Source organism: Callorhinus ursinus, unplaced genomic scaffold, assembly GCF_003265705.2.
Source record: "Callorhinus ursinus isolate GAN/ISIS: 27379988/994484 unplaced genomic scaffold, GSC_fseal_2.0 scaffold58, whole genome shotgun sequence".
Taxonomy (NCBI): Eukaryota; Metazoa; Chordata; class Mammalia; order Carnivora; family Otariidae; genus Callorhinus; species Callorhinus ursinus.
This window is the reverse complement of record NW_027397120.1, coordinates 9,119,656-9,189,523: the sequence shown is the minus strand read 5'-3', so window position 1 is coordinate 9,189,523 and position 69,868 is coordinate 9,119,656. Positions and strand designations below refer to the sequence as shown.

Below are 69,868 nucleotides of genomic sequence, written 5' to 3'. Positions count from 1 at the left end.
GTGAGTTTTGTCCGAGGTTGCGCAGCTAAGAACTTCAGCACGGGACTCACGTGATACTTCATGCCCCTGGAGGAAGGAGAGTCAAATGATTACAGTTCGCGAACCACCTTCTCTACCTCCACAAAACTCTAAGGGTGAGAATAAATCAGTGAACAAGAGAAAACTCTGCTGTGTGGTGGTCACTGTTCCTGGCTCGCAGAGAGCGGATCTCCTCCTCCTGGAACCCCTCCTCTGTCCGCGCAGCCAGAGCTCCGTGGCTGGCCCATCAGCAGGCCCCGTCCGCTTGGCCACTCTGACTGGGTCAGTAATGGCCACATGACCAAGCTGGGGCAATCACGTGTCTTTAACTTTCGCTTGGTAGCTGGAGGTGGGTGGAGATTGGCTCTTGTCACCCTAGACGGAAAAGCAGATCCTGGAGCAAGGACTGCAGCAAGAGTGGGCGGGGCGGTGGAAAACCTTGCCCACGATCTCTCCGTGCCCGAGGCCAACGCTATCCAAAAATTCCCTTTCTCTAGAGCTGGCCTGAGTTGAGTTTCTGAAAGAATTGCAGCGAATACAGATATTCTCCACAGGATTGGACCACATAATCCTGGATGTTGGTTGAAACAGACTAACAGACCCCACAATGAGTAATGGCCCCAACAAAGGAGTTTATTTCACGTTTATGTAAATAGTTCAAGGCAGTCCAGGTTGGTGGTGGGGTAACCGTCACAGCTTTGTTTCCCCACCGTCGTGGGGGGTGGAGGCAGAGTCCCTCCCCACGTTAGTATTGGACTTCTGAAGTTACCCTGGGCATGAGTATTAGCCGATGGAAAAAAACACGATCAAATGTGGGAGATCGTCATGGGCCAGGCCTGGGATTCATGGATGTCAAGGGGCGACATGGCCCTAGATAACTGCAAGGGAATCCGGGAAATGTAGTTTGGCTAGTGCCCAGAGAAAGAGGAGTCAGGTTTTAGTCACCACCTCTCAGCTTCTGCCATACTTGGTAAATGTCTTCAAATCGTGTTACCATCCCCCACACTCCCTACATGCCCCTGCTCAGACACTCCCCTCTTCATTAGCCCTGTCTTTTGCAGCCAGTCTCAGGGGCCCTAGGGGAGAGAGGACCCACTGGTGGGCCTCTAGAGCACCTTCTAAAGGGCGCACTGTGGTGGGACCCAAGCCAAGCCACCCTCTTAGGAGACCCCTCTGGCTCCGTGGGAGGGAGGGCCCAGCACACAGAGGCTGCCCGGCAGAGACCTGACAGCTGAGGCACGCTGTGTAGGTCCTCCTGTGCCGGCCCCCTGTCTCCTAAGAGCAGTTCTGTTAGAACCGCCAGGGGAGGAGTGGCCTCTCTCCTTCCAGCAGGCTTGCTGCAGCGCTGTCCCATGCCAGAGCCTTGGCTGAGACAACAGCAGGCTTTGGGGGTCTCCAGGCCACCAGCAGACAGTTGGGGTCTTCCTTGCTCTTCTTGGCTCAGTATATAAAGTACTAAGGCCGAGCCTCTTGGCCCTCAGGTGCCCAGTCACTGACAACAGCTTCCGGAGCCCCTGGGAGAGTGTCCAGTCCTGGCCCTCCTCCCTCGGGTGGCTTTGGGGGCCTCTGATTTTGCAGACAGTCAACCTTAGGTGCGGACCTGCTGTCCCTTCTCTGCCATGGGGACTCCTCCTCTTCCTACCATGCCCTTTCTAGCCATAAGAGGAGACAGCCATCCACCTTGGCGTGAGCCCCAGAACCCCACCCCCAATACCACGAAAAGCAGAGGGTTACGATCCAGAGTTGACCCCAGTGGGCTCCTCACCAGCAGGAACATGGATGGTGGTGTTCTCGTGGTTCATCCCCAGGCCTGGCAGCACTCTCTGTCTTTAGCATCCTCCTGCTTGGTTATACATCTGCAACATTAATTATTACAGTTTATTAAATCTGGAGAAATAAAATCTTACTGAGCTCCCCTTGCCGCCACCCCACTCCCCTACCAAAATGGAGTATCTTATTTTGCTAACTGCTTAAACATATAACTCCCACAGAAAAAAAATTGTCCCCGCGGCTCATATTTTTCATCATTTGGTCATTAAATAGTGATGGATATAAACCTATAAAGAACCTAAACTGAACCTTTTAACAATCCATGAGCAATACTATCATTTCTTTAATAGAACCTGCTGACCGTGCCTCATGCAGACACCATTTGTCATTTTCAGCACGCAATAATCAATAAGTTGGCTTGAAAATAAATAATATAACAGTCACAATATATTATCTTTCAGACTGGCCTTATACTAACCATAAAACTGGACCAAAATAAGAGGGAAACTTTTACATAAATGTTAAAAAGTTAGGAACTTCACGGTGGGACCTAGTACATGAATTAGATCAGTGTCATTGTCTCTGACCCTAATATACTTTTGAGTTCTGTTGAACTGGGCCTTCATTGCTGCCTACTGCTGAGGCCAGGCATTGGGGTGGTGATCAGAATGGTGTGTGGGGGCCAGATCTGACAGAGCTCTGTCACAGATATCCCGGAGTTCATGCCAGGGACCCTGGCTCATGTAACTTCAAATAGAAAAGGCCCGATTGGTCACACATCCAGTGCCAGGGCTGGGAGGCATCTTGCTTAGATCTAAGGGGGCGGGGGGGAGAATAGCCCAGATTCAGCCTCATAAACTTGCGTTCTGTGGGAGAGAAAGGTCACAAAAAGTCCAGGCTACCAGGTGGCATTGACGGAAAGCAGGTTCTAGAAACAACAAATAGTGGCCCCGATCCCGGTAATCTTCCTTGGATTGGGCAGCCCTTAGCTGCCCGTCCACGGCTCGGCTTGCCTTCGTTGCCTTTCTGACACTGTTCTTCAATAATAATGGAGAACCCATCAGCCCGGGTCCCCAATTCATTCATTCATTCATTCATTCATTCATTCAATAAAAAGTTACCGAGAGTCTGATTGTGTACCAGGGGTATGGCAGTGTAGCACACAGACCAAACCCCCTCCTTGCTGGAGCTTGTATGCCAGTCAGTGCCATAAAAGATTCTCTCCTAGAGCTAGAAGAAAAGAATCTACGATATGCCAGGAGGGTGGTCCCAGCCAGGAGCCCAAAGCTCAGAGGCAGCATGTTGCTGTGAGGAGGGTGACCAGCTGTCCCTGCTCATTTGTGACCTTCAGTGCTGAAACCAGGGCAGTCCCAGGCCAACCAGGATGGTTGGTCACCCTCAGACAAGTGTCAGAGCTAGATCTAAGGCTCTCCATGGCCCTCCATGGGAGCATCTTCTCACTAAAGCTGGCTTACTCCTGAGACACTCTTGCAACAACCCGAGACAGCAACTGTCTCTCAAAGTTCTGGTATGACTGGGCTGACAGAGACGGACTGAGGTTATTTTGGCTTCTTTGCACAGAATTCAGACTCAAACGGACCAAGGAGTCAATCCCAGCCCAGTCACTCAGTAGTTGCGTGCCCTCAAACTACTTAACCTTTTTCAGCTTTGGTTTCCTCCTCGGAAGATGCAGGCAGATGCGCATTTTTCAGCAGGGTCTTTATGAAGCTTTGACACACGCATGTGACATAGCCCATGGTAGGTGTTCCGTAAGTGGTGGTGTTATAAATACATAAAGTATTTTATCCCCGGAGCTAATGGGAAGGACTTCTGCTCCTAGGGGCGGTGTGGAGGTGAGAACCAGCACTGGCACATTTATTATGAATCAGCTGGCTATGTGGAGCCAAAAATACTCTCCGTGGGTAGCGTCTTGGTGACTGATATTAAAAATGACTGATTTAAGGGAAAGCGCTTCACCTCTGTTGCAAACTAAGAAGGTAGGGCTGGAGTATTCTCAGCCTTAAATGCTGCCAGTATTTCATCTTTGGGTAGTCATAAAGTTAAAGGTTAATAGGCTGTACAAATGACAGAGTTTAAAGGGAAAAACGGGGAGGGGATGAGGACCCCACGGGCTGCCACGGGCGCGTTGGAGACAGGTGACAGCTCACCTGCAGGGAGGAAATATGGAGGGGGGCGCTGGCAGGGCGGTTCCTGGCCCTTCTCATGGTCTGCTCCCACGTGGAAACTCCTTATCCCAAGAGCTCTTCTTCCGCAGGGGGGTTTCTCTCCTGGTAGGACTCGAGGACGCATGGTCTTGGAGAGATGGAGCCTGGGCAGGATTGTGAAAGTCGATGCTTAATTCAGAGCCCAGAGTACCAGGCTCTCAGTGGCCCGGGGAGAAGGCTGAAGGCTTCAGGTGGAACTGTGGCCCCGTTTTCACGCGGCTGGCCCTGTGTTCAGAGCTCTGGTACTCAAATTTGGCAGCACAGCAGAATCACTGGGGAGCTTATTGTTCAAATGCAGATTCCTAGGCCCCGGCCCAGATATGGAGGGGGGCCCAGGAATCTGTATCTTAACAAATTTGTACCCATCTCCAAAAGTGACTCTAAGACAGGTTATCCGCGGGCACACTTGAGAAACCTCGAATCAGCAAAATGCATCAAGGGTCAAGGTCTGGATCCTGATTCCTGAACCTTTGGTGATGACCAGACTTTGGGGGTTATCAAGTCACGAGCTGCACCCAAATCAATCAGGTACTTGTTGAAACTTAGCCCCCAGTGGCTTATCTGCCAAACACAGTCTTTTTTTTAACGATTTTATTTATTTATTTGACAGAGAGAGACAGCGAGAGAAGGAACACAAGCAGGGGGAGTGGGAGAGGGAGAAGCAGGCTTCCCACCGAGCAGGGAGCCCGATGCGGGGCTCGATCCCAGGACCCTGAGATCATGACCTGAGCTGAAGGCAGACGCTTAACCACTGAGCCACCCAGGCACCCCTGCCAAACATAGTCTTGAAGATGCTAATGAGTGGCCAAGGGTGAGGCCCGCTACCCCCCACTGTCATGGGGAAGTGAAGTCATAGCCCAGGAATGACTTGACCAAGATCACAAATGACAGAGTTGGCACGGGCACCACAGACCTCTTCTTCCCAGGGGTAAGGGCCTGGGTTTGCTCCACCAGTCACACATGGAGCCTTGGTGTCACCTCTTTCTACGTGTATTTGGGCCAGCTCTGTCCTGGGCTCCGTCTGGGGACTGACAAGCAGAGGGTATGTGTGAAACTGTCCTGCCTGCAGTTACACACACAGGGCTCCCTAGAATTCAAAGTTTGCCCCCGATCTGAAGTTTTATTTATTTTTAAAGATTTTATTTATTTATTTGCCAGAGAGAGAGAGCGCACACAAGCAGGGGGAGCGGCAGGCAGAGGGAGAAGCAGGCTCCCCGCTGAGTGGAGAGCCCAATGCATGGCGTGATCCCAGGACCGACCCTGGGATCATGACCTGAGCCAAAGGCAGACGCTTAACTGACTGAGCCACCCAGGCGTCCCAAACATCATAGGGTAACTTTTTTTTTTTTAAGATTTTATTTATTTACTTGAGAGAGAGTGGGAGAGAGAGAGCACGAGTCCGGGGGGGGGTGGGGGGCGGCGGGCAGAGGATGAGGGAGAAGCAGACTCCCCGCTAAGCAGAGAGCCCAACTCAGGGCTCTATCCCAGGACCCTGGGATCACGACCTGAGTGGAAGACAGATGTTTAACTGACCGAGCCACCCAGGCGCCCCCAATCTGAAGTTTTAGATACAGCAGAAACTGAGCCACCAGCAGACACAACCTGATTTAGGGAAGAAACAAATGCTAAACTTGATTAAGCAGAACCCAGCCATGCATGTCTCTTCCAGTAGAAGAAGACTTTTTAACTGAATTTTTTCGCATGCACCAAAAAATATCTTCTCTCTGTAAGGAAGTTAACAGATTCCAAAACACACTTATTGTTATATTTCCTTAGATCCTCCCCAAAGCACCAGAAGGTATTGGGCACAATTTTACTTTAGGACAAAGAAACTGGGGCACAGAAAGGCCCAGTGACTTATTTAAGGTCCTTGGGTGGGCAGAATAATAGCCCCCAAAGATGTCCACACCTTAATCCCCCAAACCTAAAAATATGTTACCTTCATGGCAAAAGAGACTTTGCAAATGTAATGAAGCTAAGGGTTTTGAGATGGAGAGAGGATTCCGGCTGATGCTGGTGATGACACAGGTCCTTACAGGGGAAAGAGGGAGGCAGGAGAGTCAGAGTGACTCCGCGTGAGAAGGACTCACCCCCTCGTTGCTGGCTTTGAAGACGGAGGACAAGACAGCGAGCCCAGGAAAATGGGCAGCCCCCAGGAACTGGAAAGGGCAAGGAAACAGATCCTCTCCTAGAGCTAGAAGAAATGCAGCCCTGAAGACACCTTGATTTTATCCTGGCGCGACCCATTTTGGACTTCTGACCTGCAAAACTGTAAGTTGCGTTGTTTTAAGCCATTGAAATTGTGATACTTTGTAACAGCAGCAATGAGACACAAATACAGTCACATCAAAAGAAACGAGTGGAATTAAACCCAGAGTGGCTGGCTCAGTGCAGGACCCCCACACTGCAGAGGCCAGTGGGAGAGATACAGCCCTGTAAGGGGAAATGCTGGGATTCCTGCTACTTGCCCTCTGAGAGCCAGTGATAAAAGCCACTGGATGGGTGGTAAACTACTCGGACTCCATTAACACCATCTCCCTTCCTGTCCTCAGCCCAGTCTGAGCCCCCTGCTCCACACCCCAGCCTCCTCCCTGCCCCTGCCGCAGGGACGTGACTTGGGAGACTCAGCCTTGCCCAAACCCCAGAGACATTGGCTCTTCCCTCCTCGCCCAAGATGAGCCTGATGGGCATCCCTGCAGTGAAAGAATCCAGAGGAAATGGCTGCTTGCCCAGCTCCCGACTCTGTCCAGGCTGAAGGAGCGAATGCTCTCCGGCCCCGGTAGGGTCTAGGCCCTTGGCTGAGCCCTTCAGGACAGTCCCGGGAAGCAGTTTCTTGCGATCAATCTTGCCACAGTCTCCATGAATTTTAAATAATAGCAGCTTTGCTCTTTCTCGCTCGCTCCCTGGGCACGTCAGACTTGCAGCTTTTACAGGATCATATTTCTTCAACATTTTCATACAATTATTTTAAATGGACAAGATAATGTTGAAATTCTTATTTAAAATGTATGCAGGTAGAGAATGAGCCTTCCTGCTTTTTATGTTTAACACCAGACGGGGCAATAGAAGGGAATTTTAACAACAGAATTGAAGTGAAGTGTCTTATGCATTCATGATGGACTCGGGTTTTAAGCAGCTGGTTTTCTTTGATGAATAAATAATTACACCCAAAATAGATAGTTTGCCCATTATTAATCTCATTTTAGACTGTGCACATTTTATTGATTCTTAAGTACAAGAATTTTGTGATTTTCACCAAAGGGCAACTTTCTTAATTAAAATTGTAAGTTAAAGAGGAAAAAGTTTCAGCGGTTTTGTCAGAGGCCGGCAGGGGGGGCGAGGGGTGGAGGGCAGGGAGGCGGCAGAAGGCCTGATTACTTCTAGAATGAATCCTTTCCAGACTAATGACCCCCAGAGATATTTCATGCAGCCAGCTCACTTCCAGAGCAGCCAATGAGATTAGCGGAGGCCCAGGCAGAACGGAGCGGCGAGACAGCTCTGCCCGGGGGAGCCTGGGTGCCCAGCACCCTCCCATTCGGGTTCTGTGTGACCCTAGTGCTTGCTTCGGCAGCACATATACTAGGATTGGAACGTGTGACCCCAGAAGGCAGAGATGCTTCTCCTCCCCCTTCCCTAACCGCCCCCCCCACATGGGTATCTCTTGTGCAAACATTGAGGCAATTATGTTTTTGGTTTTTTTTTTTTAAGATTTTATTTATTTATTTGAGAGAGAGAGAATGAGATAGAGCATGAGATGGGGGAGGGTCCGAGGGAGAAGCAGACTCCCCACTGAGCAGGGAGCCCGAAGCGGGACTCGATTCCAGGACTCCAGGATCATGACCCGAGCCGAAGGCAGTTGCCTAACCAACTGAGGCACCCAGGCGTCCCTAGGCAATTATGTTTTATTCTGTGAAATGCTTACTAGGATTTTATAAACTGAGACCATTATAAAGAAGAAAATTCAATAATCTTATTGCATAGATAATACATATTGACCTTTATAAAATCAAGGGGGTGGGTATACTCAGAAAGTTCAAGTAGAAGAGAGAAGTAGTGAATATTTATAGAGCACCCATGTGGTTTTCAGCGTGCAACAATCGTGCAAGGCAGACACGGCATCATCCCTGCTTATGGATGAGGACATAGATGCTCAGGGGCTGGGAGTGACATGGTCCAGTTTCCTCAAGGAAGAAGGGGCAGCACTGGGTTTCAAACCCAGCAACCAATCTCTCGTGCCCATTAACGTAATGATTCTGCTCCACTACAACTTAAGGGAAAGGTTATAGAGAAAAAGAAAAAGCTACTTGCTCCCCAAGCCCTTCCCGCTAAGGGAATCACGGGGAGGCGGGGGGCGGGGAGGGTCCTATGGTCCCTGACGAGGCTCCAGACAAAGGCTAGATTTGGACTCTACCTGGGAATTTGTCCTTCTAGACAGAAGAGCAAAGGCATGGGTCAGAAATAAGCATGGTGCGAAGGGGCAAAATCACTCCGGAAAGTTCTTTAAATCAGCCCTAAGTGTGGTACCCATGGCACGCTTGACTTGCCACCTGGGAGACTGAACTGACACGTCACCTCCTGGCAAAAGCAGCTCGGGTATCAGGGTTTTCTTCCATCAGGAAGTGGTTGGTGGGCATTTAGGGACCAGCGGTATGAAGAAGACAGAACTCCTGGGGGAACACTCAGCCACACTCGGACAGGGGCACAGGGGCACAGAAACAAGGGTTTGGAGGGAGGAGCAGGGTCCATCCTGGATCCCACACTCCCCCCGCCCCTCCCTGGGGGGCACACCCTCAGGCTGGACCCCTCTCCCTCACTGGCCACTAGGGAATGAACTGAGGTTGCACGTACACTTGTCTGTGACGACAAATGACCCAGGTCCGTTGGGAGGCCAGCCGGGCCCCACTGGGGTCATCTACGCATAACCATTCAACCACTAAAAATTCCAGGGGGTTACCGGATTCACCCTCATGGCAAATGGTGACACTTCTTCGGTTACCCTTACTAATGCCATATCGATTTCACCTACCTGATTTGCTGTCCTAAAAGCCAGTGAGGAAATGGGGCACGTGTTCAGAATTTCACTTGATACGTCGCCTCCCTCGAAGGGCTCCTGAGTTCTGTAGCCATTCCTACTTAATGTGCTGTCTCCAGTGTCTGAGATTTACAACTAATTCTGATAAAATTTCAGGGGAATTGGAATGGTTATGGCTGTTTTTCTTTGATGGAGAATCAAACATGTGACTTGAGTGAATACTTGCCTTTTATTACCCATCCCTGTCCGTAAAATATCTGGTTTATGTGCCAAGAAAAGTATAAACATATGGCACAGTATTGGTTTTTCAGTAACTTGGCTTAAGCCAAAGGGGGGGAAAAATCCCATCCTGACACTATTTATGAAACAATTAATGTTGTCAACAGCCTTCCCACCTGCTGAGTTATACTCAGCCATCTAGGCCATGATGACTCCAAGAAGTGTCAACAATTCTAATATGAACTGTTGAAGCAAATCCATTTGAAAGGACTTACTTCTATGACTTATAAAACGTGATGATAGATTGCTCTCCAACCATAGAACACAAAAAAGGCCTTATTGTCCAGTAGAATTCCCCCGCCATAAAGCTAATGTCGAGATAACAAGCAACCATGATGTGCCAAGCATTTCTACAAATAGTATCTCACTGAATCCGAACAACCACCAGATGAGGTGGATATGATTATTGTTACGGGCCACCTTATAGCTGAAGAAACTAATTCGCACTGGGGTCGAAGAGCTTGTTCAAGGTCACGTTTAGAGGCTGCACCAGGATTTTTGTCTTAGTCAGCCTAGACAGCGATAACAGAATGCCATACGCTGGGTGGCAAACACAACAGAAATTTATTTCTTCCAGTTCCGGAGGCTGGAAGTCCCAGATCAAGGAGCCAGCATGGCTGGGTTCTGGTGAGAAGCCTCTTCCTGGCTCCTGGCAGTGTCCCCACGGGGCAGAAAGACAGAGTTCTGGTCTCTTCCTCTTTCTACAAGGTGCTAATCCCATCATGGGGGCTCCACCCTCATGACCTTATCCAAACCTAATTACCCCCCAAAGGTCCCATCTCCTAATACCATCACATCGGGGGTTCGGGCTTCAACGTGGATTTGGGGGGCACACAAAGCAAGACACATACAGACAAACATTTAGTCTGTAGTGAATTCAAACCGATCTTTGGGATCTAAAGGACTATGTGTCCCACAGTGGGTCACTGAGAGGGGACTATGCTGAACCTCACCTAAATAAATTAGATTTTCAAAATCAGTTTTAAAAAAGGCAAAATACTGTGGAATGCTTTTGAAAACTGTTTGGCAGTTTTCCGTAAACTTAACATATTAAACATAACTTTGACCTACCCTGTGCCCAAGCAATTCCACTCCTAAGCATTTACTCATCAAAAATGGACACATAGGTCCACAAAGACTTATACAAAAATGTCCATAGCATCCTCAAACTGGGAACAACACAAATATGCTTCAGCAGGTGATGAGGTAAAGAAATAGTGGTACATCCATACACTGGTACACTAGTCAGCAAAAGGGGTGAACTACTGGTGTCAGCAACAATTTGGATCAAGCCCCAGAACATTCTGCTGAGCTATAGAAGCCAGACACCAGAGAGCAGATATCACGTGAGTCCATTTATGTATATGAAATCCTAGAATGGACAAAACTAATCTATACTGACAGAAAGCAGGTCAGTGGTTGCCTGAGGCTCCGGAGGGAGGGTGATTGCAAAAAGTGGCTAGGAACTATCTGGGGAAATGGAAATGCTCTCTCTCTCTCTCCCTCTCTCAATTTGGTGGTGGTTACACGGGTGTATGCATTTGACAAAACTCACTGAACTGTGCACTTTAAATTGCTATATTTTTATGGCATGCAAATTATACCTCAATAATGTTTTCAACAAGTCAAGATGGTAGGGCATATTGAAGAGACCATGCTCTCGAGGTGTGAGGACTTGACCTCTTTGGCCCCACAATTTTATGGACTCACCCCATGGCATGGGAACATGTTACTTAACCCATCAGAGCCCCAGCTTCTGCATCCCTTAAGCAGAGGTGAAGATGCTAAGGCTGTGCTGGGGAGGGTTCATTTGGGCTGCACAGAATAGAATCCTGAAGCAGATTTCCTGGATATGTTTACAACACTTATGTTTGGACCTGGGTGGCTAAAATCCAATAGCATGGTCCTCCCAGCTGCAAGGAAGTCCCTATTCCAGGCAGCAAGGTGCCCTCCTAAAAACTGTTTCCAGGGAGAGGGGTGGGGATGCTGGAGGAGGCATCCAACAGCCTCTGCCCCAAATAGCTCTTCTCCCCAAATGATCTGAGGATCCAAAGAATCCACATACCTGTTCTGTGGAGCTCAGAGCACACGGTTACTGATACCAGTTATTAATTAGATATTAGTGATTGTTCCTTTTCTGAATGGAATGTGTTCTACGCAAAAGCTGTAACTTTAGAACTTCATTAAATAGCACCTGCCCCTACTTCTTTGTATCTTCATCCCTTTGCCAGCAGTCAGAGTTCCTGGCAGGGTCAGCCAATTGTCCAAGTCTAGGCCTCATGTGCAATAATTATTAAAATAATAACAAATATAATCATGACAACTAGAGACATGAATGAGCTCATATGCTGTTCCAGGAGCTGTGCTAAGTGCTTCATATTCATTTTCCTACTTAATTCTCTCCACACCACCCTGAACTTGAGCGGCAGACATTTGCTATGCTTCGGCAGCCCAACACAGGAATGTGTCCAGGGAACCCGTCCAGGGACCCCGATCTTGGAGGTGGAGGCAGAGGCTCACGTCTGTCCTCCCACCGCCGGCATCAAGGACGTGTCACGTGACCTGGGCTTGCCCAGTCAGCTGCTCCTGCTGGGACTCTGTGCCTTGCAAGGGAGCAGAACAGTTGATGGGTGGTTGTTCCCGGCAGAGACTGGTGGCCCTGCTGGGGGAGACCCGCCCCCCCACACCCACACACAACTGGCAGCCTCTGCAGCAGCCAAGCTCTGACTAGAAAGTGCTTCTGGCCCGACTATGTGCTCATAGCTGCCTAGATTCCTTTGGCTCCTGCTTTTTTCTGAGCCAGGTCTCCAGCATTCCCATCTCTTCTTGACTTGCCCCATATCCTTCCAAAATGATTTCTCTCTGCAGAATCCCACTGCCACTTCTGCTGGGACCTGGCATGAGCCTGTACCTGGAGGTGCCCAATGTCACCTCTGTAAGCAGGTATGAGACTGGCCTCTGACTCCGTACCTGAGCCCAGACTCTCTTAAATTCTGCATGGAAATGGCTCCTTCACTTTCTGTCCCCAGCCTCTCTCCCTTTCGGGGCTCCAAACCAGTTCACTGGGCTGGGAAGAAGGGGGCAGACACCGTGCCATTCTTTGCCTCTTTTCTCACTGTTCTTTCAAGTTAAATAAAACAAAATTCTTGCTCTTCCCTCTGCCTAAAAACAAACAAAAGCAAAAAACCAACTTTATCCACCTTATTAACTTACCAAAAAAGAGACCATCAGGGCATCACGTTTAAAAATGAGCCAAATTCTAAATCCAGTTGTGCATTTAGCTAGGAACCACCATGCTACCAAAATAATATCAAATACTGGGGCACCTGGGTGGCTCAGTCGTTAAGCATCTGCCTTCGGCTCAGGTCATGATCCCAGGCTCCTGGGATCGAGCCCCGCATCGGGCTCCCTGCTCCGCGGGAAGCCTGCTTCTCCCTCTCCCCCTCCCCCTGCTTGCTGTGTACCTGCTCTCGCTGTCTCTCTGTCAAATAAATAAAATCTTTAATAAAATAATATCAAATACTCCGCACACATATAAGCCCACTTCTGATATTCAGATGGAATCTGAGGGGATAGACTCATCCACTATTTGACTGAGCTGGCTGGTCATGTCAGGACACGGCCAGTTTAGTTTATTCTTAACCATCAGCCTCTCCATTAAGTGAATTCCCAATCTACTATTATTTGTTCAAATAAACTTACTTGAATTTTTTTGACAATCAGTTTGTCCTTAGATTTCAAAACAAATAGGAATCCACACCAACACACCAACGCACCAACAAGGAAAAGTTATGCTGATGTAAATTTCCAATAGTGATGCAAGAATATTTGTCTTCATCTTCACCAGCATCAAGCATTATCTTTCCCCCTTAGTTTTGCTAATTTAACAATGAAGAGGTATTTCCTTGATGTTTTCATTTGCATTTGTTTGATAGAGAGTGTAATCTGCTCGTCATCATAAACTAACTTCTGAACTAAAGGCGATCTTTATGAAAGGCACATAACTCAGATATATGGCCCTGCTGGTTCTCCTTTTTTTCAGAATTTTTCATGTGCTTCCTTGTGGTTCCCATTTCCTCCCTCTCCACTCCCCTCTGGTGGCCTTTGATCTTAACTAAACTCCTTCCTCCCTCACCTTTGTCTCTGCCTTCACACAGATGTTCTCCACAGGTGTCTGTCAAATACTTGCTGTCACAAAAGAGAGGACCCTTGGCATCAGGCTGACCGGGATTCAAATCCTGCATTTGCTGCCTATTTGCCGTATGACCTCAGGCAAGGTGTCTGAGCCTCACCTTCCTTGTCTGTAAAGCAGGGTGACCGTGAGGTTTAGGATCAAGGTAGAGTTCAGCACAGAGCCTGGCATACAGGAGCTCAGTAGCAGCTCCCATTATGATTGTGGTTCCCCCAGTTCCTTGTCCATCTCATTTTCAAGGTCACCTCTCCCATTCCCCTGCCCCAGACCTGTTACTCATTAGCTGGGTAACTCAGCAAGGCATCTACTGGAACAATTCTTATACTATGCTATTACAAGTGAAATTTCTTGTATTATTTAATAATACTTTTTTTTGCTATTTTTAAATAATGGAAAATGTGTGAACTGTTCCTCTCCTTATTGCCAGGTGCTCCATTACTGTAAATTGTAAAATAACATTTTAGTGAGTAATATTCCTTCTTCAGATCATACATCAAATATATGCCATCTTCATTGTTTAATTGACACTTTATTTCCCCCATTAAGATACAAGCAGAAATAAATTTCACTTCCCCTCCTGTAGATGCAATTTCATTTCGATCACACGTGTCAGTGGGAGCAATAAAACATCAATTAAGCAATGAAATTGTGACAAATACATGGCATTTGATACATAATTGCCCCCTCCAATCTCGTTTTCCCCAAGGCCAAGGCTTCCTGGGCCATTTATGTTCTGTTTCACCCTGAAATCAAGCCTGAGCTTCCACCCCTTTTCCCCCAGGATGGATAACTTGAATACATCCCACCCAGAAGGAGCTGGGCTAGGGGTTTGGATCTTATCATCACAAAGTAGTGGTCTTGTTATTCAAGTGAGGAAACTGAGTCTCAGGGAGGCAAAAGCCTTGCAAGTCCCCTCTGGGGTCCCTCCACCCCCCACCTCCTAGGATCAGAGCTGGGGATGGAACTCAAGCCAGCTCACTTTCCACCAGCCCATTCATGACTGTAGGGCAGGGTAGTTCCCCACGCAGAAGGAAGGTAGGAAGGAAAGCGCTGGCTACAGGGGCTTGTATCTCAGAGAAGGGGGGGCTCCCTGGTAGGTCTGGGGCGGTGGGAACTTGGCTGAGACGGCCCTCACTCCACTCCAGGCCCCCAGAGGCTGGCTGACATTCTGCAAATATGTTTGCGTGTCCTATAGGTGCTGGGGCAGTTCCTGGGGGCTCCTGTGGTGCTGGGTGCGGTGGAGACCATGGGGGTGGGGGGCATCCTCTCGCCTGGGGGAGTAGAGGGGGAGGGACACAATAACACAACGTGAATGCTCAATAAAGAGTGTTCAGTGTCTTAAACATAGGATGCCTTGGCTGGAGGCCGCACAGAAGGGAATTTGCTCCCCCAGCCCACGGGAAGGGGTGTGAAATGGGCCGCGCCTGGGGTGCCATCGAAGGGGATGTTGAACTTCCACTTCCTGTTTCTGAAGAGTAATTTTCCACAAAGACATGAAGAATAATAGGAGGAACTTGGCTCATTTTGGCAAATTGCTCCAATTTTCCCGCATTCTCAGCCCCCTGTATCACCTGCCCCCACCTGTCTATTTGGGCCACTTAACGCTCTGGATTCGGACCTAATAGAGGCTGTTTATTTGGCCCTGGCCCAAAGGCTAGACTTGTTTTCAGGACAGAAGCTGGACGAAAAACCAATCTGGACATCTAAATCACAGCCAGGACTCATTACATAAATGATATATTTACACAATTGATCCCTTTTCTACTGGGTAATTAATCCGGCATCGGAACTCTTAATGATTTAATTGTCATACGTTCCAACTGAAATGGTTGCCACAAATTTGCAAAGACAAGGCACAGACTGAGGAGAGGGCCCTCTTTTGTCCGCAGAGCAGGGCTGTTGCCCTACCTTTCAATATTGCTAACAAAATGGGGGAAAGCCAGCAGATAGCCCCCAAAGCGCAAACGCGGAAGGATGGAGTCTGTCTTGGTGCAGGTCTTGCTGGATTGGATTGTTTAAGGGATGGAGGGACCTGGGGCGGAGGAAACTTAAATCCGGAAGCTATAGATTGGGGTCCTGCCTCCACCACTGAATAGGTGGGTGCTGGTGCTCCAGCCAGATCCCCAGATCCTGCACACACACGTCTGCCCCACACCACCCTGGCACTGCTTTGGGTCCTTCCACTTCCCACTACAAGCACCTGTAACTTTTTTGCAGGACTGCCAAAGGGCTACTGGAGCCACTTTGCCCAAAAGATAAGGCTGCTGCAAGTAAGTGCTTGGGACTCTGTGTCCCCCCAGGGTGGCCTTACCCACACTGCTTCCAGGGAAGCAGGAGCACGACAGGTGCAGCACCTTTGCCTCTGACTGGGGCACTTGGAAGCATAACTGACTCATCGGGGCTCCCCCCACGGGATCAGAACGAGCCCACCCACTGCAGAACTTGGCCTGGAGTTGCACCTGACTTGGCTTCCTTGTCTTCCCTGTGCAGCTCGCCCCACCCCTTCCCCGGCCCCCTGGGACCACTGCCATAATCCAGCAAATCCTTACCTGGGGATCTGCTCTGGGGGGCCCCCCACCCTGGGACAACGGTGTGTAGCCGAGTGACCTTGGCAGGCCTCTTGCCTCTCTGCGCCTCAGAGCCATCACCTGTGAAGTAGAAGAAATAGTAACACTCATTCCACCTGTTACCAACAGATGGCATCGATGGGGTGTGTGCCAGGAACCTTCCATGGGACACTTCCACACATTCTCTCCTCTGATGCTCTCAGTGGCTCTAGGAAGAAGACACTCATATTATCCCCATTATACAGATGGGAGATTGAGGCACCAAGCGGTTAGGCACTTTGTCCTCATTCACCCAGCTGGTAAGTAGCAGGGACAGAATTCAAACCCAGGCAGAACCATCCCCCCACCCCCCCACCGCTCCCTCCTGCACAGTGCAGCCCACCCTGCAGCGCTCTGCTCCACACTGAACTATGGAAGCAGAGGGCCCTGGATCACTCCAGCACAAGGGAGGCTCACGCCCGCACTTGTTGCTCCTTAGGCCCCAGGAAGAAAGGGCAGGGCTCTTGTCTCGGTCATGGGCACTGCCACTTCACTACTGCCTCTGCAGACCTCATGGTCTTATGGGGAGAGGCAGAAGCATGCTTCCCCCAGCCAAATCCCACAGCTTCTCCCGCCTCAAGAGGCTCTTGCCTAGCTTGAAGGACCCAACACGCCTCCTTCTGGAGAAGCCATGCTGGCCTGCGCCCTATGTGGATTAAAACACCTGTGCAACTGGGGCGCCTGGCTGGCTCAGTCAATGGAGCATGAGACTCTTGATCTTGGAGTCATGAGTTCGAGCCCCACGTTGGGCGTGGAGCCTACTTTAAAAAAAATAAAAAATAAAATAAAATATTAAAACAAATAAACCCCTGTGCAACATAAGGGGGTAATGGCCATGTCCTAACGTCACAACCAAGATTTGCTGAGAGAAAACACTCATGAGGTGTCTGCACCACCCCAGGCCTCTCAGCTGGGTCAGCCAAAGAGCCTTTGCTGGTTGCATCTGCCCAGACTCTCCCCGACCCTCCAAACCCTGGCTGACTGCTCGGGTCTGACATCCCAAGTTTACAGCTTCCTACTTATGGGTATTCTCTACCAGGGACACGGTGTTGGCATAAATTTAAGAGCATGTACATGAGGCATTTAGCATCACGACTGACTCCTACTCTCTAAACACATGCTACAAATATGTTAGGGAGCTTTTTTTAGTCATGCACACTTGAGTAAGAATCAGTCAAACTTTCTCAATTGACAGGTGGAGAGTAAGTTCTCAAGCTAGCCTGAGCAGAAAAGGGAAATTTAGTATAGGGATACACAGAGCCTAACGATGGAAACGTAGTCAGGCCTCAGGAAGTGAGTGCAACCAGAGACAAGAAAGTCATCAGGGATAGGGCCCGCTCCTCTCTGTTGGGCAACCTGTTGCTTCTCTCTCCAGACCTCCTTCCTCCACTTCATCATGCACGTGGCTAGAAAAACACGTCCAAACGCTTCCAGTCAGTGGGCATTGCGGTGTGTTACAAGTACGGCTACTGGGAATGCAGGGTGGGGAGGAAAGGAGAGTGAAAATCTCCAGGCAAGGGGGTGTCTCAATAACCTGAGGTCCATTTCATGCTGGGAGTGAGAGTATAAGGCCATGGGTACAAGGGAGGCAGGAGGGGTCTGTGAAAAAAAAAAAATTGCTGTGCTTGGAATTCATACCTTGGTCCCGCCCCTCCCAGCACTGGGTCCTTGGGCAGGTTGATCAACTTCTGCTTCCTCGGGTGTAGTCTTGCAGATGGGAGAGGATTGAATGCGATAACATTCATCAACACGCGCCTCGCCAGCACCAGCCCTGGAGTCGATGCCCAGGACATTTTGATGAGAGGGTGATGGAGAAAAATGTCACTCTCGCTAAAGGTTTGCCCTGATCACTGGGCTTAATCTCTAGGTTTAGTCACCTGGAAATTAAATCTACAATCAAAGTCTAATGATGTGGGAGGCTACACACTGGATCTATCAAAGAAGAGGACCATTTTTACAGTCGGCCATTAAAAAAATCATATCATTATTCTGTTTCTTTTTTTTTTTTCAAAGTCTGAAATCTTGTTTCTCTCATTTACTAGTTTGGCTTCCCCACCAGAGTGTGAGCCCTGGGAGATCAGGGCCCTCCTTTGTCCTGGTCACCCCCGTCTCCCTAGATCATAGGCTGGCACCTGCCACTCAGAAAGTACTCGAGAAATATTAATCGTGCTGGAGGGTGTGCCCCACCGTCTAACTCTGGAGTCCGTGGAAACACCAAATACTGATGCCACAGTGATCTGGTTGACCAAATAGAAACCAGGTGGAATTGGACACAGGAACATCACAAACCACTACAGTTTTAGGACATTTAAATGTTTGGGCAGAACCCAACTGCATTAAAGTTTTGAAATTATAATCTATATGCACCTATCTGGGAATGTACTATCAGGTCATTTTTGTTGAGCATTGTGTTTGAAACTCCAGGACTCTTGTTAGTCTGGAAAGAGCCAGGCCCAGAATATTGTGGGTAAGCCAGTGTTCCCTCTGTCTTGTTGTTTTCTCTTATTCTGACTGTGCTTCTCTACCCAACCAATCTAAACCCAGATTCATTAATAATCCCTCTCAGTTATCAATCACCATTTATTATGTGAACTGGTGGATGGAGCCTCAGTTTGGCCGAGAACCTCTACTTGAAGCTGAGTGTCCGATCAGACTTGACGCCTCCCTATCTGGTCTCTGGTCTATCTAGTCTGGGGCTCTGGTCTATCTAGTCCGGGGCCCAAGCTAAAAGAACAGCCTAAGCAAAGCAGACAGCCAGACCTGAAGTCAAGGGACAGGCAAGTGCATGCCTCATCATAAGGCCAAAGTAAGTCCAGGGCCAAGCTGGATGTCTTTGGAGTGGGAAGGGCGGGCCTCCCATGGATGGGCTGACTATTTTGAACAGCAGTTTAATCTGCCACCTCCTCAAACAAGGTTTTCTTCTATGTTCCCTAAATGATGGTACTTCCTTGATTCTAAGGTAGATATGCTTTTATATTTAATATTTCTGAAATTGAGATCTGAATGACAATTAGTGTGTTTATTTATTGTAGTGAATTCATGCTTTTTTTTTCTTTTTTACCTAAAAGGCTGTTGCGAAATTGATGGTGTATTTTAAGATCGATAGTGTCTGAGAATTGTGGAAATTCAGTAATTTATGACCACCCTCCTGGATGCTGCACTCTCAAGCATGTTCAGCTCTTCCGCCTCCCTGACTTCTGTGTATAATTAGTTAGCAGGTCCTGTGGCTCTGCCTTCTTGATGAATCTCAAGACAAGTCGCTCCTTTCATCCCCACAGCTGTCTCCCTGTTCAGACCCTCATAATCTATCTCCCGAACTGTTGTCACAACCTCCTGCCTGGTCTCCCAGCCACCAGACTCTCCCTGCTCCCACCCAGCCTCACTCTGATGGCAGATTTCTCTTTATGAGCTATAGCTTCAGTCCTACCATTCCCTTGCTCCAACACCTTCTCTGGCTCCCCACTGCTACAAGAATATCCCAGCCCTCTAGCTGGGCATTAGGTATCCTCATGACGTGGACCCAATCTGCCTTTACAGCGAACTCTTGCTCCCACGCACCACAGATAGGACAACCCCAGCCTCCATCTGCAAGTGTCTGGGTTTCTGCACATGCTGTCCTCTCTCCCTGGAATGCCCTCTACCCGCTCCCGTCCATGCTTGTTGAAATCCCTTCCACCTTAAAGACCCAGCTTCCATGCCACACCTTCCTCTCCTCCCCTTCTCTGTAAGACTTTCCAAGACAGCTACCCCAGGGCCCCCTCTTCAGAATCCACCTCCAGTTTCTCAGATGTCACCTGCTGCTTTCTCTCTATCTCTGCGGTGGCACTCACCCTGTCCCAACTTGACTCTATAGCTAATTGTGACCCCTATCTGTTTCCTGCCTTACACAGTAAGTTCCCAGAGGGCAGAGACCACATTCTGATCAAACCTGCGCCCCTTTAAGGGGGCTGGACACATGGTAGTTGCTTAATACATGTTTGCCAAGTTGAATTTGATTTTTCAGCATTCTAGATATCCCACGTTGCAGAAAAACAACATACACCCCCGGGAGTGTCAGCGTGCAAATCGCACAAATCACAGTATCCTGCATACTTCAGGGGAAACAGTTTATCTGATCAATCATTACAATCCTTTCAGAGTTTTAGAAATTGCTGACACCTTTCAGGGAGGAATCTCCAGGGCTGGAGTTACTTTAGGACTTCCTATTTATGGAGAAAATTGGGGCAAACTCGTGTCCGGGGATGACTACCTTCTGGCTGGCATTTCTGAGAAAACCAGCCTCATCAAAGGTCAGTTGTGGACAGCGAGTGTGGGACTGTTCTTTTTCAATTGTCTCTAATCTGCTGGAGTTTCTCAGCGAGAAAAGGACACAGCAAAATCACGGTTTGAGCTGGATCTGTCTAGTGCAACCCTTCACTTTGCGGAGGAGGAAACGGACTACTGAGCAGGACGGAGAAGAGATGACTCAACCACACCACCCAGGAGGTCAGTGACACCCAGGACTGACTCAGATCCAGGCTCCAAGCACCTCCCCCTGTTACGGACTATTTGTGTCCCCCCCCACACCCAAGTCCATATGTCAAAGCCCTAACCTCCAAGGTGATGGTCTCTGGAGGTGGGGCCTCCAGGAGGTGACCAGGTCATCAGGGAGGAGCCCTCAGGAATGGGATAATGCCCTGGTAAGAGGCATGAAATGAGAGAGATTTCTTTCTCTGCCGTGTGAGGATACAACAGGGACAGAGCTGTCTGTAAACCAGTAACAGGGTCTCACTAGAACCCGGCCAGGCTGACACCCTGATCTCAAACTTCCAGCCTCCGGAACTGTGAGAGACAAATATTTGCTGTCTGAGCATCTCTAGTTTATGGTATTTTTATTGTAGCATCCTGCAGGGACTAATACATCTGTTACCTCCATCCACACCCCCAACATCTGAGCAGCTACCATTTACTGAGCAGGGACAAGCCTGATCCCACGCCGAGCACTCCTCACTCAAGACTTCCTCCCAGCCCCACAGCTGTCCAAGAAGTGGGCACTGTCATGGCCATCATCCAGATGAGGAGACCAAAGTGACAGGGAAGCAGACAGCTTGCCGAAATCTGTGCAGCCCAGAAGGAGCCAGGCTGGGATAAAAGGAAGGTCTGCCTTGCTTTAGATTCTAAACCGCTCGTTCCATGCTGCTCCCCAGTTCCCAGCTGAATTCCCATTCCCTCTCGGGCCTATTATAATTACAACGCGAGGAGAGAACTTTCTTTTATGACGGCATGGAAAACCTCCGAGCCCTGCATGAAGACCTCAGCTCAATCTGACATGACTCTCAGCAGCTGAGGGCCTGGTACTGACTTCTAATGAACAGATTTGCACCAAGTTGTCAGAAAGGGTAAAGGCTCAGCAAAGCAGATGAGGAAGAGGAAGGCAAGTTGTCAACTCTCCTGAGACTTGGTATTTTGGTTTTGATTTCCCGGAGGGAGTAATAACTACCCTTGACCACAGAGTCACGAAGAAGATGTGGGAGGCCGGGTGAGAAAGTGCTTTTCAGAATGCAGCACATCTGAGGCCTGGCCAGGGTGATCTGGAGAGATCTGGGAGCACCAGGATCTCTGTGGTGCCTCAGCTCTGACCCTATCTGGATCCTCGCTTTCTCGTTGCTATGGACTGAGTTGTATCCTCCCCCCGACCCCAAATTCACGTGTTAAGGCCCTAATCCCCAGCGTGATTGTATTTGGAGATGGGTCTGTGGGGAGGTAATTGAATGAAGCCTCATAATGGCCATGAGTCCTCTGTCTGCCATGTGAGGGCACAGCAAGAATGTGCCTTCTGCCAACAAAGAAGAGGGCTCTCACCAGACCCCAAATCCGCTGGTACCTTGATCCGGGACTTCCCAGCTTTCTCTCCCTTCCTCCTCTGACAAATCCTTCAACTTATTCAAGTGACCTTTCCAGAACTTAAACCTGATCATATCCTCCTGCTTCCTGTTGAAAATCCTTCCATGGCTCCCCATTGCCTACCTCTTCAAGAGTCTGCCCTTCGTTCGTCAAAGCATGTAAGCTGAGAAGGCAATAGGTTCAGTTAGTTGACAAGACAGAGGTAACCTATTCATGGAGGTGACATTTTTCATCTTCGCCATCCTCCCTTGGTTAGAATCAAGTTACTAGGCCCAGCCCACACTCAAGGAGAGGGCATCACACAAGGTCGTGAATGCTAGGAGGCAGGGATCACTGGGGGCTGTGGTGTCCCCCAAAAAGATATGTTGGAGTCCTAACTCCCAGTACTTGTGAATGTGACCTTATTTGGAAATAAGGGCTCAGCAGGTGTAAGATATAAGTCAAGTTAAATTAGATGATATTGGGTTAGAGTGGGCCCTAAATCCACGGACTGGTGTCCTAGAAGACCATGTAAAAAGACACAGGGACACACGGAGGGGGAAGATGGCCATGTAAAAACAGAGGCAAAAATCAGAGCGATAAAGCCACAGACGAAGGAAAAACAAGGACCGCCTGATGCGACCAGGCGCTAGGAGAGAGGCCTTCCTCCCCAGAACAGATTCTTCTCTAGAACCTCACAGGTAGCATGGTTCTGCCAACTCCCCGATTTCAGATTTATAGGCTCCAGAATTGTGAAAGAATACATTTCTGGAGCGCCCCTAGTTTGTGGCCCTCTGTTAGAGCAGCCCTAGGAAATGAAAACACAGATCATTAGAGAAGTCTGCCTACCCCAGCGAACAGAAACGGCAGAATCCTGAGCCCCCGACTCACTATCACCATGTGATTCACTGGGTTTGGTAGAGTCTTGTTGATTTTGACACAGGAAGTCAAGGGCCCATGAAAGGGAAACAGCTTCCCTGGTCACGTGTCAGCCTGCCCCTCCAGCCTTCTGTGCTCCCTGCCCAGCACGCAAAGCCCTTTTCCAACCTCTGTGGCCATGTCCTGACTGTGTCCTCTGCCTCTTTGTCCTTGTCTCTTCTCTACCTGATAACACAGACTGTAGCCAAACACCTCCTCCAGGAAGCCTCCCCTGACCACACCATACCACCAGACTGAATTTGTTTGTCAAAGTTCATCTAACCATATTCTTAGAATGTGCGCATTTCTTTGCACACAAAAAAAGTTGACTTTGGGGGGAGGGCAGAGGGAGAGCATGAGAGGGGAAAGGGTCAGAGGGAGAAGCAGACTTCCCGCTGAGCAGGGAGCCCGATGTGGGACTCGATCCCGGGACTCCAGGATCATGACCTGAGCCGAAGGCAGTCGCTTAACCAACTGAGCCACCCAGGCGCCCCCATCCTCTAACATATTATGATTTACTTACTCCCCCTACTAGAATGTAAGCTCCGCAAGGGCAGGGAGCTTTGTTTTGTTCACCGGGGCATCTCAAGCGCCTACAACAGAGTCTGGCTCGTATTAGGTACTCAACAAACATTGACTGGATACATTATGGTGGTATTCTTAGTATCTATCGAGACTTGCTTTGGAAATCCCAGCCTGTCTCAGCAATGTGGGAGAAACCAAGTAACAGTGGCTGTGTCCACAGTGGGGCCTTATGCAACGTCAGGGATGGCAGCCTCCCCCCCACACACACCCCCCGAGCAGAGGTGTGGAGAGCCTGAGTGTTCTCAGAGGGCCAGATCCGGGAGTGGGGAAGACCCAAGGGTGGGGTCTGATAGCTTGTGAAGCCTTTTCTACAACGAGTATCTTCTTCTAAGACACAAGGGGTGCCCCGCCTTGTTTTCCTAATAGAGTCATTTTGGTGCACCCCGTTGCTTTTCAGATAGAGAGGCTGGGACGCAGAGAAGTTCAGAGTCTTGTCAAAGATCATAGCAAATTATTAGCTGGAGCCCACAAAATATCCAGACACTTACAAATAGTAGGATATGGTAGAGCAAAATGCAGACACACACCCACACAAAAAAGCATTTGTTTTCCCCTAATGAGAACATGTGAGAAATTATTGGTTGGGGAGAAAGGCTTTTTTTTTTTTTTTTAAGATTTTATTAATTTATTTGAGAGAGAGAGTGAGCACAAGTGGGGGGGGTAGGGGGAGAAGCAGAGGGAGAAGCAGACTCCCTGCTGAGCAGGGAGCCCAATGTGGGGCTCGATCCCAGGACCCTGTGATGATGAGAAAGTCTTTTTTAAGAAGAGAAAGGGGGTCAGGGATGGGAGAACTAGCTTGCTCCTTGATAGCAGAGTAAGGCCCCCTTTAGGCAAGGCATCAATTCCTGCGGGTATCTCTCCCTTGTAAGACTTCTAGCTTTCTTGGAGAAACCCCGTAAGAATGGATTTCTGGCCCATTCTGGGCTCATCCTAAAAACTGAGTAAAGGATACCATCGACCATCGCTTACATAGCCTTTGCTGTATGCCTGCGTTGTCCTTATAACGACGCCCCGAGGCTCAGTATCCTTTAGGACTCTCTCTACCTTGCCTTTGTCATACACTCTGTGTCTCGGTTTCCTTATCTGTCAAAGAGGAATAATAAAGCACCCACGTCCCCAGGTTATAGTGCCTGCCAGCCATATAGTGGGGACTCAATGACTGTTAGCTGATATTACGTCCCTGTAATTTTCACCCTTAACTCTTGGGAAAGGACTAGACATTCAGTCACTTTAAGGAAATTATGCTTGACTCAGGATTCAGATGTGACCCATCTCAGAGTCACAATCGTTAGCCAAAGGGAGGGGTCTCTGGCAGCATTCCTGGCAGCCCTGGAACAGATGAGAGAACTTTCCAGTAAAGAGGGCCAAAACACATGCAGGCTGGGGCACAGTTTCCCCAAGATGGTAACTCCAGGCTTTTATCCATTCTGCCTGCAAATCAAGGACCTGCTTGGTGAGAAGAGTTAAGTGATAAAGTGTGGCCGTCAGGGCCTGTGCCTGCTGTGTGGGGAGCCTCCATGCCTGGGAGCTTGGCACCCTTGGCTAAAAGTCTGAGCAGATCCTCCCCACTCCATGGGTAAGCAGGTACCCCAGGAAGCTGCACATCCAAGGAGGACCCTGTGGAGGAAAGCAGGTAAAGTTCTGAAGAACATGGAATTGCTCCCCTCCCCTGGAGAGCTCACTACTTACTGACTTGTAAGTGTGCATATGTATAGCTATTTTGTGTGTGCGGTGGTTATGGGAGGGGGGATGGACAGGAAGGCAGGTGAGAACACCATTTTAAACACTCCTTTGCCAGGCCTCATTCTCTTTTGTAAAAGTTGGGTGCTAATTACTAGCATTCTCCAGGCCCCCTCTGCCCTTGTGCTGCAGAGACCCCATTCTAAACAGCCCATCTACCCAGGATCAGACTGTGAATGTCCCCTCCAGTAGTCCCATCCCTGGGGCTCCTTTAGATTTTGTAAAACGTGTTATCAAAGGACCTCGGGTTCTCATTAAATTTTTTGAAAAATGCTATTGGATAGGATCAGGCTATCTGAAGAACCCTAATCAACTGGACAAATCCTCTGAAATGGGAACTGTGAATTCACTCAGTCATTCATTCTCTCATTCACTCAGGCATTCAGACATGAACACAAGTGCTTACTGAGCACCACTGGCCCTTCCAGGGTCTCCCATCGAGCCTGCAGTCAGGATGGGCACCTCAGGGATCAGTTAGTAGCAGGAACAGAAAATGGGCCCTAAAACAGGGGCAGGAAAAGAGGAGAGGAGGGTGCGAGGCAGGTGAGACCCCTTCTTATGGTGGCCAGGTAAAGATCAGCAGTGATCTGCAATGCACTTCACTCTCTGCTTCTTCAGGAACCCAGAGAAAAAAATGCTTTTGTTCTCTAGCCTGGCCCGGAAGGGTAAAACAGCAATGGCTTTTAAATGCTTTTCGTGGGGACTGTGGTTTCTCCCGCCGAGCCCGCAGGTTTGGTTTAGAGGATGTCCCATAGAGGGCGCTGTTTGCCTGCCGTGGAATGGAGTCCTGGGCGTGAGTAAGCAGAAGCCACACCCCTCGCCAGAGGGCGAGTAAAGGGCTGTGTCCGCGCCAGTGGCCCCACATCCACGAGCTTTCTGGCAGCGGAAAGGAAAGATTTACTCTGTGCAGGAAGCCCAGCATCCCTGAAACTCAGGGTATGGGCCGAGGGTGCTGACACCCGAGAAACTCCTCTTTCTGGTCAACACGCACACACACGCGCGCGCGCACACACACACACACACACACACACACACACACACACACCACGCACACCAGCGCACCTGCGCGCCCCCTGGGAGGGGAGACACCGGGAGAACTTGGGAAGACAAGAGAGAGTAAGGTTCGGGTAGCGGCGCCACAGGGGGCGGGGGCGCCTGTCCGGGACTCTGCTCCTGCCAGCCTGAACCCTTTGCCATCTGGGTCTAGTCCTCAATTTGCGGATCAGCCAAAAACCCACTTCCCCAGTCAGAACTTTGCAGCGACGTCTGCCGGCTGCTGCTTTTCCCCGGGAAATGAGCAGCTTTTCGGCTTGTCTCAGTTTAAAGGCGGTGTCCACGAGTCAGAACTTTAGCCAGCTTTGCACGCGTCCGCTCGGGATAGGAGAGCTCCCACAGCACGCGCGAACACACGCAGGGGCCTCTCTCTCACAGCCTCCGCCGCGTGGCAGGCGGGTCCCGGCCGAGCCCACCCAACCTGCGTAGACCGGCGCGCATCGAGCTATTTCTGAACGGAGGAGAAAATGACTTCTGGGTGTCCAGCACCGATTGGGTGACCTTGGCCCAGTCTCCTCTCCGGGACACCTGTTCCACCTATAAAACCCGAGTGTGAGACCCACCCTGCTTGAGTCTCGGGGCGGTGATTGATTTCAAACTCAGATTTCGGACGCTTTGGCGTTTTGCATTCCATTAAAGCTCTGTACAAACTCAAGGGAGTAATAATAATGAAAATAATGATTATTTATGGAAGCACCACTTACAATGCTTCCAGGTTCCCAAAGCAAAAATAGGGTTCACTACTGTAGATGAATGTTGGCTGAAAGAAGCATTAAATGCGCCCATCGAGATTTGGGGGGGGGACAGTCTGAAGACCAGGATCAGAAAATAATACATACCCACTTCTCTACTGGGGAACCGAAGCGGTTGCACCTGCCAACGCAGGACGGCCTTGACTTAGCGGAGGGATGGATCTAACCGGGGGGAAAAAGTCAATGGAGAAGCGAGGGGGCCATGAAAAGATCTTGGGTGTATGGAAGTTCACAATGGGTGGAGAGAGTGATGGCCACTTTGCCGCCTTTCTCTGACCAGGGAGCTGTCTCTCGGGAAGGGACCCCACAAGCAATCCTACTTTATTTGATGCTTAAATCTAGAGTCTTAAATGTCTGCCTTATGGGCTTCTTGTGCAACCTGGGGAGTTGTTTTTTAAAGCCGAGAGAGTAGAGTGACCTTCCGCCCAGCTGTCCCTCAGAGGCCCAGCAGGGTTCTCTAGGGACTTGGCGGCCCTGGGGGACACGCTGCCGCGCCGCTGCCACGGGCCACCGCCGAGGAAAGTCCCGCCGCTGTGCCTTCGGTTCTCCTTGCCCCTCTTAAAGCTTTAGGCAGCTCCAAACGCTGGCAGGAGAGACTTCCCAGGAGAAAGCGCTGTCTTCGCTGTCTTCGGGGCCGCGAGCCGGCCCGAGAAGAAGAGCACCCTTCTGAACGTAGCCGTCGGTGCCGCGACACTGCTGCCTTAGCAGCCCCAGCAAATGATGCGCGGGCGTTAGCCCGTTTTGCGCGCACACGCGGGTGCGCCGAGACCCACACCCACTCCTGCTCCAGAGGAAAGACTCACTCTTCGGTTTCCCAGGGCCAAAGGCCAAGGCCACGCTGATTCTGAGCCCGCTGACGCAGTGCAAGGACTTACACCCCGAGTCCCTTCCTATCGATTAGACGGGAACCCAAATCCCCCTCTTCGTGGCCCGCGCCCTTAGCAGGCTTTGGGGAACATGCTGAGGCCGCCGGACCCCAAAGGGTAGGAAAGTGCTGACTTCGCCGCGGGCGGGAGTTTGCGTCCTGCCTGCCTCCTGGGCTCGGGCTGCGTGGCTCTCCAGCAGCGTGGGGGCGGCGGGACCCTGTCAAGCCCCTGGGGGCGGAGGATCGGCAGCTGCGAGCGCGGATAACCCCGAGGTGACCCGGGCGGGCCAGGCCCGCCCCTTCCCCCTCCCGCAGGCCTGGCGGCTGGAAGCGGGTCCCCGAACTGCAGGGGGGAGAGGAAGGCGCGGGCTCCCGGCGCCTTGGCTGTCAGTGCGCTCCGGCCGGGGGCGCCGCCGGCTCTGCGTCCCTCGCTCGCCTCCTGCGCTCGCCGGAGCACTCCGAGTGCCTCTTTACCGGGAGCCAATATCCTTTTGTGCTAATAGGCTTGTCCTCATTTGCTGCCTAATTGGACTATATAAAGCCAATAACAGGCAGGCTCTTATAGCCCGAAGCCAAAGCGCCAAAATCCGAGCGAAGGCGAGGAGGGGGCGGTGGCGGAGGCGGCTGCGGGGCCCGGGCTCGGCTGCGCCTTCGCCTGCCTAATCCCATTTGCCATTGTACGCGCCCAATCGCCGTATACTCCCCGCATTTAACTTGGATGACATTTTGATTTCATCATTAGCATCCGGCGCCGGATTGACGCAGCCCCAAGCCGGGGACTGCTCCTGCCGCCTCCTCCCCGGGAGCTGCAGCCGCCGCCGAGCCGCCTCGCTCCCTCTGTGCCGCGGCTGGGCCGCTCCCCGCCCCTCAGCACCCCTCCCACATGCGAGCCCACCCCGGCCGGGTCCTCACCCCGCCCTCGCGCGGCTGGATTTGCGCCCGGGGCGGCCCCCGACTTTGCGCCCCGTAGTTGAGTTCCGTTTATGGTCTGATTTCCGGCCGCCCGCCTGCTCGCCCGGCCGCCCGCCTGTCCCGATCCCTCCCTCCCCGGGACCCGGAGGAGAGGGGACCATGCCGGAGCCCGGGCCGGACGCCCCTGGCACCGCTAGCGCGCAGCCCCCGCCGCCGCCGCCCCCACCTCCCGCGCCCAAGGAGTCCCCGTTCTCCATCAAGAACCTGCTCAACGGAGACCACCACCGGCCGACCCCTAAGCCGCAGCCGCCCCCACGGACGCTCTTCGCGCCGGCCTCCGCCGCCGCAGCCGCCGCCGCTGCCGCAGCCGCTGCGGCCAAGGGGGCTCTGGAGGGCGCCGCGGGCTTCGCGCTCTCGCAGGTGGGCGACCTGGCTTTCCCCCGCTTTGAGATCCCGGCGCAGAGGTTTGCCCTGCCCGCGCACTACCTGGAGCGCTCCCCGGCCTGGTGGTACCCCTACACCCTGACCCCCGCCGGCGGCCACCTCTCGCGACCTGAAGGTACCGACCTCTCTTTGAACTTTCGTTGTCCTCCCCGCGCGCCAGTACTGTGCCCGTCCCGCGCCGCCTCCCATCTCAACCCTGAGACCCTCGCGCCCTCCAACCCGCTGTTTGGCCAACTTCCTCCGGCCCCTGGCTTGTATCTACTGCCCGCGCGCTCGGTTGCGCTGCCCAGGAATCCAATCCCACTTGGTGAGAAAAGGAGGTGGGATTGGAGCCCGGGGCGCGGCGCTTCCCGGGAAAAGTGGCCTGGGGTATGAGTGGGGAGGCTTCGGCCGGCTGGGACCGGGGACCGGGCCTGGATGGAGGCAGCGACCCGGTAGGCCCAGACCAGAGGCGAATCTCTCCGTGGGCCCCTGGCGGGAGATCTGAGGGAAAGAAAGGAAGTGGCCGCTCTGCCACCGTCCGGGTCTCTCGCCTGCCCTCGGGAGGAAGGGGATCCCCGGACGCGGAGTCCCCACCCTGGCCCAGCCAGGAAGGAGGCCCGTGGGAACGCTGAGGCCTCGAGGCCTGGGGCCCAGAGGCCAGTGTGGATCGAGCCTTCGGCCCCCAGGCGCCAGGCCTCGCTGAAGGCTGTGTCCGTGTGCGTGTGTGTGCGTCCGTCTGTCTGTCTCTCCCCAGCTTCGGAGAAGGCGCTCCTGCGAGACTCCTCCCCCGCCTCGGGAACCGATCGCGACTCCCCCGAGCCACTGCTCAAAGCCGACCCCGACCACAAAGAGCTGGACTCCAAGAGCCCGGACGAGATCATTTTGGAGGAGAGCGACTCGGAGGAAGGCAAGAAGGAGGGCGAGGCAGCGGCGGGAGCAGCCGGGGCGAGCGTGGGGGCGGCGGCGGCGACGCCGGGCGCCGAGGACTGGAAGAAGGGCGCCGAAAGCCCGGAGAAGAAGCCCGCGTGCCGCAAAAAGAAGACGCGCACGGTCTTCTCGCGCAGCCAGGTCTTCCAGCTCGAGTCCACTTTCGACATGAAGCGCTACCTGAGCAGCTCGGAGCGCGCCGGCCTGGCCGCGTCGCTGCACCTCACCGAGACGCAGGTCAAGATCTGGTTCCAGAACCGCCGCAACAAGTGGAAGCGGCAGCTGGCGGCCGAGCTGGAGGCGGCCAACCTGAGTCACGCCGCGGCGCAGCGCATCGTGCGGGTGCCCATCCTCTACCACGAGAACTCGGCGGCCGAGGGCGCCGCGGCCGCGGCCGCGGGGGCCCCGGTGCCTGTCAGCCAGCCGCTGCTCACCTTCCCGCACCCCGTTTACTACTCGCACCCGGTGGTCTCTTCTGTGCCGCTGCTACGGCCGGTCTGAGGCCCGACAGGGGAAGGGGAGGGAGCGCCCGGCCGCCTTCCCAGATCCCGGAGGAGACTGGGCCGGGCCGAGGGCGCCAAGACGTCCAGCGGCCTTCGGGAACCGGGGCTTCGGCGCGCCGCCCCGGCCTCCCCTCCCCCAATCGGTAGCGTTTTGTAAGTATTTGCAACGCATTTTCGTGCAATTCACCCCTAACGGATTTGAGGCGCTTCCCCTCTTACTTTTGGTTTTGGTTCTCTTAAGAAAGAGCAGGGAAAAGACAAAATTCCCGGGTCAAATACTTCGTCTGAAAGCTTTTGTAAAAGGTGCAACTCTTCCCTCCCTCCCCCCAAATTTGCTTTGCGCTGTGGCTTTTTGGTTTTATTTTTATAGGAAAGAAATAAGCCGCAAAAACCTAAACCCCTCTGGTTTATTCATTTTCTATAGAACTATTTTCAGAAGTCCAGAGAGAGAGAGTGAAGGAGATAATTCACATTATCCTACTTTTATTCCTGGATTTCTAAGTGTGGTTCTCCCTCTCCAGCCCTAGTTATCTTCCCCAATTTTCAGAATCTGAGAAGACTCTGGTAGGAACCCCGACTCAGGCCGCTTTTTCCGCAGAGGTGTGTCGCGGCTGACCTCTTCATCTGTCCTGCTTTGTGACTGAAGAATTCTCTAAGTGTTTAAAAGGAAAAGACAAGACAGCCCCAAATTAGACTTCTGATTATTGAAACAACTCCACATCTGGCCCGGTGTGAGTGGTCTTATTTATTAGTAGCATTTATTTTGGGGATTTCATTTGTTGGTAAATTATTATTATTACTATTATTGCTTTGTTCCCTGTTTTGAGAGAGTGATTTCAATATTAAAAAAAAATCGGTTTTTTAGCCTCTCCCCCTTTTTGTTCTGCAGTCACTGTTGTACTTTTGACCTGTGCAATATTGTACAAAATTTCCTGAGAGCCCTGCCTCTTTCTCCACGGAGAGAAGCAGACGTTTTCACTGTGTAATCCTGGTCATTCGTTTGGGAGGAGAAAATTAAGAAGAGGGAAGGGGGGGAGGAAAGAAAGAGCGCTTTAAGTGAAGGACAATCAATTTAGGAGAATTTTAACTTATTTGATATATGTACAGATTTCTTGTAAAGTTCACCCTCAACTCCACAGGGCTCCTTGCTCTGCCACCCAATCTGTTTTCTTTCTGTCGGCTACACCTGTTGTTCTGCGATAGCTTGTCGTTCTCCCCACCCCCCATCTCCCTCGTCACTGCCCGGGTTCAGTCCCTTTTTAAGAAAAAGAAAAAAGCCCACAAAATATTGTTACATTTAATGTTGTCGTGAAATTGAATTAATTAAAAAGAAAAGAAAAGTGAAGCCTTTTGTGTGGCCAGAGTGTGTAACTTCGGATGATTTTCCGCAGAGCAGGTGTCTCTGAAACACTTTTCCGCCTTGGTCTCTGGCCTCCTCTGCGCTCGCTCGCCGAGTCTGACCTGGACGCACATCCCCATAATCCAGGAGGCCGCAGAGACAGAGGCAGCTTTGTTCGCGACCAGGGCTGTTCTCTCCCCAGTGTCTTTTGCAGCTTGCAAAGCCCTGCGCTCAGGGGAGAAGGGGGCAGAAGGGGCGAGAACCTAAGCTTATCTAGTTTGAGAAATTGAGCAAAGCGGCAGCCGGGAGCTGAGAGATGGCAGATAAATTTCCGAACGTAGTGCTGCAGCCTCGCATTCCGTTCCCAGGCCACGGTTCCCTCAAGAGCCGCGAGCTTCTGGGCAGGACATTTCGGGGCGCTCGTCAGCGGGCCTGGAGTGTGCTGGGCTCCGTGGCATCTAGGGTCGGGGGCAGAAAGGGAGTGAACTCAGCATTTAGCCGTGGCCAGAGGCAGGTCACAGAGTGTCGCTGGGAGAAGCCAGATCGAGAGAGGGCAGACCCAGGGAGGCCAACCAGCTCCCAGACCGGGAAGGTTTTGAGGAACTGTGGCTCTCGGGGTGGCTCAGGTTGGGGCACGGTCCTGGTGTGTCGAGTGCCAGGGAACAGAGACCACCTGACTGTGGCAGCGGCCACTGAGAGGATGTTGTCTCCTCCGGGCCAGGCCCTTTTCTGTCCACCGGTACCCACCACCTCCAGGGCGGCCTCTCTGGTCTGCTGTCCCTGTCTGGCCCATGCCTGGAAGCGCAGCAGTGGAGGTTCCCATGCACTTGGTGGGCAGCCTGCGGAGGAGGCGTGGGGCGCTGGGAGCCGCTGGGAAGCGCGAGTTGGCAGGTGGAAGCGGGTGCTTGGGCGCTCCTTGCCAACCGCCCAGCTGCCTGCCTTAGAGCATGGGGTCTGTATGCCCAACTCCTGGCAGGGCAAGTTCGAAGCTGGGGAGCCAGAAGGGGGAGATGAAGAACCTTTAGACCGTGAAGATTCCGAAGAGCACACCGCCCGGCCTGTCCGCTGGGGAGCGCCTGCACGCGCTCCCACTCTCTCTCTCTCAGTGCTTTGCTAGGTTCCCTAAACCCAATCGACACAGTTGAGTCTACTATGGCTGAAATGTTGAATATCGTTTTCTATTGATGGCAAACTGCCCCCAAATAAACTGGCATGCGTATTTATGGCACAATTTTAACCTGAACCTCAGTGAAGATAGATCTCCCTTTATTTCCCTGTGGTTTGGAATAAAAACGAGGGCATGTGTCGTAAATGAAAAATAAACAGAAATTCGGGGTCAAAATATGTTGTTCCTTGTGTTACCTGCAAACATAGTGATGCCTTTTACTGTTGGCAATACTAACTGTGGGACAGGCCAATAACAGCTCATTAAAAATAATGTTGCAATAGCAAACATGTCCTTAGATTTTACAGCCAGAACATGATGCTATCAAACGCCAAGAAAATACTTCTTTATTTGTGTTTGGATTCTAGAAAACGGTTCTTGACTGACCCAGTCTATACAAAGTCAAGAAATAACTGGTTCCCCCCACACACAGTTTATTCTTTGTCCTGCTCCCCGAGGTCTCCCTTTCCCTCCTATTGGGGAGCTCCACTGCCCTGCACGGGCAAGCTTCTCCATGGAGCCACGGTGCCTGCCCTAGGGGAGAAGGGTGGCGCCAGGCCTCCAGGGACTGGCGGCTGTGTGAGCCTAGAAGCTGGCCCAGGCGGGAAACTTCCGCTTCCCTCGTGTCTGGTCGGGGTGGTAGTATTTCTCACAATGCAAGAGAAAGAATTGAGCCTGAGTGTGGGAGCACCAAGCATCACTGCTCACAAGGAAGCATCCTAGGCTCTACTGCAGGGCTTTCTGAGGTCTTGGTGTCAGGACAGCCCAAGAAACCTCTCAGTGGGACTGTCACATCCCAAGAGCTGGTTGGGGTGATCTTCCCCTACAAAGAACGCCCTTCCCCACCCCCACCTCCACAGGGATTGCCAGGGGCTGTTGGAACTATGCAGCAGAGGGGGCTGGCTATCTGAACGGGTGAGGGTGCCTCTATGCAATTCCTCCAGGACATTCCATTGTGGGATGTCAGCCCCTGTCCCCTACCCTAGGACAGTGGACCAACACCCCAGATTTTATACATTCACCTTCCTTTCCCTCCCATCATAGAACCTAGCTTTCTTTCCACCTACCTTAACTTCAGATCTTCCCTATCTGCACCCCCTATTAATCTTCAAGTTAGTGCAAATGACAGGTCTTTCTGGCTAAATCCTTTCTGCATCATCCAAATAGACACACCAGCAAACCACACATAGGGTCCACTCACGTGTGACATAAACACTCACCACACAGCGCGTGCACGCACACACACACACACATACACACTTTAGACAGACCTTAACAGACCCATGCCCAGGGGCCCACAGTACACCTGGCCACATATGTGTTTAGCATCACAGCTATCGTTAACACACAAAATCAGGCACACTTTGAGGTGACCCTGGGCAGCTGGTTTTCTCTGACGGCCCCAGGCTAAGGCAAGCTGGGTAGAATCCCATGGAACGGACTGAGCCTGAAATCAGTCCAACAGGAATGCCTCGTGCATTCCTTCTCTCCCACCTGCGACAAACTAGTGGAGCCTGTCAACACCCCACCGTGGACTTCCATACTCCCATAGGCCGGGACCTAACTCAGAGCCCAGGTCCCCACAATGTGGGTCTCTGCCACTCTGAGCGCCCTGGATCGCCTCCGGGGCCTGGGAGACTTCGGAGTCAGCGCGCGAGCTGTTTCTGTTGGCAACACAGATGTATTTCTTTTATTTGATAGTAAATAGAGTGGGTATGTGTACATCAAACAACAGCAAGACAGATATAAACTGCCCCCCCCTCCCCGGCACTGGGCGCTCATTCTGAGCCAGGACGTCCTGTTGGCAGCCAGAGCCTGAGGCCTCGCGGAGAGAACCCCAGAGCGCGCTCCTCGCTCCCAGAGCGCGCTCGAGGTAGAGCTGGGAAAAAGAGGAGATGGCAAGGTCGGTGAGATTTGCTTTCTCTTCTGCAGGCGGGCGCACGCTGGGCCAGCTAGGGTCTGGGCGATGGGGGTGGGGGGACGAGCAATGGGGCCCAGAGGGCTGAGCAGCCTTTGGCCTTTGGGAGCTTTGTCTAGGCCCCGCGTTGTGGGGCTTCCTGGGCCGGGCCACGCTCCCCAGTGTGCGCGTGGGACACCTCAGTTTCCCTCGAGGGGCCCTGTGGGGTGCAGACTTAACTGCCCGCCTCCAAGACTCCATTTTGCCCCACCTCTCGCGGTTGTCCAGGCCCGGCGGCCCGGCGACCCATCCAGGGGGCCTCTCCCCTTTAGCGATCTAAAACCAGACTCCGCAAAGCAGCTAGGAAAAGAACTCTCCCCTGGGTCGCCAAGACAGAGACAGGGTGCAAGAACCATGAGCACCACAGAAACGCCCTCTTAGGATCCGAAGCACGGCTGGGCAAGCTCAGGGGACTACTACTCCTGCCAGGGCGCGTACACGTGGCCCCGCGGAGAAAATCCGCCAGGCTCCTCCTCCAGGCTTCCCGCCCACTCTCTGCCCACCACCTCGCCCTGACTGCGGGCTCTCTCCGGCTTCGGGGTGCCAGTGGTCCGTGTGTCCCTGCGTAAGCTTCTGGAAGTATGCACGCCTGTGTGTGCACGTGCGCCCAGTCGAGGTGTGCTGGGCGGATGTTGACCCTTTGATCTCTAAACAACTCGGGGGGAGGCGTTGAGGAGGGATGGCGAAAGAGAGGAAAAGGCCGCAAAGATAACTAGGCCAGAGGTACTTTGGAGCCCTGACTGGTGCTCGGACTGGATCTTGAGTTGAGATTTGGGTGCACTTGTCCCCGGGCGTGCCCCGCTCCTGTGGAAGTACCCTAAAGGCTCCTCGGGTGGGGAGCGGCAGCTTCGGGGGAATAGGGTCTCACTGCAGCGCAGCCTTAGCCCTCTCTGGGATCCACTTAATCGCCTGGGATTTCTTCCCAGCATTCTGCCTCTAGGGTCCCGTAGACCTTTATTCGAGCGTCGGGCAGTTTCAGAGACCCGAGGCAAGGGATGACTGGAGGCTGCGTGCCTCCTTGGAGAGTTCCCAGGCAGTGCACACTGGTTGTACTCGCCCAGATCCCTTTCTCGGCTGCTGCTCCGGGCGATGCACCTGCGGGGAGAAAAGGCCCCAAATCTGGGTCGCTGGGATTCCAAAAGGATTCCTTCTGGTTGCGGTGGAAGGAGAGGAAAAAAAGCTGGGGTAGAGGTGTAGAGCGAGCGAACGAGCGCCAAGGAGAGCGCGTTGCGCCCATCACTTAGTCGGGAGAGGCGAGGTGGAGTCACCTGGTGTGCCTCACCCAAGCGCTAATGTCTTAAAGAAATAGAAAGAATCCCCTTCTCTCCTGAGCTCCTTCGCGGCCCTCACCCCCCTTGGTGATGGAGTGCACGCATCAGATTTTCATCAAAGTTCTATTAAGTGAAACATAGGTTGCAGGGCACCCTTTGATTGAAACAGTTTAAATTTTAATTGTGTTTTTAATTTGACATATAGTTGCAGAAAGGAATGACACTGCGTCGCCAAGGGGCGGTCGATTTTCTTAATTTCTCCCAGAGGAATTGATGAGTCTATCAGGCCACTAGATTGGAAACCCATTAAAGCTCTCTGGTTAGGCTGTTAATTGGAACTTGATGGATGTGGGGGGGGGGTGTCGGGACTCGGCTATGCTGATCCAATCTTCATGACTTTCTGTTTTCCAATAAATTACACAATTCATTTTCCAGCCGCAGATTACATAAATTGTACACCTCTGGGGCTCTCTTTTTCAAATAGGGAGCCCTTTTCCCCAAAAGCCTATTGCGAGATGTCATTTGCACCAAAGAACGAACAGCAGAGGTCCTTGAATGAAAATCGAAACATAATCAACGTTTATACTTAGAAAATTTATTGAGATCATTTTCTCTGGTATTTCCTTATTTTAAAGTTTGGACGCGCCATATATCATAATCCACTCCCGTAAAGGTGGGGGGGGCAGACTGTGTTTAATATTTATCGAAGCTTGATTCCAAGATCAAACTTGTTTATGACTTCATCTGTCATTTCGGAGGGGGCCTTCTTCCACTATTACCCGGCTCAGCCAGCCTATTTCCCAACTGCTGCAGAGCAGAGAGGATCAATTTTTATTAGGCTCCTCGGCAAGTTTGCTCTGGGCCGCTTTAATATTGAGCAGCTGCATACTCTCGAGACCTAAACTTTAAGCGTCCTTTCAGTCTCAGAAAGTTTATCATTCCTTGGAACCCGGTTGTGTCTAATTCCTAGGGAGGGGGCGATCCCCAAAATGAGGAGGGGCCACACACCCGAGTATCTGCTGTTAATCTGAATGGTGTAGGGAGGGGCGGAGCTATCCCTAGACTAGGAGGGTGGGGAGGGAGGTGGTACAGAGTTGAAAGATTGCCACACTGGAGGACAGAGAGACGGGGTGTCTGTGGGTGGTGGTTCCTAGAGCTGACGGTTCCTGGGAGTGTGTTTTAAAGCTGTGCTGGGCCCAGGAGAGGGCGTCTGGGCCTTGCGCTCCGGGTGAGGTCTCGGGGACCCCCGGATGCCCCAAAGGGGTGACGGGAAGATTGAGTCTTGGCCTTCGGGCCCCTGCGGTGTGACTGCTATCAAGGCCCGAGGGGCAGGAGACCCTGCCGGCGACAAGTTGAGAATTGCGGAGGAGAGCCCAGAGGAGAGTCCTTCGGGTTGCCGAGCCAGGAGTCTTGCTCGGTCTCTGCCATGGCCTCCCCGCCTCCGGCCTGCGCCCACCATCACTTCCCTGGCTCAGTGTAGAGTGTGAGTGAGTGTGGGTGTGTGTGTGCGCGCGCACTAGTCGGAGCTCAGCGAACGTTTGCTGACTCAATGCGTGCGAATGCGTAAGCGTTTATGCAAGTGCGTGCATGCGGCTTAATGCGTGCGCGTCTGAAGATGTGCGGGGTGTGGAGGCTATGCAGGACTCAAGTGTAGCGCCCCTCTTTGTAGTCCAGACGATCAACGCGAGAGGAATGAGCGAGCAAACGGAGTACGAGGAAGGCCAGATGGCTCCTTTTGACTTCCCAAACTAGCCTGGGGTGGGTGAGGAATGGGGCAAGGTTGTGGGGTCGCGGGGCTGCGTGGTTTCCTAGTTTTGAGAACTCAAACCAGTCCTCAAACCTCAGCACCCCCCGCCCCCGCCACACTCCCCTCCCCACTCGCAGTCCCTCGCTGCTCCTGGCCTTGGAACTGCTTCTCTGAGGCCCACTCCAGAGGTCTGGCTCCCACCTCGCATGGTCCCCTCCTAGGGGAGGCCAACCCCGTGGATCCTTGGCCCCACCCATACATCTGCCCCGGCGGTCGCGAGATTGCTGAAGTCCTCACAGTCTTCCCCGCAGCAATTTCCCAAACTCCGTGCCGAAGCCTGCTCCAGCCCTCGCCCCCTCCCAAGGGCCTGGTATTGGCAGTGGAACAACTTTGAGCTTCAATCTTGCTTACTCTGCTCGGGATGGTCACTTTTCTCCACCGGGCCTCAGTTTCCGGCCTGTACAATGGGGGTAAAGATCTGCACCACAGGTTTGCCATGAGGATTAAAGTGAAGAGAGATGGGATGCTCCGGCGTGTTCCAGGTTGCCGGCACCGAGTATTTCCTAATTAGGAAGGGTCCAGCCAATGCCCACCCCCAACTCGGCTTTCTTCCCCAGAGGGTGGCGGGCTCCTACTCTCCGGGTTGGCCCATTTCCTTGGGGTAGCCTCGGCCCGGGCCGTGAGACAGAGCCCACTCAGGGTGCTTGAGGCAGGCGGAGAGGCTGCAGGAGGGTGAGAGAGTCGGCTGTGTCTTTCCAGGAACCTCCCCTCTATCCCCCAACCAAGCGGGAGCGCGCGGGACAGGCTGCGACGTGGCCCCCGAGCCTGCGCCGCGGCCGCGCAGAGGACGCACAAATTGTATTTCAGCGCCGGGTCCTTCCGGGTTAATGAGCTGACACCATGATTAAAGCTGACCATTTGTAATGTGTCTCGACCCCGCCGCAGAGCCCTGAAGAGGTTAATGCGGTGACGGAGGCCGGCACCTGCCCCTCGCGGGCCTCCCGGGCCGTGGCGCACAGCCCCTAGCCTCCACCCCCTCGCCTGCCCCTGCTCGGCTGCGCCGCCGACTCCTAATCAATTAGCCCATTAACGAGCCCTTCGAGGAGTTAAGTAGCGAGAGGTTCTGCCACGGGTAGGGTTGCAGTCGGTAACTCACCGCAGCTAATGATATTATAAGCGCTTTACTCAATAACCCGGCGCGGCGCGGGCGAGGAGGGAACTGCACCGTCATGGTGCAGCGTCTGGACATTTGTGGGGACTGATTCCAGAGTCTCCTATCACCTTGGTTGCTTTTGGGGGAATATCCTAGGAGCAGGGGGCTCCCAAGAGCTCTTGGTCCAGCATTCTCGAGGCCGCAGCGGCGGGGCGGGGGGTGGGGGGGGTGGCGGCGTTGCCTGAGCGCCTTGGGGCCTTACCTCGTCTTCGTTTCCTCCATGTTGTGTAGACAACTGTGCCCCGGTACCGTTTTGCCGGCACCAGGCTGCTTCTAGATCCACTAACAGCCGATCTGGGAATTAAAGGGGGGGAGAGCCAGGGCTTAGAGGCGGCCGCAAGGAGGGAACGAACCACGGTTTATTAAACACTTAACCCGGGCCCGGAGTTGGCCACTTTGACCTAACCTAACTTCTTCGAGGTAGGCATTTCTTCCTCTAATTTTAGGAAAGGAGGAAACCGATGCTCAGAAAGTTTTAGTATCATGTCCAAGGCCACCCAGATGAGATTTGAATCGACTTTGCCTAATTCTAAAACCAAAACCTGTTCTCACCTCCTCTTCTTCCCAGCATCAAAGCGCTTCTATTTCTGCAGCAATTCCATGGCCTGCAGTATTTGCCAAAAACCGGAAATCACCTGTGAAACAGGGTGGGCGGTTGACGGTGAGCTATTAAGCAAAAGTTTACAGAGTAGGTACTATGAGCTCCTAGTTCTTCTGGGTTTTCAGCGCCTTTCCCATTCCTACCTAATGCCATCCTCAAAACAGGAGAAAGGGGGAGGATGCTAATGAGAAGTTCATTTCACCTGTGAGAGCAGGGAGGTTCTAACTGGAACTGGACTTGTCCTAGTTCACGCAGCCTGTAAATGGTGGTGCTGGGACTTGAACCAGGATCTCTTGCAACAAGATCTAGGTCTCTCCTACCCCAGGGATTATGCAGGCCCGTTGGGCCTGTGACAGGGGTGAGCTCTGTAGGAGGGGATGGGCAGAAGTCGTCTGCTCCCGGGCCTCCCAGTTAAGCTCCCAGGAATGGCATCAGTTCGGAGGCGCATGCTCCTGAACCCCTTCCCTCCCTTGCCGGACGCAGCGGTCTGCGGGGTGCCAGTTCTGCCCGCCAGCCCCGAGGAGAAGGGGTGGGAGGCTAGGGGAGGGTCCTCGAGCAGCCTGTTTGAGCTCCTCCGACGGAGGCGTCGGGCCACTCCAGCTCGGAGCCCCGCACTGCCCGTGCCCCTCGAGGGGGCCGGAGTCCCACTGGTGGGAGTCGATACAGAGGCTAGGAACGTGGGCTGGAATCTATGCTGCTTTCGGCCCTGCTCTCCCTGGTTGGACACAGCAGATGCCCGCCGGGTTCTCGGTGCGCTCCGGGGCGCACAGTGGCTGCGTGCCTGGCCTGGGCTTTTTGAAAATTTCCGGGGCCGCTCGGCGGCGCTGCGATTGGCCGCGTCCGGGTAACCTCTATGCAAATGAGGCCGCGCCACCTCCGCGCCGCTGGAGACCCCGCGAGCTGGCGGGCAAGGAAGGGGCATTCGCGGCGGGGCTGGGCGGGCGCGCCCAGAGCCGGGCAGGCAGGGATCCCCGTGCAGCCATCCCGTGCCCGCGTGTCCCCCGCGCAGAGGGGACGCCTCACCAGCTTCGCCGCCCCCTCCCCCTGGCTCCCCTCCCCGCCCCTCCCCCCGCCTGCCTGCCTGCACCACCTTCCACCCAGATCGTCTCTAAAGGGAGTTCTTGGTTTCCTCCGATTTCTTATGAACCCAGGATGGGCAGCAAGGAAGATGCAGGCAAGGGGTGTCCGGCGGCCGGCGGCGTCTCCAGCTTCACCATTCAGTCCATCCTGGGCGGGGGCCCCTCGGAGGTGCCACGGGAGCCCGCGGGCTGGCCCGCCAGGAAGCGCAGCCTGTCCGTGTCCTCGGAGGAGGAGGAGCCGGACGACGGCTGGAAGGCACCTGCCTGCTTCTGCCCAGACCCGCACGGCCCCAAGGAGCCGGGCCCCAAGCATCACCCCCCCATCCCCTTTCCTTGCCTGGGTAAGGATCGCACGCCGCCGGGTCGGCCGCGAGCAAGCTCTAGGGGAGGGAAGCTGTGCCGGGGTCCAGGCCCCCTCTGGCCAGAGCCCCGGCCGCCCGGGGTCCAGGGAGGAGGGGAGGGGACACGCGCGCGTTGTTGTCTCCTCCTCCCGGAGGGGGCTAGGGAGGTGACGGGAACCGTCTTGGAGAAGGTTGGGTTGGAAGGAGAATATACCACAGCGGGCTGGTCCAGGGCGGGCCGCACACACGGCTGTGCCCTCAATATCCCCTTTGTACATCGGTGGGATACTTTCCGAACAAGAGGTCTAGAAGTCGGGTCCCAGCGGTCCGTCTGTCTCTACTGCAATCTCTTCCAGCTTCTTTTTTCTCCTCTCTCTCCCTCTCCCCGCTCCCCCCCGCCCCCCGGCCTGATTACCACTCCAAGATGATTGACAATGGTGCCTTTCAGAGATGGTTCCTCTTTACAACACTGACGAAGGGGAGCCCCGCGTTAGTCCTTAGCGTGATTTCCGAACAAACGGCCTGTGAAATGATGCCACACTATAAAGCTCGGGGAACTCTTCCAGCTCAGTTATTACAAGGCAAAATCACCTTTTAAAATGATGCTAATGTCCCCCCCGTCCAGACTTGCTCCCCGTTGCCACATGTCCTTTCACCGAAGCTGGGGGCACAGAGACCCCATACTCTCGAAATAGCTGGGTCCCGTTGCTTTTTCAAGGCTAGGGTGCTGGGCTTTGGGTTCCAGCGAAAGGGAGAAGAGGAAGGGGTTGGGACCAAGGCTGCAGCCGCCTGCCATCCCCCCACCTCGTCTTGGCCAGGGCTGGGGGGTTCGGAGGCTCCCCAACTCCATGCCTTCCTGTCTGTTCTCCCTCCCCAGGTACCCCCAAGGGCAGCGGAGGCGCGGGGCCGGCGAGCTCGGAGCGCACGCCTTTCCTCTCTCCTTCGCACCCGGACTTTAAGGAAGAGAAAGAGAGGCTCCTGCCCGCGGGCTCGCCGTCGCCAGGGCCAGAGCGGCCGCGGGACGGCGGCGCCGAGCGGCAGGCGGGCGCCGCCAAAAAGAAGACGCGCACGGTCTTCTCGCGCAGCCAGGTGTACCAGCTCGAGTCCACCTTCGACATGAAGCGCTACCTGAGCAGCTCGGAGCGCGCCTGCCTCGCCTCCAGCCTGCAGCTCACCGAGACCCAGGTCAAGACTTGGTTCCAGAACCGCCGCAACAAGTGGAAGCGGCAGCTCTCGGCGGAGCTGGAGGCGGCCAACATGGCGCACGCCTCGGCGCAGACTCTGGTGGGAATGCCGCTGGTGTTCCGGGACAGCTCGCTGCTGCGCGTGCCGGTGCCGCGCTCGCTCGCCTTCCCCGCGCCGCTCTACTACCCCGGCAGCAACCTCTCGGCCTTACCTCTCTACAACCTCTACAACAAGCTCGACTACTGAGCGGCCGCCGGCCCGCGCCGCGCTCTCCCGGTCGCCTCCAGCTGCCCCCTCCCGGGGCTCCGGAGCGGGGCGGTGTGTTGCCAGAAATATTAAGAAATACACCATGTGTATTCATTATCTCTTATTTATGGCCTCTGCCCTACTTTTTGTTTTGATTGTTTCGGGTATTTATCGGCATTTCTCAAGCCAGATCGCCTGCTTTCTACCCCAAACAAACCAATACGCTTTGAAAACCATTGTGGAGGGGATGTTCTCGGGTGGTGGTGGGAATGGGAGTTTCGGCCAGATCTACATTGATTGGTAGGGGGGAAAAATCAGAAAAACACCAACAGAACCAGGTACACCCCTCTCCCCATATATACACCTGTATGTATGTACATGCACACACAGCCGGCCAAAGCCAGCGAGGTGTTTGCACAGTTATCTCAACGCCTCTTCGTTTTCCTCGTTCCGAGGATGGGTAGGAGGAGATTTCAGATCTGTAAATATTTTTAAAGAGGAAAAAAAAATAAAACATTTTAAGCATCGTTGCTAACTTTGTTGAGATTGATTGCTCAGCGTGCGTGCTAACGCGCGGCTTTTCTCGATTTTCGGTGGAGGCGTGCGGCAGGCAGTAGAGGTATTGCTCGCCCCACGTGGAGGGTGGGACTGGGGTCAGGGGTTAAAGATGGGGACCTTGGCGCCGTCGAGGCGGCACGTGGGCTAGAGCTGCACCCCTTTCCGCTCCCCGGTGCCCATAGACCTGGCGCTGGCTGAGGCGCACCTGGGCAGGAATCCATCTCCCGAGCCCGCGCTGAGAGGGACAAAGGCTGGGAGCCTCACTGCTGAAGCGCTGCCTTCCCCGAACGAGCATCTTCCCAGCACTGGGAGCGCCTCGGGCTTAGCCGCAGCAGGGCGCCGTGCGACGTGGTCCAGCCTGTGCCACGCGCCTCCTTCCAAGGGCGAAGGTCAGGTGGGATGGCGCTGCCTGAACCAGGTGCAGAGCCGGCTTTGCTCATCCCCCAGCCTGGCGCGACAGGCTTGCAGCCGCGTACACTTCCCGAGCGGGTGGCACAGTTTTCCGTCCCCCGCCGCGCGGGAACTGGGTGCGGAGAGGCGGCACTTCGGCTGAGGAGGGATTCGAGTCTGGAGACTAGGCGCGCGGCAAAGGCGCTCCCGCGCACCGCGCACTTTTTGATTGTTGTTTATAGTTTATAGTTTGCATTGTGTGTGGCTGAATGGAGGGGTCACGGGCAAGCACGTGGCCAGTCGCGCTGAAAGGAACCGCGGCGCGGGGCCTGCGTGCCCACCGGCTTCCGTGCCCTAACACTTGCCGCCGCGCGCGGGTTGGGAGGGCGCGGCACCCAGAGAATAGCAGCGCGAGTGTCATGCCAATCGCAGGGTTTTGCAATGTTTGATCGCAGCCGCTCGTTCCGTGTAAAACGTCGGAAAAGATGACTGGACCTTAGAAGAGGGCGATGATTCCGTGTCACGTGGGGAGACCTCCCCGGTCCTCCCGCCTCCGGTCCCGAGGTCTCCTTAGCCGGTGTAAGGGTGCTGGGAGGGCGCAGGGCGGAGGTCGGACCTCATCCTCTAGAAGGAAAACACTTGCGTGACGGGCTTGTCTCTGAGGCGAGAGGCATCGAAATTATCAGCATTTTATGAAAATGTAGAGGCTATCTGTAAACCAGATCTATGGGACCCGCAGTATTCTATCTTAAGTGCTTGGTCTCTTGTCCATTTTGAGGTCGTTGTTTTCTTCTCATGTAAGATTTCATGAAAATTACAATCTCTTTCAAGATGACGTCAGAGGGTTGTTATCCAAGAACGCACCTGCAGATGCTAAGTTAGTTCTAGTCCGCTTATTTCATTCCAGCTGAGTTCAACTCAGTAAATATTTACTGAGCCCTAGAAGTTGCTGAGAACTAGGCTAAATATTGGATAGACACAGAGAGAAAACAAAAGTGACACTGGGTCCGTTTTCTTCTGACTTATTTGGTACATGTATTTTATTCCAAAGAATTTTTTCTTTCCAGATGACCCACTTTAAATTCTTCCTGTCCCTTAAAGTTCTTATTTGAATATTCCATGCTGAAACAACCAATTTGCTCAAGGACCTACTTGTATAGGAATATTCCATCCATCTCATTATTGTCTGCATTTCAACAGATTATGTTTTTGTCAAGAGATGATGGTTTTAACAGTATTGGGTCACTATATCCTCCTTATGCTTACTTATCTTATAGGAAGTGGTTTTCTCTAGCCACTCTAGGCTCTTAATGGCAGAGTGATTTTGCCCTTAAGATTTCAGGGATGATATCATATAGTGGATATTTCAGTCCTTTTACTACTTCAGAAATTAGCAGTCAAAGGTGATCCAACACTGTAATTAGTTTCTGGGAATTCCCTGCTCCTACAGGTAACTGAGTGTTAACACACACACACACACACACACACACACACACACACACACGACTTTGCATTTGGATTTAAAATGTTCAGGATTCCATTGTGGCCAGATCTCCTATCTCAAGACTATCAATTCATTTGAATAATCAGCAAAATCATCAGCCTCCTATTCAGGCTGTAAACTGGATTTAAAAGATTGACGTTTCTTAAAACTCGAATAGAGTCCGGCTGCAACTGCGTGCCCAGAGGGACCTGAATCATACACACACTGTATAATGAAATACACTTAGATTTTATTAGCAGATAATTCATGCTCAGAATCTTGAAACTCTAATAGAATTAAATAAACAACTGGGAGAGGGAACCAAATAGAATTATTTGGAGATAAAATTATTTAGCCAAAGTTAGAATGGAGGTAAGGCACTGCATTTTAAAATTCTTAACCTCACCATTAACTTGTTGAAAGAGGAAATATAGAGAACCAAGTATGAGGATTGGCAATGAGGGAGGGCAAGTTTCTGTTCTTTTAGCAGTAATATCAACACATTGGGCAGAAGGGTGGTTACTGTGTGTGTCTTTATTGTGTCAAGAATCCTGAAAAGAAGTGCACCTGCGTAGGGTCTGTGAATGGGTAAAGACCAACAACACTTTTCCTCTATTAATATACCTTAAAAGTTAAACACTGTAACTCCAACAATTTCCTCCCGCTTCACACAAAATCACATAATAAAATAAATTTTTTTTTCACAAAAGGCAGTGAAAAAGAGGTTACATTATGGATTAAATTGAAAATTATCAATGAGTTTTTGATATTCAAGAGTAACTGAGTCACAGCATTCTAGTTATAGATTAAGAATTACTTTTCTTTCATGGAGGTCAAGTAAGTTCCAGAAGCAACTTCTCGATTCTCCTATTTCTGTAGGAGTCTAGAAACAGATAATGGGAGCAAACTGAGCCTGCAACTCTAGGGAGTTTTGGGGGTGGGAAGGTGAATGGGGAGAAGCTTGTAGCTGTCATTTTAGGACGCTGCTTAAATATACAGAAGCTTTCGAGCTCTAACGCACTGCAGAGTAATTCTTTTCCAGGCTGTCCACCCTTCTGGACAGTGAGTTCCTCCCCGAGAGCAAGGACTGTCTGATTAATGTATCTTCCCAGATGCTCTCACCGGGCCTGGTATTCAGTGGGTGCTCAATAAATGTTTGCAGAAAGATGGAATGGAGGGATAAAGCATAGTAAAAATAAGGATGAGTTTTTATGATATCCATAGATCTTAAGACAATGGAAAATGTGAGACCCTGGCTAAGGGGTGGAAACGCCGGGAAAATGAGAATAAATCAGGGAAGAGTAATGCAATTGATTAGAGCAAATATTTCCACTCCAATTTTTGGTTAACTTCATGGGCGTATGCATGTCCGGTGAAAGGGAGAATAATTTACTTCTACAGAAGTATTGACCAAAATGGGGTTCTTGCGTCCGAGAGACCGAGTTGGGGAGTGCGCCACGGGTCCAATTGGAAAGAGCATCTTTCCCGCCTACTATTCAGAAGACCGACCAGGCGTCGGCCCCCAGGAAACTACATTTCCCAGCGTGCTGCACACGGGCGGGAGAGAGCGTGGGCTCAGCCTCGGCGCGGCGCACTTTGGGAATTGTAGTTTCCCCTCGTCCTTCTCGAGGACCCGTGCCTCAGCCTTGTGATAAAGGGAGACCACGTGATCGGAAAAGCCGCCGTTTGCCTTTGAGCCGGAACAAGATGGCTGGGTTGACCGTCGCCGGGCCCTCCGAGCGGACCAATTGGCTGCCTCGAGCGAGACGTTGGCGTTTGAAATTAGCCAATGGCGGCCATACGCTGGAGCTTCCTCTCCGCCTCTTTTGCCCAGCCCGCGAGTGCTCGGAGCGAAGCGAGGTTGGTGGTGGCGGCGGTCAGCGGCGGCCAAGTTGTTTCTGAGCGGAGCCCAAGGTAGCAGGGGCTAGGCGACGGGGCTCTGGGGCGGACTCTTTAGTGACATCCCAGGCCGGAGCCGGCCGCGGGGAACCCGTTTCCCTTCCAATCCTCTTTATTTTAGGAGCGTCCGGGGCGGTAGGCCTGGCGGAGGGGCCGGGGTGCGGGAGCCCGCGGCAGGCTATGCTGGGGGCGGCAGTTGGGGGTACCCGGGCGCGGGCCGGGCGGCTTGGGACACCTAGAAGGGGCGGCGGGGGATGGGGGGGGTGAGTTCCGACGGCCGCGGGCGCGCAGGGTCTGCGCAGGCGCAGACTCCGGGTCGCCGAGGTTCTCTAGGTCCCTCCCCTCTAAGACCCCCCCGCCCGCGCGCCCGTAAGGCACCTCCTAACCGTGAAGCCCCCTGAATACGCGGCGTGCAGTCAGCCCAACACCCCGAACCATTGCGGACTGACTGGTCGCTTGTTCCGTAGATGACCGGTTCTAACGAGTTCAAACTGAACCAGCCACCCGAGGACGGCATCTCCTCGGTGAAGTTCAGCCCCAACACGTCCCAGTTCCTGCTGGTCTCCTCCTGGGACACGTCGGTGCGCCTCTACGATGTGCCGGCCAACTCCATGCGGCTCAAGTACCAGCACACCGGCGCCGTCCTGGACTGCGCCTTCTATGTAGGTGTCCTCAGTTCGAGCACCTGCCCTCTTTGTTTTAGGATATCCTGTGTTGATACCGTCCTTCTACCAGTATCGGGTAGAAGCTTCTGTCGGTAGTTATTTGGCCAGCTCTTAAGATTTTCCTGAACACTGTGTTGAGCCAAATACAGTTTTTTGGGGGGTTGGGGTTATGCAGACGGCGGAAACGGTCTCCTCTTTCAAAAAGAGTAACCCTGCAAACTTTGTGGATATCTGACATTTGTATTTGAAATTTACAACAAGACAGTAAAATTTGGTTGCCTTATCAAAAGGAAGGTTTTTTGTTTTCCCTAGGAAATAGGAATACCTGTGTGCTCACAGCCAGTGAGGTGAACAGTCCTTCCTTAATTTGCTGTTATTTTGGTGACCACTTATTTGCTCTATTTTGTGTGTGTGAGAGCCCAGTGTACATCATCCTGAGCATAAAGTGAACAGCTGGCTGTAGAAACAGGAATTTTGAAACACTTTGTAAACGTCTATAACTTTTGAATGACTTGAAACTTCTATTTTGTAGGATCCAACACATGCTTGGAGTGGGGGATTAGACCATCAATTGAAAATGCATGATTTGAACACTGATCAAGGTAATATGGGCACATTTTTATCAGTTTATTGTTTTCTCAGCTAGGGTACTAAAGTGTAAATGTTTATTTGGGAAGAGTGGTTCCTGAATTGCTTAGTTCCCGATTTGTTTACAAGTAATAGTGGCTTCAATTTAAGACTTTTTTGTTTGAATGATAACCATTAAATTACTGATCACAAAATGCGCATGTACTTTCTCAGTAAATTCGTTCCATTAGGATCACCACTCTGAGTATTTACATGAAGTTGTCCTTAAGTATGTGACCTGTACCTGTCCTCAGAGGTGGACTGGACCCCATAGTAGTCTACTGCTCATTAAGATTTTCCAGGACAGTGCTGATGTTTGAGTGCTCTCTTTTCAGGAGCTTATTTAGTTCAGACTGAAAGATGATAGGTCTTTAAAAATCTGATATTATAAAATAGCCAGTCCTGTCCAGCTACTGTATTAATTCTGCTTGTGTGATGATTTAGCATAGAATATGCTTCAGTTACATTTATTGAATGAATAATAAGATGACTTTTTTTTTAAGTTAGTTTCTTAGAGGCCTGGATAGGAAATGACTTCACCAATTTTTTATGGTGACTTTGGAACAGAGCAGAAATGGAATGGAACTCAAATGCACGGAGCTCTTGGAGCATTAAAAAAATTTTTTTTGTACGTGCATACATTAGGTATAGATGTACTTAAAGCAGTTGGCAAGTCACAGAGATGTGACTAGCTGAGCATTAGCGGGACAGTGGGAGAATGGAAAGAAGTTGAGCACAATATTTTGTCAAAAAAACAAGAACTTAGAAGAGGTTATTTCATGAAAGTCACTTTGTCATGTAACTTAGAACTGCAAAACTTTGGTTTTGTTAGATTATATAAGTTAGCTTGCAGGTTTGGGTCCTATTTGTTGGAAAACTGAGAAGAAAAAAAACACTGAAATACAAAGATTTTTGATATGGAGACCATAGTTAAGGGAATTAGCTGTTTATTCTCAGGAGGTCATTGCTGAACTTCATGAGGTCCTTTTTTTTCTTGTTTAAATGATATATTTTTTAAACAGGTAGTTTTCCTGGTTGAGGATCAGGATCACATATTTTTATTTGTCATGTCCTTAGCATGTGGCATAGATTTTGGCACATACTTGACATTTAGTAGATGTTCGTTGAATGAATGGGTGAGAAAGTGTGAAGAGTTGAAATAGAAAGGAAAAAAATTGTCTGTTGGAAATTTGACCCACCATGAAAACCAAGGGGACTAATCATAAGACTCCCTGCCTGCCTCATCCCCCAGCTTTCAGATACCCTGTTGCCACGTAAATAAGTTTCTTATAAATGTTGGCTTGAGTGCAGTAAGTTTTATCCAGATCCAGGAAACCAGAGTTTTCTACTCATTCTTTCATTCAGCAGGTATTTGAGTACCTACCGTGTATCAGAACCTGCAGTAGATAAAGTCAGAACTATGGCGTTCAACAAGGTTTCTGATTTTAAGGAGTCTAGAATCAAATGAGGGAAAAAAACCAGATATGCCACCAATTTAATGTAATGTGAAATTTAAGTCAGCCTTTGGTATGTACCACGTTAGTGAATCAAACTATGCATTGTAAGGTGAACAGAGAGGAATGGATGACTACTTATAGTCATGTAGAAATTTTTCCATATGCAGACATTTTCATTGAGTTGGTGGAAGCCGATTCATTACAGTTTAATCAGTGTTTCCTTCTATTGTTCACTTGAGGAATCTTTGTTTAGTGGAGGTAGTAGTAAAGCTGGGTGATTTTTTTTTTTCCCCCCGTAGAAAATCTCGTTGGAACCCATGATGCCCCTATCAGATGTGTTGAATACTGCCCTGAAGTGAACGTGATGGTGACAGGGAGTTGGGACCAGACAGTTAAACTGTGGGATCCCAGAACTCCTTGTAATGCAGGGACCTTCTCTCAGCCTGAAAAGGTAGGCTCTTTACATTCAAAATAGAAATTATAATCTTTGGGGTGATTTGATTTGATGCACGTTTGATGAATATGGTGTTGAATTTGAAGGTTAATTAAGAGTTGATGAGAGGTGCCTGACTGGCTCAGTCAGTAAAGAACACGACTCTTGATCTTGGGATTATGAGTTTGAGCCCCACATTGGGTGTAGAGATTACTTAAAAAAAAGTTGATTCTTTTTGAAGCAAAGGGATTGGATTTTGGTATTTGGGTCAGCTTTTTTTTTCTGTTTGTTGTCATCTTTGTACTGGATAGTAGTGGCTTAAATAAACCCACTGCTCTGTATTGTTAATGCTTTAAATCCCGGGACTGAGAAGCAACTCAATGCCTTTTCAGAGAAGTCATTTAGCAAAGACTTGTTGGATTGCCTTAAATTGGGTTTGACATGCCCAAACCAGGAAGTGGGACAGAGCATCACTCATTTTCACTTATGACCTGAGGTTTCATTTGAGTGGACTGTTAAGAGGGTGGAATGGGTTATTTTGAAGTTGAAGTTAGTGAGAAAGGTGTCCTATATTCCCTGGGTTTTGCCATTTATTTATTTATTTTTAATGTTGACAGATGTCGTTTGAAGGCTCTCCTGAAGAAAGCTTTTTTAAAACTGAAACTTTGTGTATTATTCTGATCTTTTGATCTGTACAATGAAAGTGTAATTGAGCATTCTTGCTGTAGCCTCATCAGACTTTATCAGGTGGTAGTTAATTTTAAAGATTGATTGTTTTAGCAGTTTAAAGGTATCCTTCACTTGAGTCTATTTCCTTAGTGTAAATATACTATTCAGTTCCTGTTAGCCATCATTATATACTGTAGTGCATCCAAAGAGCCATTATTTCTGTCACATCACAGTCGAATCTACTTCTGGCAAGACCTTTGTTCAGAATAAAATAATTGCATTGTTTCTAGTTTTGATTTATGGTTGTATGTAACATGTTAAGAGCTGTGATAAATTGCTGACAGAATATAGTATAATGGACAGCCACACTGAATCAAGCTGCTTATTGGTTCAGCAAGGTTCATTATGTCACCTTTTTTAATACTTTCTTTGATAAATGTATATACCTAGTCAGTAGCATGACAGTGGTTTCACATGATTTACGATCAGTGGGGATAGAAAGCCCTATTAGAAGCTTGTGTGTCACCTGTATAGTAAAGATTTAAGATAAAATTCCCAATCTGATTGTACTGTTATAAATCGATCTCTTTCTGGATTCTGTGTTTTTTAAGTTTGGCGTTTCACGTGTCTGAGGTTAATTTCTATTTTTCTGCAAACATTGTGCTTTCTGAGTAACCTGCGGTAGATCTCGAATTTCTGTTATTTAAATATGCTTATGTTAAATCTGCTGTTTTGAATCTTTTTAATTCCTGATTTTTCCCTTAGTCAAATTAGTTGTTGAATTTTGAGGTCAGAAATCTGCGACTATTGGGTTGTTGTATTGTTAAACCTAACTTGGTATTTTGGGGTGGTGGTATATAGTTAACACGTTAGTGATTACTAACCTTGTGGTTTAGTTACTGAATGTTAAAGAGATGTCTTACCAGGCCATGGGCTCTCTTCATTTTTTAATAGTGATTCTTCAGGTTTTAAAATATTAACTCAGATTAAATTAGTTGCTTCTTAGTTGAAAGTAATAACCAGAGTACAGCTTTATGCCTGAAGTCTAGATTTAAAAAAATTATTTAATGTGATCAGGAAAATACATTTTGGCACTATTTTCTTGAATTTGCTATTTGAAAACAAACCACTTGAAATACTTGCTGGCAGGAAATTCTGTGATTATAAAGGAATTTTATATGGAAATTTTTTTAATATTGTAAAAAGGGCATCATGTGGGCAAAATAGATGCCTGTAAGGGAGAAGATGCTTTTTAAATTTTCACTAAAGATGAACTTTGTCTTGAGTGTTTAGTAGGACATCAAGGCACAAGAATGTGCTTTGTCACATGCCAGACCACTGTTCTTGGCTTTTAATTTTGAGTGCATATGCCACCAAAAGCAACTAAGCAGCTAATTAATGATGGCTCCTTCATTCTTCTTGGAAAGGCCTTTTTATTCACTGTGACAGCTAGAAAATCAAGATTTTTAGAGTTAACAACATGAAATCTTTTTTTAAAGGGTGGTCATAAACAAATAACTTGGAAAATGATTATTTTATGAAAAGCTAGAAGCCTATTGAGAGGTATCTTGAATTGTTTTTATGACTTTATTATCTCCTTTTTGAGTAGTTTTTACACTTGCATTGTTACTAAATGAAACAGGAAGGCTGGAAAAATTGCTTAATAATTGAATTTGTTTCAGTAACCAAGAGAATTAAGTCTCAAAAGTGTTTTTGCAGAATTAATTAGAATGTACATTATATGATACATGGCTAAGTATTAAGAATATTTTGGATTGATTATTTTGTGCACATTACTTGGTTTGTGTAACTGTAGCATTTAAAATTTAATACCTGTGTTTGAGAACCTGATCAGCCAACTTTTATGGTTTCACAGTTAGTGGACTTCTTCAGGGATTAAACGGCCTGTTTAGGCAAATAGGTGGAGTTTAGTAAGTTTTGGTCTTCTTGAAAGGTGTATACCCTCTCAGTGTCTGGAGACCGGCTGATTGTGGGCACTGCAGGCCGCAGAGTGCTGGTGTGGGACTTACGGAACATGGGCTATGTGCAACAGCGCCGGGAGTCCAGCCTCAAGTACCAGACTCGCTGCATCCGGGCATTTCCAAACAAGCAGGTACTGACATATTCCCCATCCCCTGTTTGCGAATTTGAAAATAAGATCTCATCTCATTGGTCACTGCCTTTTAAAGCTTTGCTTTTTAAAAAATGTTTTGAGTACTGATTTAGAATTTGCTGTAGTTACATTTTCAACAGCCTTGTGTTAAAGAGTAGTGTGTTAACCCAGTTTCAGATAAGATCTTGATGTTCAGAGAGGTTAAGTAATCTACCAGTGGTTTGAATAGAGGTCTTCTGATTTCCTTGGTCCAGGATGCTTGACAGGTATATGGTAATCAGGGAGCGTTTTGCACATATTTTAGTTTACCAAACGGGTGAATTCAAATTTAAATCTGGAGATTTAGGATTATGGAATTTGCTGTACTCTTTTTTTTTTTTTTTGCCTCTGTAACTCTGATAATAATAGAGTTCTTTAGCTGGTCTGACAGCAGAACTTGGATTTTTTTTTTTTTTTTTTTTTTTTAAGAGAAGGCGCTGATCCTTATGTAATCACTACCTCTTGAAATGTGGGGTGGGTTCCCCTCCCCATCATCACTGCTAAACAAGATTGCCCTGTTTATTAGTGAGCCTCTTTTCCCCTCAAATCCTTAAAGTTTGAAGGAGAGTTGGTGGTGGTGTCAGCTGCTATAAGAATTTTATGAGAGGAAAAGTCATTAAAAACGGCAGATATCTTTGAAATCTTATGCTATCCTTTAGTGGTTGAGGAGCTAGATGCAATTATGTCAGTTATTCTCTTGGCCCTTTATCTCGAAAGGCTGGTACCTCAAATGGTGATCACAGTTCTTTTTCTCAGGAAATTGTAAATTTCCATTGAAGATAAGGCATTGCAGTTATGTGACTTTTAAAGATTTGACTGTGATGATAAGATATCCTTGTATTTATAAATATTATTTTTATGTCGTATGTCTAAAACTTTGTTAGTACATGTTTCTAGTTGATGATGGAAGTTTTAAGATTTCACTGATTTTTTTTTCTCCCCAAGTAGTTTTCCAGGAATAATTCTTCTTCATACCTTTAGAATTAAAAAAATAAATAAAATATAGGGTTCATAATATCATATCCTTTAGTTTCTTTGACATATTGTCTTTTCAGGGAAAGGTGAGAAAAGGTTTGAAACGGCAAACCAACTTTGAACATTGTTGAAAACCTGTGTTGTCTGTGTGTGAACTCACCATGCTGTACTTAGATGCAAAAGGCAGAATGACTGAGGCAGAAGACTGGTGTTGTAGTTGATTCGGATCATTGATAACCCCACCCCCACCCCCGCCGAAGGACACACAGTTCTTAAGAGTTGTTGGAGGTGAAGAGGCACAGAGCACAAATTTGAGCCCCCTCTGGACAAGACAACAAATAAATGATACTAAAGCACTTTAAAAATCTTGTCTAGATTTGACAAAATTACTAGATGTGATAGCCTTATTTTTCTTTTTTTATAGAACGGGTATAAATGTTCTTTAACTCTTGGACTGGTCATAGCTGTGTTACTGTAGTTTAAAACCTGTACCTGGTTAAAACCTGGCTGTACTTTCGTTTCTGAAATAATCCTCTTTAGTGCAGATTGAATTTGGGAATTAGTGCCTTGTTTTTGGAAGCTGGAGTAACCGTTTTTGTCCTCTGGTTCCCTCTTGACAGGGTTATGTATTGAGCTCCATTGAAGGCCGAGTGGCAGTTGAGTACCTGGACCCAAGCCCTGAGGTACAGAAGAAGAAGTATGCCTTCAAGTGTCACAGACTAAAGGAGAACAATATCGAGCAGATTTACCCAGTCAATGCCATTTCCTTTCACAACATCCACAATACATTTGCTACAGGTATAGTATAGCACGTGTGCCTACATCACATCGTTGAGATAACAATTTTGCTTTATTTTATTTCAGTTAAATTAATTGTAGAGAGAAAAGGGGGTGAGGGGTAGAGGGAGAGAGAGAATCCCAAGCAGACTCCGCACTGAGCGCAGAGCGCCCCGTGGGGCTCGTGGCGCTCGATCTCACAACCCCAAGATCCTGACCTGAGCCAAAATCAAGAGTCGGACGCCCAACCGACTGAGCCACCCAGGCGCCCCAACAATTTTGCTTTAACTGAACATTAGACAGTTCATTGCACTTAGGAAGAGTTTTTAAAAAATTGTGCTTGCTTTTTCTGATGTTTAGGAAGTAAAAATGTTATCATCTGTGGGGAAAATGTAACTTCTGTGACCTTAAAAATTAACCATTAAGGATAATGGTTTTTTTCTGTACCTGCTTTTAAGAACCGTTTTACCTCTTTTGAAATGACTTGCAGGTGGCTCTGATGGATTTGTAAACATTTGGGATCCATTTAACAAAAAGCGACTGTGCCAGTTCCATCGGTACCCCACCAGCATTGCGTCCCTGGCCTTCAGTAATGACGGGACCACGCTCGCAATAGCATCGTCGTATATGTATGAAATGGATGACACAGAACATCCTGAAGATGGTATCTTCATTCGCCAAGTGACAGATGCAGAAACAAAACCCAAGTGAGTATGCTTCACCTGTATTTGAGCCTTTTCTTGCATTCAACCCAGGATTTATTAATTTTTCTAAATTCATGAATAGCATTGTTGATGCCTGCTCCATATTACAGCTGACTGTGGGGTCGGACTTGATTTTATCTTGTTCTCCCCAAGCTTTCAATATCCGTAGGTTGATAGACGTCTGATGGATAAAATTGTGCCTAGTTGTTGGGTAGAGAAGAATGTCAAACTCTCATTCTTCTTGAATAGGCACTATTATATGAATCTCTGGAGTTATTACTAGCTCACTGCTTCAAAATTAAGTTGAGGAATTCAAGAATAATTTATTTTAGCAAATTCTGTTTAAGATATTTAAGAATTTGAACTGCCAAAAATCTTTCCTCTCCACAGAGGTTGTTTCTTTAATATTTACACAAAGTGAATGACCTTCAGGTCTTACTGGAAACCCAGAGTAATATGGCCTCGCCTGGAATAGCAAATTTCCGTAGTTTTGAAATTTTTATAGCTGTCTTTGGCTCTTGGTTGTAACTGTTAACAGAGAGGAACGATTTACATTTTTTTGGTATCAACAGGGCAAAGCTCTTTACTTAATTACCTGCACCAGGCCTGAGGGAAAACCGATACTTAGGCTCTTGTTAAACCATAAAATACTTGCCCCCAGGGGTCTTTGTCTGTTCTCTGTCCCTCTCTACCCAGGCCTCCATAAATATGGAATGACTGAATGTGTTCAGGATTCTTCTACTTGTCTGAGTTAAAATGGTTTAGCGCCCTTGCTAAATTGGTTGAGTCCCTGAAAAGGGGCAGAGTATTAAATATTCAATATCATGCATACTTTTACAGGTTTGACATTAGCAAAGACTTAGCATGTGAGGCCTGTTGGATAAAGGGCTGTGTTTGCATTTAATCTCTCACTTTTGTGTTTCTTGTCCTGGCCGGCCATTTTGATCTCATGCTGTTCTTTTTTCTTTTGAACTTGTAGGTCACCATGTACTTGACAAGATTTCATTTACTTAAGTGCCATGTTGATGATAATAAAACAATTCGTACTCCCCAATGGTGGATTTATTACTATTAACAAAGAAACCAGGGAAATATATTAATTTTAATATTATTAAGAACCTGAAAATAATGGAAAAGAGGTTTTTATTGATTTTTTTTTTTTTAAACGAACACTTTTAAGTGCATGAGATGGTTGATGGTTTGTTGCATTAAGGGTATTCTGGGCAAACAAAATTGGAGGGCAGTGATTACACTTTTGAGAATCAGTTTTGACCTTGATTTTGTTTCCACTGTGGAAATACATATTTGTAAATAAATATAGGTAATAAAAATCCTTTTGCATTCTTTCTGGACCTTAAATGGTGGAGGAAAAGGCTCTTGAGCCATTTGTTTCTTTTGCTGGTTGTAGTTGCTAATTCGAAAGCTGCCTCAGACTGCCTCATGAGGAGGTTAATCTACAATTAAACAGTATTTCCTCTTGGCCGTCCATTATTTTCCGAAGCAGATGGTTCATCGTTTCCTGGGCTGTTCAACAAAGCAAGGTTAAGGTTAGACTCCTGGGAATCAGCTAGTTTTCAATCTTATTAGGGTGCAGAAGGAAAACTAATAAGAAAACCTCCTAACTTCATTTTGTGACTGTAAACAATTATTTATTAGCAAACAATTGATCCCAGAAGGGCAAATTGTTTGAGTCAGTAATGAGCTGAGAAAAGACAGAGCATATCTGTGTATTTGGAAAAATAATTGTAACGTAATTGCAGTACATTTAGACAGGCATCTATTTGGACCTGTTTCTATCTCTAAATGAATTTTTGGAAACATTAACAAGGTTTACATATTTCTCTGACATTTATATAGTTCTCATGTCCATTTCAGTTGCCCAGCCGCTGGTGATTAAGGTTAAAAAGAAAAAAATTATAGTGAGAATGAGATTCACTTTAATGTAATGCCCTGAAGCAGAACACGAACTTAGCTTGGCCTGTTCTAGCTAGTTCCAAATAGTATTTCTGTGGTCAAACTTCGGTGTTTTATTTATATTATTTGCAAATGTATGTTTTGGATGGGCCTTGGACCTTTACTGAAATTTACCCGTGACATGTTTTTTAAGAAATTCTTTTGATACAGAGAAAGGTCTTTTATTTTCTAAGTGTTTCAGTGAAAACTTAGTGTAAGTCTGAACCATCTTTTGAAATGTATTTTCTTCATTGCAGGTCCACCTAATCATCTCGTGAAAGTGGTTTCTCTATGGAAAGCTTTGTTTTGCTTCCTACAAATACATACTTATCCCCTAAGGGATGCGTTAGAGTCATTGTGGACACCTTATTTAGTATGTGGATTTCTCTGTTTTCTGTCTTAACAAAAAACTTGTCTGTGTGCCCTTTCATGCTGACTGTATAGGATGAGGAGTCTTTGTGTCCTTGTGTGGTAGTCTGAAGAATTGTTTTTATCCCCAGAAAGCCCAGTTGCTGTTTATTATGAGCAGCTAGAGCTCTTTTTGTAAAATAATTTAAACCTGTTATTTCCATGCTGTCTAATAAATCAGAGATTCAGAACCCTTAAATGTTGGATGTTTTTAAATGTTGGTAATTAATGTAATTTACTTCATAAAAAGGCTTCTGTAAAGCAAAACTCGCTTCATCAAGGGCCTGGTGGGGATGACATTTTACCTTTAAGTCCACACTGCCTCGTTTAATTATGTCTATTCTGGTGTACATTGGAGATTCAGTCCTGGCTAAAGTGATCTGTTGGAGTTCTGCCATTTCCCTCGTGCCCTCTTGCTGGATCAGCAGGGCCCTTGAGCCAACTGTGTAGCATCACAGGGTGGGCACAGACAGTGTGGCAGCTGACGGGTGCCCTTTGGCAGGACTCTCCCGGTGCTGGTGCAGTAGGGCTCATGTGGCTCACACATCCCTGTGCTGATGCGGCCATTGTACGCGCACACACAGAGCCAAATGACAGACCTGTCTGTACTTATCCATCAAACGCTAAATCAAAGTGAAGCCCTTGGGATGGTAAATAATGTAATAGCCAGAGACTGATGGCATTGGTTCTTTAGTGCGATTATGTGCTTTTCAGAGTCATAACCACTTGGTTGAGGACAAAGCATAAATTCAAAACATTGTTTAACTGAAAGGGAATTAATATGGTATTGTAAAAGGTGACTAAAATTAAAGCAATGTTGGGGACCTGTTTTTGAGTGTGGTGTGGGAGAGCTATTTGTGTACTTCCATCTGGACGTCCTCTGTCTCTTGAAACCAGATATGTCTCAACCTGAATGTGTCTCCCTACCTCCCTTGTGGACCTGTTAACCTGCTCTCATTCACAGTTTGCCTGTTTGGGATTACAGCCACCTTTCCCCCAAATGACCCAGGGCGAATACCTTAGTGTTTTCCTTGATTTCCTTCCCCTATATTCTCTTCACTGTTTTTAAGTGTCTCTTCTGATGATGATTCTTTCTGCTGGCCCTCTCCCACTGCTCCTCACTCAGCTGGCGAGTACAGCAGCCTCCAGCCTCCGCCCGGAGTTCTGCATCTTCTGAACAGTGACTTTCAGACCTTTTAGCTGGGATCCAAGTAGGAAATACATTTGAACAGAGGTCAATCCAGTATGTGTAATAGAGACAAATTTCATAAAGTCTTCCTTGCCCTTCGTACATGTGGTGCATCTGGTTTTTTTTTTCTTTTTTTTCTTTTTCTCTTTCCTTTTTTTTTTTTTTTTTTAAGATTTATTTATTTGACAGAGACAAAGCGAGAGAAGGAACACAAGTGGGGGAGGCGGGGAGCGGGAGAGGGAGAAGCAGGCTCCCACAAGGGAGCCTGATGCGCGGGGTTCGATCCCAGGACCTTGGGATCACGACCTGAGCCGAAGGCAGACACCTAACAACTGAGCCACCCAGGCGCCCCTTTCCTTTCCTTTCTTTTCATTCTTTTTATTATTTCCTTTCTTTCTTTGAAGAAATGCCGGTGATGGCCCCCTGAACTGATTTTATAACACATAAGCCGGCTTGCCACCTCTAATTTGAGAAAGCTGCTCTATACCACACAAGACTTGAAAAACGCTTGCTGTTTTTCTCATAATGTGCTTGGGATTGTCCGGTGCTCCCCATTGCTCATAGAGGTCCCTGAATCACTTTACGAGAAGGCATGTGTCCAAGGCCTGCAGATCACCAGGAAGCCACTGCTGACTGTCCAGGTGGTCTTAGAAGAACAGGGATGGGGCTGGCCACTGGGGATTCTGACAAGTAGGTGCTTATGTGGGGGCAGCAATACCTGGTTTGAGTTCTGTGTAGAAACTTAAGGGTACATCAGCAGTTCCTCTTGTAGTGGGGAAAGTCCAGGCCTGATTGGACCGAGGCCGGACCTCAAAGTTTGCCGTTGGCATTCAAGCCCTTTATTGTTTTGCTTTTGTTATCTGTTAAAGAGGTGTGTCCTAAGTTTTGCTGTGTATGAATCTCTTCAGTGAAAAAGGACTGAGTGGTCAAATAAGATGATGTCTTCCCCAGGAGGAGGAGGCTCAATGCACGTTATCCGTTATCCGTGCTAGAGCTTGGAGAACTCCAGCAGTAGAGACATACCTGATACTTTGTTAAACCTAGTTTTCCCAAATGTCTTTGCCCCGGAGCCTCTACTTGTTGCCCCATTCCCTTCTCCCCACACCCTCCATACCCCCCCCATCCCCAACACTGTACTTTTTACCATTTCCCAGAGAAAACATTAGGATTCTGTGCTCTTGAGTGAGTGCCGGGTGTTTGCTTTACTGTTGCTCAGTTACACACACTGACTACCAGATTTCACAGTCTGCTCAGGCTTTTCCCTTTTCTGAATTGCTCTTTCAGTTTTATTTGAATCCTCGTGCAAGGTCCTGTTCAAGATCCTCTTGGCCATGAAGCCTTCCAACCTCACTCCAGCTTACAAGAGTATATGCTTCCTCAAAACTTGCATGAAGCACCTCCTGTTGATATACCTTTAGCATATACTGCCTGGCATTTTAACATTTTTGTACGTACACACCTTGCCTCCTGTGTTACGTTCCATCAAAAGCAGGGACCATGTCTTTTTGTACTCTGGCACGTGAGCATTGGGCCACTTTGGTATTGCTGGATAACAGAGGAGATCCCTTTTTCAAAAGCAATTTTCAATATAATTTTGTTTTTTTAAGATTTATTTATTTTAAAGAGACAATGCAAACAGGAGGGGCAGAGGGAGAGAGAATCTCCAGCAGACTCCCCACTGAGCGCAGGGCCCAAATGTGGGGTTCAGTTTCACAACCCTGAGATCATGACCTGAGCCGAACAAGAGTTGGATCCTCAACCAACTGAGCCACCGAGGCGCCCCATCAATACAGTTTTGGAACAGTGTCCAGTGTACTGGACATGTGACTTTCAGCCTTGTTAATTCAATAAGCATTTAGTAACTGTTACAGAATTAATTTGTTAATTGTAGAAACATTTAGATAACAGCATGCGAAAATGAATTGCACTATATCACCCAGTCCTACAATAGGAGATAATGTTTTGGTTATCCAAAATCCATCCTTCAGAATTTTCTGTGAATAACCGGTTTTGTTTAACCACATCAAATGAAAATGCCTGGGTGAACGTATTTGGAGATTTTATTTGGGATGGTGTGATGTATGGTACATGCCATGTGTCTTGGTGACATTTAATTTGAGGAGGTAACCTAGATGTATTTAAGGTAATGGGTGGCTGGTCATCCCCTAGAGCATTTGAAGCATGAATGCAAGAGATCTTATGGAGGTGGCTGAGGAGCCTGGCCCTGGAGACTTCATGACATGTTTCACATTTGCACCCGCAAGTGTCATTGGGCAGGTGCTCCAGATGACTGGTAACAGTTTGTAAGTGAGCTGCTTCTCACATGGCCTCATTCTTCCGGCTGTTCCAGAGTGAGAGGCTGCAGGTGACTGTTTACCTACAGCTAGGAGCCTCCTGAGCAACTCTGCGGGCTCTAGTATATATAATTTTATAAAGTTTGGGTCATATGGAAGAATCTTGCTTTATACACTTAATGTGTTAGGAAAATTCTCTCGTTTGTTTCTTGCCTTATTTTTAATTGCCACCTCGTATGAGGTTTTGAACAAATATTTAATGCCTGTTGTGTGTATGCCAGGCACTGTCCTAGGTGCTGAGGCTCCGGTGGTCAGTAGGATAAAGTCCCTGCTCTCCCTGGGTTTCCAGTCTGGGGTAGGAATTGTGGCTGGTAGTGACGACAATTAGTGACATGCAGACAATTATAACTGTTAAATGCTATCATACTATAGTGTGACCGAGCTCTGCTTTTAAGCACTTGGCTGACCTTCGGTCCTCACATCTGCTATCCTATCAGTGAAGAGGGCTGGGGGCGGTTAAATTTCGTGACTGCTTTTTTTTTTTTTTTTTTTTTTGATGTGGTGATCCACGATCCATTGTTTTCGTATAACACCCAGTGCTCCATGCAGTACGTGCCCTCCTTAATACCCATCACGGGGCCAACCAATCCCCCCTCCCCCTCCCCTCTAAAACCCTGTTTGTTTCTCAGAGTCCATAGTCTCTCATGGTTCATCGTGACTGCTTTTAAATCTAAGGTCACATCACTGGTTAATAATGAAGATACTATGACAACCTGGGCACCAGGAAAAGCAGTTTGGACAGAAAGCCCCTGTTCAAGAACCTTCTGGTTAGTACTTTAAAGAGGAAAGAGTGTAGCAAGATACCATAGAGTCATAGAGCCTATCACCTGTATGGCTCGTTACTCCTCCAGAATTGCATCTGCTTGTTTATTGGGTTGGGCATCATGACGAGACAGCTTGAGTCTTGAGTCTAGCCTTTGAACCTGACTCTGAATCCTAACTTTATGCTTCATCCATTGTGTCACTGGCCAAGTTAATTTCTGAGCCAGCTTCAGCATCTGTAAATGGAGAAAATACCTAATTCATGGAGTTACAAATGAGTATGTAGCATGTTTCTGGGGGTGTCCCTGGCAGAGTCAATGAATAGCAAATCCTTGCTCTCCTTGGATAAAAAATACTCCATCTGTTGCTCTCATTCATTAGTCAGCTGACTTTCATTTTAGGTTTTTTTCTTTTTAGTAGATTAATGTGGTTCTCACGTATCTGTAGGCTTCCTAGTTCTTAAGTTTGCCAGTATATATATTGTTTTAAAAAATTGATAAGCTTTTTCAAGCATTCAGAGAAACAGTCACACAAGTCCACCATCCAGACTTTACAAAGTTAATATTGCCATCTTTACTTAATTGCTTATTTTTACAATAAAGCTTTGCACATACCTGAGACCTCATTTGTACCCCTCTCTCACCCCATTCCCACTTTCCTTTTTAAGAGTTGTACCCATTTATGCCTTTAGGCTCATGTGGTATCCACATACATGTTTTTAAAAGTTGCAGAAATGGTATACTGTTTCTGTCCTGGAATGAGCCCACCCCTGTTCTTCATTAAGTGTGTTTAATAAGATGTAGAAGGTAAAGGACAAAGACAGGATCATTTGTAGGGAAACAGCAAAGCAGCAAGGTTATATAGTGGAGTGACTGAGTGCCCCTTTTTTCCTAGGAGTGAGATTAGCCACCATCTTTCACTTGGGAAAGAACTTACTTAAGCTATTAGGTCTAGTTACAGCAATTTCCTTAAAAAAAAAAAAAAAAAAAAAAAGGCACCTGGCTGGCTCCATTGCTTTGGACATAAATAGCACTAAGAGAAACTCACTGTTGAGCCTGGTGCCTACAAATACCCATTGGACCACTGAGTACAAAGGTAGTTTTCCCTTGATCAAGGGCATGTTGCAACAATGCTTTCATTTTTTTTTTCAAAAAAATTTTTATTTTTAAGTGGGTTCCACATCCAGTGTGGAGCCCAACATGGGGCTTGAACTCACGACCCTCAGGTCAAGACCTGAGCTGAGATCAAGAGTCGGAGGCTTCCTGACTAAGCCACCCAGGCGCCCCAACACTGCTTTCATTTTTGAAGGATACCCACAGAACTTGTTGGGTTGTCGTGGGTCGTTGGCTTAGTTGGGAAGTATTTTATATCCCGAGGGAAGAAATCTGAAGGTGAAAACGGGACTGATTTATGGAGAGCTGTCATTGAGCAAATACAACACAAGTTAGCTTGCCTGATTAATAAAACTTAGGATTTGGCATCCAGCTTTCAGAACTTATTTTAAATGAAAAGCGGTTGGTTTTATTTTGTTGTTTGGCTTTCCGTGAATACACCACTGCTGGTCTTACTTTCCAAATCACCTGACTTGAATAGAGAAATAGAAAAAGAAATGTTTTGCTTTCCTTAGCTTCGATGTCGCAGGGTGTCACACTGAAGTAATTGAAGGCTCATTTCCAGTGGTTTATTTCATTAACTGATTTCCCAAGAAGTATTCTTTCACCTCTGACCATCCTAGCCAACAAACCTGAAGAAGCCGTACAAATTATACCTCCTGGTCTCTGAAGCACCGAAGTTTGCTTTTCCAATGTTGTAATGAAGTACCTTTCATCCCCTTTATAGGACTGTGTTATAGGCTATTGCAGTAATTTAAAACCTATGTACCTAGACTCCTGACCTTGTTATAACATCACTTTATAATTCTCAAAATACTTGGCTCTCGAAGATTTTCTTAGTACCAGCCATGTATTCTTAAAGAGGCCAGACGATTTGTCTTCGGTGTTTTATTAGCCATATCTCCTCAGCCGGTAAGACCGAACATTCTTATTGAATTGCCTGACAAAAATCACTCAATTCTTTCATTATTTCACAGCTTAACATGGCAGTCAGTTATTAGCATTCTCCCCTTTACAGAAATACCCTTGGTTGGAATAATGGCAGTGTGCACCTTCAAGCTTTGGATGTGGAAGCAGCTCTGGTGCTGGGTTCACTGTTAGTTCATCAAGATTGCTGGGGAGACCGGAGAAGCCCAGCTTTCCATACGTGACCAACACAGCGGTCCTCCTGGACGTGGAGGACAAGTATGTTAACCACTCAGCACGTTGCCCTTTGTTGCTGTTGTCCGTCAGGTGAACACTGACTTCACTTACTAGCAGAAGTCTAAAACAGGTGCTGTTCTTTGAGAGCTCAGTCCTTCCTTGATGGCCTGGCTTTCTGCTTGTGCTAATAGGATGCTAAATGTACTTGTAAAGGTTGGACTTCACCTTTGCTTTGCAATAATATATACTATTTCAAAACATCTCATGCTTATGCTGCACACCGTTACCCAGGATTTGATTTTTGACTCCAATCCAAAGCTATTGAAGAGGAAGAGAAATCTCACTTATTTGGACTTCACTAACAGAATTTGTGATAAATTGACTTGACTTAGGAGAAAAAGCAAATGAGATCAGAGGGAATATATTTAACTCCTGCAAGGTGAATTCTTCATGGCGATTTAGCACATTGTTAGAGATAGTAGTAATATCTGATCTGTGCATTGAACAGGGCTTCTGCCTGGAGACACTTGAGTAGCCATCCCCATTCCTGAGTCTGGGCACGTTTAATGTTTCTAAGGAAACACTTTTTGGCCGAAAACAGTGAAACAGTTTGATTTACCCGAGACCTCTAAGCTGGTAATTGGGGACAAACCTGTGGAAACAGGCAGAGACCAGCTTCTTGGGATTAATTGGGAAACAGTAGGACTAATCCGAAATTTAAATTGGGCTATCGAGGCAAAACTTTATTTTGGCCACCAGCAAAAATTTGAGAAAAGGTGAAAACCGGGAGAGGGTAATTCCCGTTTCCTCTTTGGACAGCATTTAGACCTCTCAGCAAGTTTCTCGATAGATTTAATCTTTTTTATGTTTTTTCCTTGACTAGAGCTTAAGAGTGGAGTAGATGAGAAGAAAAAATAAAATTAGGGAAAGTTATTTTTAATTCTTATTGCCTTGAGCATATCTAAGTGTAGATTTGGAATTAAAGAGACAAAAATGCTTGTAAAAGCTTCTTTCTTGGCACCTTGGGAGAAGGCGGTGGCAAGAGAGGGACGGGGATGTGTTGGAAGGGGCGACAGCTGTGCCAGAGGCTCTGCCAGTATTTGTGGGTGGGATTGTCACTACTGTAGGCAGAAGGGGATTCGTCTTTGTTTTTCTTAGCCCTCCAGAAATACAAAGGTTGGGAATTAGAAACTGAAGAAATCAGTTTGAAACAAGCCTCCTTCGACCTCTGTCAGAACTTGCCGAGTGAGGGGTATCCCAAATCCTTGGACACCTGGAGAACAGAGATCTGAAAAACTTCTTCAGGTCTGGCCTCTTACTGAACATTGAGGGCCTCATAGAAAACATGGAGTCGCGGCCATTCCTCTAATGGAGTCATCCATCACTGCCAGGTACTTGCTGGAAAAAATATCAGGGGTCTTTGACAATAGCCTCCTCATCCTCAAGAGATCAGAAGCCTATGCCAGGCTGCATGTTACAGTGGCGCATCGTTCAAGGTCTCTTGGCCACTGCATAGAGCTAATCCTCAGATCTGTAATTCAGGGGATACAGTCCTTCATTCCCCCCCCCGCCCGCTGTTCCTCTCTCACTTCTTCGTCTTTTTCCCTTCTTTCCTTCAATCAACGGGCAGGTAATAATAGACATTTGTGTAAGAGTTAGGAAAATAATGCCATTAGTGGATTTTTGAAATAGACGCTCAGGACTGCATTGTGCCATTTGGTCCAGGCGGTGGTGGGTGACAATGGGTAAGTCAGCCCATGGTATGCGTTACGCCATGAAATCATTGGGCCATTTGAAGGCACAGTGAAAGAGCACATTTTACTTTCAGTACGTTAAAACACAAACACACAAGCATCGTGGAGGGATTCTGCCAGGTAGAAGCTTAGGAGATACTTTAATTCCTGCTTCTCAACATGGCTCATGGTTAGCAGAACATGCCTCTGGCCCACTTAGCAGGGTGCCCTGGGGTGCAGGGGGGACCCGAGGCTCCAGCTTTTTCTGAAAGGCTCTGAGGCTCCTCCCCACGCTGACATGGCCTGACCCGCTGTCCCTTTGCCTTTGAAAGGCAGGGGTTCTCAGCTTCTACAAGTATGGACTTGTAATGTTTCTAAGTATTTGAGTAGATGAAGGTTAAGAAAAACTGAAGTGCCTTACCTCTACCCGCTCAGAGTCCTTCAATGATTCTATCATCTAAACCACACTGGATCATTTTTTTCCTTGCATAGTGTTATCTCTAAAATCAATGAGGGTGATATTGTTAACCTATTTGACAGACAAGGAAACCAAAGCTACAAGAGATTAAGCAACATCCTCCAGGCCACACCGCTAGTAGGAGGAGGGCCAGGATTCATACCTGGCCTCACTCCAGAGCCTGAGCACTGAACCTCCTACACCATTTTTGTTTCTCTGTATCTATATAGTTGATGAAGATGTATATTATTTTCCTGTTCGTTTGTTCATTCATTCATTCATTCATTCATTCATTCATTCTCTATTTATTGGCCCATACTGAGTTCCAGACTGTGCTAGGTAGTGAGTTCATTTAGGATAAGATGGTGTCTTGATTTTCATTTTTTCTACAGTGTCTGGACTAGAGTAGGTACTCAATATATGTATGCTACATGAATGACTGCCTGGAAGGATGGACATAGTTCATGGTACAAGAGTTGGCTTGACCCATTCAAGAGTTTCCAGATTCCTCCATAGGGCGTGAGTTCTTTAAACCCAGGGTGTGCGGTGCCTGGGTGGCTCGGTTGGGTGTCTGCCTTCCGCTTGGGTCATGATCTTGGGGTCCTAGGATTGAGTCCCTGCCCAGTGGGGAGCCTGCTTCTCCCTCTCACTCTATGCCTTCCCTTTCTCTCTCGAATAAATAAATAAAATCTTAAAAAAAAAAAAAACCTAGGACGTAACACTTGATAGAAGTGTTTATTACTGTATTTGAGATTTAGTGGTGGAAGCCATGGACACTCACTTTGCTGTAGGTTAAGGGAGATGCTTAGAATGTTTCAGGCGACCTGCTGGTAAGTCATGCCCCCACGAACCTCACCCAGTGAGTTCTTCAGTTTATCTTAGCTGTATTCTCCCTCCTCCTTCCTTCTCTCCCCGCTCCCATCTGTCTCTCTGCCTGTCTCAACACACACCTTCCTTTGATGTTTTGACCTTCGAGGTCTTCTCCCACCACCTCCTGTAAGAAGCCTTCCCAGATTTCCCACATCACACTGACCTCACCACTTCCCGTATTCCCCAAGGCACGTTTCTTTATACTTTTCAAAGTCCAATTTGTTTCTGTTTCAGAATAAATTTTGTGCACGAGTCGTCTCTTGTCTCCTGTACTGGCTAATGAGCCCCTAGGGGTCAGGAACCCCACTAGTTCACAGCAACCCGGCATCAAACATAGTGCTGTACGAAGTAGGATGCAGTAAATACGGAATTGGGTTGAAATTTGTCAAGAGTTACGTTCCAAATGCCAGTCTTCCTGGTATTAGGTGCTGTGAGGGCCTTTAGAAGTAACAGCACAGTCCATAACCTCAAGGGGTTTGAGAAAAAGAAGATAATTTTCACAATGAGTGAAATGAATACCACTGCCTTAGCAATGGCCAGAGAAGAATAGATACTGATTTCATAAACTGGCTAAAATATTTCCTGCCAGATTTTAATGTGAGCTAGATAGGTTTTGACCCCAAACAGCCATAAAATTTTTTTCCTTTTGGGTCATTTCCATTTCAATGCACTTTTTAAAACACCTGGTTGTGACATGTTTCTTGGGATATCATGCTTAAGGACCTCGAGTTACCTTCTGACCATATTTCAATCATGGCTTTAATCACATCCTCAGCCATTTGAATTATTTAGCATCTTTTTGAGATTACATTTTTTATTCCTAATTATATGACAAAGATATATACCATGAAATATTTATCATGTAATTATGATTAAAATGTACAGTCTCCCCAAAGATATGAATAATAACGTTAAGTATTCTATATTTAATTAAAGGAGTCTGGTGGACTGTGCTGGGTTGCCTTGGTTAAGCTGAGAACTACATTTCCCAGCATCCCCTTATCTGTATGGTTCCGGGTGAGAGTTGGCCCAAAGAGGAATGTACACAGACTAGAAACGTGGCCATTATTCTTCAAGCTTTGTTGGCTGTCAGGTGCAGAGATGGATGGCAGCAGAGGTGTCTAATGGGTGCCCAGCTTGTCCTCGCTCCAGCATTTCTTCCTGGCTCTTGGCCCTGACACCCAACTGGAGCCTAAGACCCACCACCAGTTGTGTGACTGTAGACAGGACGGCAGCTACACAGAGACCTCTGCCCGGCTCCCCTTTGTAGTCCCTTTTGTGCCTGGACATGCCTGCCCTCTCTGATCGACTGCTTGGTGACTGCTGATCTGCTAGCACCTCTTTTGGACCTTCAGGCCCCCATCTCAGCTCCTCCTACAACTGTGTATAGTCAGATTCCTATAATAAAATCTCATTCCATTTCTTTGTGGTGTCTCTGCTCCCTGACTGAACCCTGACTGACACAAGGAGGAAGAGAATTAGAAGTAAGTGTGAAGTCTTTTTTTCCAAAGGACTTTCATTCTTTGAAAGCCTTTTGCTTTTAAAGTTGTTAAGGGCAAGTGTTTAGTGGTGGACGAAAGTGCTAAAACCTTTCTGCCTTGCTTCTGTGGCCTCTGGGACATAATGAGATGTCCTTTTTCATATGAAGATGACCCTTCTGACTCACTACCATTTATGAAGGTGGGTTCGTGCTGATCCAGACAAATTCGGATTTGTGAAAGCTCATGAGAGAGAATAGACACTCATATGTTTATTTCTGTCCTTCATCCCTTCCTCCTTTCCTTGTCACATGACCTCTTATGCTTTTAGGACTAGTGGTGGGGATTTGAAGTTTTAGCAAGGCCAGCAATACAGCAAATCCATGCCTTTCACCTCACTCAGGAACATGCGTTAATGCTGCTAAGCCCACCGGACCCCAAAGTATTCCCTTTTGTGGGTCACTTTTTTGTTTTCCTAACATATTCATTCACCCACCCACCCACCTGCTTACCCATCCATCCATCTCCTGATCTTAACGCTTCTGAATGACCTGCCTTGGACATAACATTGGGTTTAGAAGGGTGGGCTTTGGGGTAGACCTGTTGGGTTTGAATGCAGGTGCTGTAACTCACTAACTCTGGGATTTGGGGTTGTTCTTTAACTCCTGAGCCTTATGTCCTTAGTCTATGTGGTGATAATAACTGTGCGTATTTTATAGAATAGTTGTACGGATTAGATGAGCTAATGGGTGTCAAGTGATTTGCACTGATATGTGGCATATTAATAGTACACAGTGTTAACTGCTGTTAT

The 69,868-nt window shown here is 48.9% G+C and overlaps 3 protein-coding genes across 6 annotated transcripts; all 3 read left to right on the top strand.

Annotated features, from left to right (window-relative positions):
* Positions 1-24,825: 24,825 nt before the first annotated feature.
* HMX2 (H6 family homeobox 2) lies at positions 24,826-43,330 on the top strand. Of its 2 annotated transcripts, none has more exons than XM_073884670.1 (3): positions 24,826-25,120; positions 41,110-41,378; positions 42,256-43,330. In XM_073884670.1, the coding sequence occupies exons 2-3, from the start codon at positions 41,111-41,113 to the stop codon at positions 42,807-42,809; spliced, it is 822 nt and encodes a 273-aa protein (XP_073740771.1). In that variant the 5' UTR covers positions 24,826-25,120; position 41,110; the 3' UTR covers positions 42,810-43,330. The 2 variants fall into 2 exon arrangements, with proteins under 2 accessions (XP_073740771.1, XP_025736032.1); XM_025880247.2 differs by lacking the exon at positions 24,826-25,120 and adding an exon at positions 38,012-38,155.
* HMX3 (H6 family homeobox 3) lies at positions 28,969-31,968 on the top strand. 2 transcript variants are annotated; one of them, XR_012375863.1, is made up of 3 exons: positions 28,969-29,368; positions 29,990-30,818; positions 31,213-31,968. XR_012375863.1 is itself a non-coding variant. In XM_025880246.2 (2 exons), exons 1-2 carry the CDS (start codon positions 28,969-28,971, stop codon positions 30,661-30,663), a joined length of 1,074 nt encoding a protein of 357 aa, XP_025736031.2. In that variant the 3' UTR covers positions 30,664-31,968. The 2 variants fall into 2 exon arrangements, 1 of the variants encoding a protein (XP_025736031.2); XM_025880246.2 differs by having other exon boundaries at positions 29,990-31,968.
* Positions 43,331-46,995: 3,665 nt separating the features above from the next.
* Positions 46,996-59,250, top strand: BUB3 (BUB3 mitotic checkpoint protein). Of its 2 annotated transcripts, none has more exons than XM_025880270.2 (8): positions 46,996-47,154; positions 47,607-47,801; positions 48,337-48,406; positions 50,188-50,339; positions 52,945-53,103; positions 54,738-54,915; positions 55,385-55,601; positions 57,809-59,250. In XM_025880270.2, the coding sequence occupies exons 2-8, from the start codon at positions 47,607-47,609 to the stop codon at positions 57,816-57,818; spliced, it is 981 nt and encodes a 326-aa protein (XP_025736055.1). In that variant the 5' UTR covers positions 46,996-47,154; the 3' UTR covers positions 57,819-59,250. The 2 variants fall into 2 exon arrangements, with proteins under 2 accessions (XP_025736055.1, XP_025736054.1); XM_025880269.2 differs by having other exon boundaries at positions 56,578-59,250.
* Positions 59,251-69,868: the final 10,618 nt, after the last annotated feature.

Excerpts from the sequence above, each read along its gene's own strand:
- HMX3 (XM_025880246.2), top strand. The coding sequence starts at position 28,969 with ATGCCGGAGCCCGGGCCGGACGCCCCTGGCACCGCTAGCGCGCAGCCC. Across the intron at positions 29,369-29,989 it reads CCACCTCTCGCGACCTGAAG|CTTCGGAGAAGGCGCTCCTG; the intron begins GTACCGACCTCT and ends GTCTCTCCCCAG.
- HMX2 (XM_073884670.1), top strand. The coding sequence starts at position 41,111 with ATGGGCAGCAAGGAAGATGCAGGCAAGGGGTGTCCGGCGGCCGGCGGC. Across the intron at positions 41,379-42,255 it reads CATCCCCTTTCCTTGCCTGG|GTACCCCCAAGGGCAGCGGA; the intron begins GTAAGGATCGCA and ends CTCCCTCCCCAG.
- BUB3 (XM_025880269.2), top strand. The coding sequence starts at position 47,607 with ATGACCGGTTCTAACGAGTTCAAACTGAACCAGCCACCCGAGGACGGC. Across the intron at positions 48,407-50,187 it reads TGATTTGAACACTGATCAAG|AAAATCTCGTTGGAACCCAT; the intron begins GTAATATGGGCA and ends TTCCCCCCGTAG. Across the intron at positions 54,916-55,384 it reads CCACAATACATTTGCTACAG|GTGGCTCTGATGGATTTGTA; the intron begins GTATAGTATAGC and ends AATGACTTGCAG.